The sequence below is a fragment of the Macaca mulatta genome, chromosome 3 (assembly GCF_049350105.2).
Source record: "Macaca mulatta isolate MMU2019108-1 chromosome 3, T2T-MMU8v2.0, whole genome shotgun sequence".
NCBI lineage: Eukaryota > Metazoa > Chordata > Mammalia > Primates > Cercopithecidae > Macaca > Macaca mulatta.
Window position 1 is genome coordinate 192886936 of NC_133408.1, and position 72089 is coordinate 192959024.

Consider the following 72089-nt stretch of genomic DNA (forward strand, 5'->3'; position numbering starts at 1 on the left):
CTGTGTCTTTCAAATACCACCTGTTCTTCATGTCCAAAAGACCATTTCCTCACTAGACTCTGTGAAGTGGGCCTTGCCTCTAAGGGGGCTGTGGACAGCCAGGGAGAGAAAACTTGACTCTGAGACACAGAGTAGCAGAGGGGGCTGTCCTATATCTCAGAGTGGATACAAAACTGGCTCTTGAGACAGTTTGGACTTGGAATTACCTCAAGAGAGGAATGGTTAGGAGACTCTGGTCATGCAGAACATAGAGTGGTCTAGTGGGGGAGACACCAGCTTAGGAGTCTGAAGGACTGAACTCTAGTTTGGGTTCTGTCAGAAGCTAGCTCCTGGAAAACGTACTTCACCTCTGAGGACCTGTTTTCTCATCTGTGGCGTGGGGATGGTAATTCCCATCTCACCTCCTTTGTGAGCGCTGTCAGTGGAAAGTCATATATGCAACTTGGCTTGTGAAATTGTAATTCAAAGTGCTTTTCGCTGTCCTCTCCGTGGCCTGGCTTCTCGGCCCTGTTCCTGGCTCCGCCAGCCCCATCTGCTTCCTGCTTGACCTTCTTGTCTATGCAGTCGTGTCTCTGCACATCTACATGAGCCATGGGCTCGTACGCCCTGCTTTGCCAGCTTGGACACTTGGCCTGCCTGTAAGCCCCAGTCACACTCCTGCAAGCTTTACTTTAGGGAACTCACATTACTGTCATCTGGAAAGATAGAAAAAGGCAGGAGGCAAATATTGTCACTAACAAAGTGCTACCATTAAAAGACTCTGTGAAAACACAGGGAATTAAATAAGATATTTAAGATATATTATGGCCAGACACGGTGGCTCACGCCTGTAATCCTAGCACTCTGGCAGGCTGAGGCGGGCGGATCACTTGAGGTCAGGAGTTGAAAACCAGACTGGACAACATGGTGAAACCTCGTCTCTACTAAAATACAAAAAAAAAAAAAAATTAGCTGGGTGTGGTGGTGGGCGCCCAGCTACTTGGGAAGCTGAGGCAGGAGAATCACTTGAATCTGGAAGGCAGAGGTTGCAGTGAGCCAAGATCATGCTACTGCACTCCAGCCTGGGTGACAGACCGAGACTCCGTCTCAAAAACAAAACAAAACAAAAAAGATATATTAAGATAATAGCCGAATGGAAAATGAATGATAACAGCAGAATGGAAAAGAAAGAACTGTTTAAATATATAGCACTCAGTCACTAAAGACTGAATGAATAAATAAAAGAGAAAAAAATTAAATGAACTCTACAAAAATTCAAAATTTCTGCTCTTGTAAGGGTACTATTAAGAAAATAAAAAGACAAGCTTCAGACTGAAAGAAAATATTTGCAAAATTATGTATCTTATAAGCATATATTTACTATACAATCCAGAAATTTTACTCCTAATTATATACTTAAGATAAATGAAAATACATGTCTACATGAAACTTTGAACATCAATTCTCATTGTGGTATTATTCACATTAGTCTAAAACTAGAAATACTCTAAATGTTCATTATCAGGTGAATAGATAAACAAAGTGTATAAATCTACATCAATATCAATATCTATATGTACATGTCTTGGAGTAGCACTCAGCCATCTAAAAGAAGAAAGTGTTGGTACAAATTGCAACCCCTGTATGGATCTTAATGTAATTACATTGAGTGAAAAACATGCTCAATAAAAGCAATCTTCATATTTCCATTAACATAAAATTCTGTATCATGCAAACTAATGCCTGTTGACCATCTTGTTGATGGGACAGAGGCAGGGATGGCCAGGAGGGACAGAGGGGCACAATGATATTTTCGAGAATGTGTACATGTCAAAACTTATCAAGTTATGAACTTTAAACATTTTAAGCTTATTCTATGTTAATTTTTGCTCAATAAAGCTGTTTAAATTATATCTAAACATCAACAGAGAAAGAAAGAATTGGACACCAAAAATATTTAACATATAAAAGGCAATAAAAAAAAGAGCAGAGGAACAAAAATGCATGAGACACATGGATGAGAAATAGCAAAATGAAACTTAAACCCAACTACATCAATAATTACATTAAATGTAAATGTTCTATATGCTCTAATAAAAGACACAAATAAAAAAGCAAAATCCAACTCTGTACTGGCAACAAGAGAAGCACTTTAGATTCCTGGATACAAATAGGCTGAGCATAACAGAGAAAAAGGAAAGTTTTCATGCAAATAGTAATTGTGAAAGAGCTGGAGTGACTACGTTAATATCAGAGAAAATAGACTCAAAGACTAAAAATATTGCTAATGTCAAAGAGGGTCAGTGATAAAAGTATCAATATACCAGAAATATATAAAAGTTATTAAGGTATATGGGCTTCAAGATGGTTGAGTAGGAGCATTTGGTACTTGCCTTCTCCATGAACAATCAAACTAGCAGGTAGATCATCACACTTTGAATCCATCACCAAAGAGAGTGCCGGAATTTAACAGAGAAGTGACAGGAAATACCTAAGGGAAGGAAGGAGAGGGAAGCCAGGCAATCTGCTTGGATGGGATCTGCTGGGAGCTGGGAGAGGCTCCCCAATATGGGGAAAGGGTGAGCAGCCCCCAGTAATCCACATTCCCACTTTGGGCTCCTGCAATCCTAGCCAGCAGAGAGCCCCTCAGCCCACACAGGCCCTGAGACTAACATAGGAAGCTGCCTGGAGACCACATGACAGCATTGCTCTGGAGTTGGAGTTCATTCACCCTGGATCCCAGCCCCCATCCCCGAGTGCTAAGCAACTGCAGCATGGTGCTATTTTGAGAGCCCAACCCCCGCTAGACTGCATCCTGCTCCAGGGCCCAAGAGATCTTGCATCTCCGTGCCCTTGGAGCCCCATGGATATCCCTTGTTCATAGCTGGGTGCTGCCACAAGGCTATTGCCATCAGAGCTGAAGAGTGAGTCATTGGCAGTGACCGCTTCACCCACTGTAGTGGGGCTGCTGTGCATTTACAAGTGCTCTGAAGACAGGCTACCCTACTTGCAGCTGCTACCTAGGGCCAAAGTGTACACTCCCCAGCTGAATGTCTACCACTAAAAGCAACCTGCCTTCTATGAATCACTTGACAAATAATTCAAAATGTCCCCAGAAGCAGGTCCACAGAACAGCCACTGCTGCCCCTGTCCAAGCACTCTTTCAGGGGACTGGGGATCACTCCACCACTGCTTACCACAGTCAGTGCCCATATGCACCATTGTGGGACTTAAGGAAAGACTTGCCAGCTTAATCCTTCTGTACCCAGTGCCCAAGCACACTATCCAGGTCCTAGTTATTGCAGTGCCCTATCCGCCAACATTGACACCTGAGCACTTCTCCCAGGGCCTGAGGATAGGCCTACCCAGCCTGCTGCTCCCACCACAGCTGGCACCTACTCACACACACCAACCATGGGCCTGAGGACTGGTCCATCCAGTTTATCACAGCAACTACTAATATCAGTGTGGACAGCATGAAAGCCAGAGGGTTGTGCTACCACTGCTACTGCCATGGCCCATGCTACCCTGCAACCAAGGGGACTAAGGACCCAGCCACCTGCCCAGCCCACTGCTGCCACTGTTGCCACCCAAGCAAGCTGCTTAGTGACTCAATAACCTGCTCACCTGTACCCACTAAAATTGGTGCTGGTGTATGCTGACCCAGGGCAAAAGGACAGGCACACTCGGCCAGCCACTCTCACCTCAGGCGCTCAAGGACTGGCCCACCTTACATCTCTGTCCCCAGCAAAACTTTATCATAACCTCCACTAACAAATGCACTCTAAGCCACTGATAAAATCACAAACACCACTGACACTATTTACAGCCAAAGAAATCATATGAAGACTATACTAGCGCATGCACCAGAACCAAATCCAAAGTATCCTACCAAAACAATACCATAAATACAACTTGAGAAAAATGTCCTCCCCTGTGAAAGAAAATTTTAAAAATTGGAAGACGTAACTGTTACAACAAATGTTCAGATAAGATATCAATGTAAGGACACAAGAAACATGAAAAAGCCAAGAAATATGACATTTTCAAAGAAACAAAATAATTCTCTGCAAACAAATTCCAACATAAAAGAAATTTCTAAAATCCCAGAAAAATAATTCAGAATACTGATATCAAAGAAGTTTAGCTACATACAAGAGAAATTAGATAAATAGTATAAAGAAATCAGAAAAACAGTTCAAAATATGGATGAGAACTTTACCTGAGGGATAGATATCATAAAAAAGAACCAAACAGAAATTCTGCAACTGAAGAATTCATTGAATGAAATAAAAAATAAATCAGAAAGCATAAACAACTGGCTAGTTCAAGCAGAAGAGAAATTTCAGAACTTGACAGATCTTTTGAAATAACTTAGACAAAAATAAAGAAAAATAACTTAAAAAAAATGAATAAAGCAATTAACATGACATATAGGACACCATAAAGTGACCAAATATGTTAATTTTCTATGTCTCAGAAGACAAAGAATAAAAGAAAGGGGTAGAAGACATATTTAACAAAATAATAGATAAAAATTTAGCATTTATTTAGCACAAGATTTAGACATCCAGATACAGGAAGCTCAGCAATTCCAAAATAGATAAAATGCAAAAAGTTATTTTCCATGGAACATTATAGTAAAACTGTTCTTTGACTTTAAAGACAAAGTCATGAAACATGGAAAAGCCAGGAAAGTCAAAGACAAAGAGAGAATTCCAAAAATGGCAAGAGAGAAGTATCTAGTTACTTATAAGGGAACCCTCACCAGATTAACAGTGGATCTCTCAGCAAAAGCCTTATAGGCCAGAAGAGAATGGGATGATATATTCATAATGCTGAAAGAATAAAACTCCAGACAAGGATACCATACCCAGCAAAGTCATTCTTCATAAATTAAGAAGAAATAAAGTCTTTACCAGATAAGCAAAAGTTGAGGGAATTTATCACCACTAGACCAGTACTACACAAAATGCTTAAGGAAGTCCTACTCCTGTAATCAGAAGGACAATATCTACCATCATAAAAACATGTAGAAGTATAAAACTCACTTGTAGAGAAAATACAGAAATGAGGAAAAGAAAGGACTCAAACCAAACCACAATGATAACCAATAAGAGAGCAAGAAAAGAACAAAGGATATGTAATCCCAGCACTTTTGGAGGCTGAGACGGATGGATCACGAGGTCAGGAGATCGAGACTATCCTGGCTAACCCAGTGAAACCCCGTCTCTACTAAAAAAATACAAAAAACTAGCCGGGCGAGGTGGCAGGCGCCTGTAGTCCCACCTACTCGGGAGGCTGAGGCAGGAGAATGGCATAAACCCGGGAGGCGGAGCTTGCAGTGAGCTGAGATCTGGCCACTGAACTCCAGCCTGGGCAACAGAGCGAGACTCCATCTCAAAAAAAAAAAAAAAAGAAAAAAAGAAAAGAACAAAGGGTAAATAAAACAACCAGAAATCAATTAACAAAGTAACAGGAATAAGCTCTCACATATCAATAATAGCCTTTAATGTAAAAAAATTAAACTTCCCACTAAAAAGATATAGACTGGCTGAATGGTTAGAAAACATACTCTATGCTGCCTACAAGCAACTCATCTCACTTTATTTCACCTTTAAAGACATATATAGACTGAAAGTAAATGAATGGAAAAAACATTTCATACAAACAAGAAACCAAGAAAGAGTAATATTTATAATTATATTAGTAATTATTACTAGTAATTATATTATTAGAAATAATAATTATTAATATATTATTAATATACTTATTTCAGATAAGACAGACTTTAAGTCAAAAACAGTAGAGAGAGACAAAGAAGGTCATTATATAAAAATAATGATATCAATTTAGCAACAGGATATAATATCCTAAACATATATGCACTAGAGCACGCAGATATATAAAGGAAATATTATTATATCTAAAGAGAGAAATAGACTCCAATACAAAAAGACTTGAGGACTTCAATACCCTACTCTCAGCATTAGATGATAATCTAGACAGAAATTTAATGAAGAAGTAGATTTAAACTGTACTTTAGACTACATAAACCCAATAGACTTTTATAGAACATTTCATCCAACAGTTGCAGAATATGCATTATTATCAGCACATGGAACATTCTCTAGGAGACACCATATGTTAAAACACAAAAGAAGCCTCAACAATTTTTTAAAAATTGAAATTATATCAAATACCTTCTCAGAGCCCCATTGAAACTAGAAATCAATAACAGGAGAAACTTTGAAAACTGTAAGAATACATACAAATTAAAAAACATGCTCCTGAATGTCAGCTGGATCAATCACGAAATAAAGGAGGCAATCAAAAAAATTTCTTGAAACAAATGAAAATGAAAACCAACATATCAAAACCTATGGGATACAGCAAAAGCGCTGCTAAGAGGGAAGCTTATAGCAAAAAAGTACATAAAAAAATCAGAAAAATTTGAAATAAATTATCTAATGATACACCTCAATGAAGTAGAAAAGCAAGAACAAACCAAACCAAAAATTAGAAGGAAAGAAATAATAAAATTAGGGCAGAACTAAACAAAGCAGAGGCAAAAAAATGCAAATAATGCATTGAAAAATTTTTTTCTCAAAAAGATGAAATTAATAAACACTATCCAGACTAACCACAAAAAAGAGAGAAGACCCACATAAATAAAATCAGAAGCAAAAAAGGAGACATTACAACTGATACCACAGAAATACAAAAGATCATTGGAGACTATTATGAAAATTATACACTAAAAAACTGGAAAACGTAGAGGAACTGGATAAATTCCTGGATACATATAACCTACCAAAATTGAGTCAGAAAGAAATAAAAAACCTGAACAGACCAGTTGAATCAGTAGCAAAATGTTTCCCAATAAGGAAAAGTCAGGACTGGATTGCTTCATTGCTGGATTCTACTGAACTTACAAAGAAGAGAAAACATCAATTATCTTTAAAGTATTACAAAAAAATTGAAGAGAACAGAATTCTCCCTACCTCCTTCTATAAGACCATCATTACCCTGATATCAAACCAGACGAGGATGCAGTAATAGAAGAAAACTACAGGCCAATATCCCTGATAAACAGAGGCAAAAATCCTCAACAAAATACTAACAAACCAATTTTAACAGCATATCACTCATTCAAATGTTAATCTCCTTTGGCAACATCCTCACAGACACACCAAGGATCAATACTTTGTATCCTTCAATCCAATCAAGTTGACAATCAGTATTAACATCACAATACCCAAAGAAATCTATGGATTTAATGCAATCTGTAGCAAAATACCAATATCATTTTTCACAGTAATGGAAAAAGTAATCCTAGAGTTTATATAAAACAATTAAAAAGCCCAAGTAGCCAAAGCAATGTTGAGCAAAAAGAACAAAGCTGAAAGCATCATACTATCTGACTTCAAAATATATTATAAGGCTATAGTAACTAAAATGGCATGGTATTGGTGTAAAAATGGATGCATGACTAATGGAGTGGAATATAGAATTCACGTATTTACAGTGAAATTTTGACAAAGGCATCAAGGATATACACTGAGGAAAGGACATCATTGTCAACAAATAGTGCTGAGAAAATTGGATATCCATATATGGAAGAATGAAATCGGACCCCTATCTCTCACCATATACAAAAATTAATATGAGATGGACTAAAGACTTAAATGTAAGACTTGAAGCTATAAAAATACTATGGAAAACTCTTCTGGACATTAGGCAAACAATTCACAACTAAGACCTCAAAAGCACATGCAGCAAAAACAAAAGTAGACAAATGGGAGCTAATTAAAGTAAAAAGCTTCTACACAGCGAGGGAAACAGTCAACAGGGTGAAGAGACAACCTATTGAGCTGGAGAAAATATTTGCCAATCATTCATTTGATAAGGGAATAATATCCAGCATAGACAAATAACTCAACAACTCAATACTAAAAATACACATAATCACGTTAAAAAGTAGGCAAAGGCCATGAATAGAGATTTCTCAAAAGACAACATAAAAATGGACAACAGGTATATGAAAAATGCTCACATCACTAATGATCGGAGAAATGTAAATAAAAACCACCATAAAATATCATTTTATCCCAGTTAGAATGACTGTTATTAAAAAGACAAAAATAACAGGAAATGGCCTGAATGCAAAGTAAAGGGAACTCTTATATACCATTGGTGGGAATGTAAGTTAGTACAGCCACTCTGGAAAACACTATGGAGATTTTTTTTTTGAACACAGAACTACCAAAGATCCATCAATCTCACTACTGGGTATTTATCCAATGAAAAAGAAATCAGCTTATCAAAATATCCCTGCACTCTCATGTTTATTGCAGCACTATTCACAATAGCAATGATATGGAATCAACCTAAGTGTTCAACACTAGACAAATGGATAAAGAAAATATTATATATATGCAGTGGCCATACAAAAATGAAATCATGTAATTTGCAGCAGCATGGATGAACAGGCAGTCATTATGTCAAGTGAAATAAATTAGGCAAAGAAAGACAAGTATTGCCTATGGTCAGTCATATGTGGGAGTTAAAAATGTTGATAGCATTGAGTTGGAGAGTAGAATGATAGCTTTCAGAAGCTGAGAATGTTGAGGGGTGGGATGAAGAGATGTTTGCTAATGGGTGCAAACATACAGTTAAATAGAAGGAATACATTCTAATGTTCAGTAGCAGAGTAGGTGAATATAGTTAACAACAATGTATTGCATATTTTAAGATAGCTAGAAGAGAGGACTTGAAATGGTCCCAACACATATAAATGATAAATACTTGAGGTAATGGATGCCGTACATACCCTGACTTGAGCATAACATGCTATGCATGTAACAAAATATTACATGTACTCCACAAATATGAGCAAATATGTCAATAATAATATTTTTAAAATAAAAAAATTAAGGTATAAATGTCTAACAACAAAGTTTTAAAATACATGGAGTAAAAACTGACAGATAGGAAAAGAAATGCAGACAAACAATTTTAGTTGCAGATTGGATACTCCAAATTTTTACATTCAGTAATTCATAAAACAACTAGACAAGTAATTAATAAGGACGTGGAACGCTTCAACAACTCTATCAGTCAACTTGACTTAATACTAACATGGAGTTTTCCAAGGATATACTCTATTCCCTGTTCTAGACCATAAAAAAAAAATCTGAAAAACTTTAAAATAATAAAAACCATACAGGGTATGCTTTCTAGCCGCAAGATATTTTAAAAAATCAATAACAAAAAGAAATTTGAAATATCCCCAAATATTTGAAAATTTAAAAACACGCAGGCTTTTTTAAATTTTTTAATCAACTTTTAAGTTCTGTTGCATGTGCAGGATGTGCAGGCTTGTTACATAGATAAACGTGTACCATGGTGGTTTGCTGGACAGATCAACCCATCACGTAGGTATTAAGCCCAAGACCTGTTAGCTGTTCTTCCTCATGCTCTCCCTTCCCCAACGCCACTGACAGGCCCCAGTGGGTGTTGTTCCTCTCCCTATGTCCATGTGTTCTCATTGTTCAGCTCCCACTTTTAAGTGAGAACATGTAGTGTTTGGTTTTCTGTTCCAGCATTAGTTAGATAAGGATAATGACTTCCAGCTCCATCTGTGTCCCTGAAAAGGCCATGATCTCATTCCTTTTCATGGCTGCATAGTATTTCATGGTGTATATGTACCACATTTTCTTATCCAGTCTTGTCACTGATGGGCATTTGGCTTGATTCCATGTCTTTGCTATTGTGAATAGTGCTGCAAAAACATATGTGTGCTTGTATCTTTACAATAAAAGAATTTATATTCCTTTGAGTATACACCCAGTAATGGGATTGCTAAGTTAAATAGTATTTCTGCTTCTAGATCTTTGAGGAGTCTCCACACTGTCTTCCATAATGGTTGAACTAGTTTATATTCCCAACAATGGTGTAAAAGTGTTCCTTTTTCTCTACAACCTCACCAGCATCCGTTGTTTCTTGAATTTTTAATAATTACCGTTCTGACCGGTATAAAATGGTATCTCATTGTTGTTCTGATTTGCATTTCTCAAATGATCAGGGATGTTGAACTTTTTTTCATATATTTGTTTGCTGCATGAATGTATTCTTTCAAGAAGTGTCTGTTCATGGCCTTGGACCATTTTTAATAAGGTTTTTTTTTTTCTTGTAAATTTGGTTAAGTTACTTCTAGACTCTAGATATTAGACCTTTGTCAGATGGATAGATTGCAAAAACTTTCTCCCATTCTGTATGTTGTCTATTCACTCTGATGATAATTTCTTTTGCTGTGCAGAAGCTCTTTAATTTCATTAGGTCCCATTTGTTAACTTTTGCTTTTGTTGTAATTGCTTTTGGTATTTTGTCATTAAATCTTTGCCTGTGCCTATGTCCTGAATAGTATTGTCTAGATTTTCTTCTAGGGTTTGTATAGTTTTGGGTTTTACACTTTAGTCTTTAATCCATCTTGAGTTAATTTTTGTATAAGATGTAAGAAAGAGGCCCAGTTTCAATTTTCTGCATATGGCTAACCAGTTTATTGAATAGGGAATCCATTCTCCATTGCTTGTTTTTCTCAGGTTTGTTGAAGATCAGATGGTTGTAGATGTGTGGTCTTATTTATGAGTTCTCTATTCTGCTCCACTGGTCTTTGTGTCTGTTTTTGTACCAGTACCATGCTGTTTGGGTTACTGTAGCCTTGTAGTACAGTGTGAAGTCAGGTAGCGTGGTGCCTCCAGCTTTGTTCTTTTTGCTTAGTTTGCCTGGGCTGTATAGGCTCTATTTTGATTCCATGTGAATTTTAAAATCCTTTTTTCTAATTCTGTGAAGAACGTCAATGGTAGTTTAAAGGGAATAGCATTTAATCTATAAATTACTTTGGGCAGTATGGCCATTTTCATGATATTGACTCTTTCTATTCATGAGCATGGAATGTTTTTCCATTTGTTTGTGTCCTCTCTGATTTCCTTGAGCAGTGGCTTGTAGTTCTCCTTGAAGAGGCCCTTCACTTCCCCTGTTAGCTGTATTCCTGGGTATTTTATTCTCTTTGTAGCAATTGTGAATGAGAGTTCATTCATGATTTGACTCTGTCTGCCTGTTGGTGTATAGGAATGCTAGTGATGTTTGCACATTGATTTTGTATCGTGAAACTTTGTTGAAGTTGTTTATCAGCTTAAGAAACTTTTGGGCTGAGACAATGGGGTTTTCTACATATAGGATCATGTACTTGCAAACAAAGATAACTTGACTTCCTCTCTTCCTATTTAAATACACTTTATTAGTTTCTTTTACCTGATTGCCCTGGCCAGAACTTCCAATACTATATTGAATATATGATAAACCCACAGCCAGTATTGTACTGAATGGGCAAAAACTGAAAGCATCCCCCTTGGAAACTGACACAAGGCAAGGATGCCCTCTCTCACCACTCCAATTCACACTTTCAAATAATATAGTAGTCAAGAAAAAAACAGAAAACTAGAAAATTAGTTGAATAAAAAGAAAAACAAACATTTTCAAAATGTCTTGTGTGTTAGTTTTCAATGTATTGCATAGGAGCTCACAGCCATCCTTGTTTAGCTCTGTGATGATGGAGGTGGGCTTTGTAACTATTTCACCACAGCCAGTTGGCCAATGTTAAGGTTGTCAGTAAAGGATGCTGGGGAGACGTGGATCTTATATTTCTTTTTCCAGTATGTCCTACTTGCTAGTATCCTGCAAAGAAGATTGTATCTAGTTCTAGAGTCCTGAACACTTGCAGGTTTTCTTGTGCTACACTGCTGCAGGATACAGTTTTCTCTAGGAGTCAGCTTTTACAAAGCTTGTTGTTTTCCTGTGCTAAACTCCTCCAGGATAAAGTTTCATCCACTATCTACTTCTGCAGGATCTGGTTTTTCCTACATCTGACTCCTTCAGAAGATTACCTCTCCAGGTTCCAGTTTCAGATTCTGTGGTGGCCAGAAGCTTCCAAGAGCCAACAGCTTCTACTAGCATCTCCTCCAGATGATTTACAGTGGAGTTCCACCAGCAAGACATCTACTGATAAATCGTCTCTCTTAGAACCCTATCAATAGACTACACTGCAACCTCTAAAGTGCCGAACATCCCTGTGGATGGCTTTCTCTGGAACCCCAAATGACACATTTAAGCAAGTAATCTCAGCAACTTCTCAGTCATCCAGTAAGCTTTGCGTGTGCCCTTTCCAACGAGGTCTTGATTATAGCTTGGAGTGCGTGTGAGATGTTTTTCAGGTATTCTATCTCAGTCCTATGGTTGATCTTTAATCCATTATTTCTGGATTATTTGGAGTCCTCTTTTATGCTTACTAGACACTTCCTCTTACTCAAATCCCCTGTTAATAATTTTCAATGTTAAGCACTCCTTGTTAAAATTAATCTGTGTTTTCCATTTCCTGCTTGGATCCTGACTGATACATATGGAAGGCAGCTAAAGGAGTGCTTATGGGGAAATTTATAGCTTTAAATTCTTGTAATAGAAGGAAGATCTAAAATTAATAATCTAAACTTCTATCTCAGCAAGTTAGAAAAAAGAAAAAATTGAGCCCAAAATAAGTATATAAAGAAAATAAGTAATAAAAATCAAAGAGGAAATAGAAAACAGAAAACCAATAGAGAATATCAATGCAACATAAGTTGATTACTTGTAAATACCAACAAAATTTGATAAACTTTTAGCGAGACCTACTAAAAACAAAAGAAAGATACAAATTACTAAAATGAGTAATAAGATAGCAATGTCTCTCAGACTTTGCAGAAATTAACAGGATATTAGGGGATTATGATGAGCAACCTTATGCAAAAACATTTAAAAATTTAGGTGAAATGGAAAATTTCATGAAAAGACACAAGTAATCAAAACTGACTTAAGGAGAAATAGAAAACTTAAAAAGACCTGTAACAAATAAATAAATTGCATTAGTAATTTCAAACTACTTTCATAAAGAAAAGTCCAACGTTGGAGGGCTTCACTTATTCAATAATTCTTCATTATTATTTCTATTGGACAACTCTGGAATAAATAATATCAATCATACAAACACCTTTCAAAAAATAAAGGAGGAAACACTTCCTAGCTATTTCTATAAGGCCAGTGTTGCACTGATACCAAGCCAGATGAACATCTCAAGAAAATAAAATGTTATTTCAGTATCCTTTATGGACATAGACACAACAATCTCTAATAAAATAGTAACAAATCAAATCTGGCAGTATCAGAATAAGATTATACATTATTGTACACAAGATTATGACCTTGTGTAATATATTCTCAGAATGCAAGTTTGGTTAACATTTGAAAATCAATTAATGCAACATACCAAATTATCAGATGATTATTTCAGACACATAGAACAAACATTTGATACAATTCAACATTCATTCACGATTTTAAAACACATACAAATTCTCATCAATCTAGAAATGGAAGAGAATTTAGGGCATCTGCAGAAAAAAAGGAAAAAAATACCAGCTAATATCACACATAATGATGAAAGCTTGGTTATTGTCCCCTTAATGGGAGATGAGGACAATTCTGTTCCCTATTTCTGCTAGTAGATACTGGGCTGGTGCAAGAAGTTCCAAGGCAATTATAATAATTAAAGTCATCATATTGGAAAGGAAGAAGTATAACTGTCTTTGCAGATGAAGTAATTTTGTTTGAGAAAATCCAATGCAATATGCAAAAAAGATCTGATATGCACATTTAGCAAGGTTGTAGGATGCAAGATCAATGTATTGAATTAATTACATTTCTATAGGCTAGCAACACACAGTCCAATAATGCAAATAGGGAAAGAATTCCATTTACAATAGCATAAAAAATAAAATAGTGAACTAAGAACTGAACACTGACACTAAAAAACACTGCTGAGAGAAAATAAAAATACAAATCAATAGAGAGATGATTGTGTTCAAAGATTGAAAGACTCAATTTGTTAATGAATATTTTTCCAACATTGTCCTATATATTCAGTGCAATTGTTATCAAATTTCTTTTAGTTGTTTTTGTGGAAACTGACAAGCTTATCTTAAAATTTGTATCGAAAAGCAAATGACCTAGGATGGCCAAAATAATTTTGTAAACAAGCACTGTTAGAGCCTCCACAACATGATATTAATAAAGCTACAGTTATTACAGAAAAAAACTGCAGTTATTAAGATATGTTGCATTGGTGTGAAAATATACACAGAGATCAACAGAACAAAATGATAAGTCTAGAAGTAAGTTCTTATCTTTTTGGGTAATTGACTTTTGGCAATGATGCATTCATTATTCAATGCATAAAAAATAGAAGATATTTTCAATGAATGCAATTGTACCTCCATATAGAAAAAAAAAAAAAAACAGAAAGGAAGGAAGGAAGGAAGGAAGGAAGGAAGGAAGGAAAAAGAAGGAAATAACTGAGTCTCCTATCTCACACAAAACATTTACCAACTGATTCTATACTTCTTAACTTTGTCTAGAGTACTTCTATCTCCACCACAGCCTCCTTAGAAGATATTATTTCTCACTTGCATAAACCTGAGTTCCCTCATCTAATTAGTCTATGCTTCCCTAAAAATTCTGAAATTGTTGTCAGAGTGAACTTTGTGAAAACTAAATAAGATGTTTTAAGCCAGTTTAGAGTATACCAATGGTCTTTGAACAAAGAAAGAAAGAGAGAGAGAGAGACAGAGAGAGAGAGAGAGAAAGAAAGAAAGAAAAAGAAAGAAAGAAAAGAAAAGAAAAGAAAGAAACCCTTAACATAGCCAATAAACTCAACATAATATAGCCCCTATATTTTCCCCAATCTATTTTTTTTCAAATTTTCTAGAACTCTTCTCAAACCAAAGCAAGGCCAGTGTGGTTGCTCAAACTCACTATACTTCCTCTTCTTACAGAGCCTTTGCATATACTGCCTGGAAGATTCTCTCTGCTATTCTTAATTTACTTCAACTCATTATTTCATTTTAGAATCCAGTGCCATTCCTCAAGGACATTTTCTTTGTCGTGTACATGGTGATACAGCACCATGTATCTCTTGTGTTTCCTATATAGCATTTTCACATTTGCAATTTTCCAATTTTAATAATATTTCTTTTCCATGCTAGACATAAGCAGAGGGACTCCATTTTCATTCACCATTTTATCCCACTACTTAGCACAGTGTTTGACAGTTAGAACATCTTCAATAAATATTTTCTGAATAAATAAGTGGCTAAATAAATGGAAAATTCTCAGATTGATGCATACTAGAAACAAATATAAAACTAGACAACCATTTCATACTAACTCTGTAAGTGCAAGAATTGAGGTTCAGTCAACTTCAGAGCACTCTTCTTTGCTATCTCACCTGGCAGTGGTAGAGACATTTATTGTCTCAGGTTTCATCTAAAATTCTCCATGGTTGCTAAGCAATGCCAAGCACACAGAAGGCCCTTGAGGAACAATTGTTGAATTACTTGGTGCATTGATTATATTTGTTCTTTGTAACCAGATTAGATTTTAGGATTCCATTCTTCCTTAAGAAAGGCTAATGATGACATCTGAAATAGGGACCTCTACAGTATGACCTGAAGGCTCAATGCCTTTTAATAAACTGGAGTCAGTTGATTCCAATAATGATACTGATCCATCCCTCCTAATTCAAAAGAACCTGCAGACATGTGCTTGATGAGAACACTATACCCACTTCGGCTGTTTTCCTCTGATTAATATTAGGTGTGTCATCAAGTACATGCCTCATCCCCTGTTGGAGGAGATGGCGTCTTGTTAGCAAGGCTTTTCCTTGTGCCATCCTGTGTTTGAAAAAGGCTTTTTCGATTGCAACAAAAGCAAAAATTGACAACGGGATCTAATTAAACTAAAGAGCTTCTGCACAGCAAAAGAAACTATCATCTGAGTGAACAGACAACCAAATGCTTTGGAGAGGTTTTTTTCCCCCTTCATCTTCATATCAAACACCTCTCTAGTTGCCTTTGCTCATTGAATCTGATCTGTAACAGGTAGTGTGGATCAACTAAATCACAGTTTTTCAAACTATGAGATACTATTCATTAATGGGTTGTGAAATCAGTTCATAGTTCCCAATAAGATTTTTAAAATATGAAATAGTGAAGACTAGAAAGCATTAGAAAACAAGATGATTAGTAAATCTTGTACCATGTGCATGTGTGTCTGTGTCATATGTGTGTGCATGCACAAGGATGTTTAATTAATGTGTTTAATTAGTTATATTCATTTCAAGTAATTAAAATCAGTTAAAATCAGAGGACTCTTTAAGTAGTAACCCAAAAGCTGAGTAGACTGTGTTGTCTTATGTTTAAAAGTCACACGGTAAATCCCTTCTCTCAGCATAACTGTGATGGTTGCTGGTGCTGAGGGCTAAGTCTTGCGGAAGTGTCCACCACATCATAGCACAGCGTAGGTACAGGATGGAAACTTCTTCGATTATCCTCAGTGATAGGGTCTTGCTCTGTGTCCCCATCCAAATACCATCTTGAATTGTGATCCAAATTGTAATCCCCACGTGTTGTGGGAAGGAACTTGCAGGAGGTAATTAGATCATTGTGGGGGGGATCCCCCCTGCTGTTCTAGTGATAGTGAGTGAGTTCTCATGAAATCTGATGGTTTTATAAGGGGTTTTCTCCCCTTCACTGTGCATTTCTCCTTCCTGCTGCCCTGTGAAGAAGAATGTGTTTGCTTCCCCTTCTGCCATGATTGTAAAGTTTCCTGAGGCCTCCCCAGCCCTGCAGAACTTTGAGTCAGTTAAATCTCTTTCCTTTATAAATTACCTAGTCTTGGGTAATTCCTTATTAGCAGTATGAAAATGGACTAATACAGTAAATTAGTACCAGGTAGTGGTGTGAGGCTGTAAAGATAGCCAAAAATGTGAAAGTGACTTTGGAACTGGGTAACTGGCGAGGTTGGAACAGTTTGGAGGGCTCAGGAGAAGACAGGAAGATGTGGAAAAATTTGGAGCTCCCCAGAGACTTATCGAATGGCTTTGACCAAAATGCTGATCATGATATGGACAATGAAGTTAGTCTCAGATGGAGATGCGGAACTCATTGGGAATGGGAATGAAGGTGATTCTTGCTATGCTTTAGCAAAGAGACTGGTGGCATTTTGCCCCCACCCTAGAGATCTGTAAAACTTTGAATTTGAGAGAGATGATTTAGGGTATCTGGTGAAAGAAATTTCTAAGTGGCAAAGTGTTCAAGAGGAAGCAGAGCATAAATGTTTAGAAAATTTGCAGCCTTGGCCAGGTGCGGTAGCTCATGCCTGTAATCCCAGCACTTTGGGAGGCCAAGACAGGTGGATCATGAGGTCAGGAGATCAAGACCATCCTGGCCAACATGGTGAAACCCTGTTTCTACTAAAAATAAGAAAATTAACTGGGCGTGGTGGTGCATGCCTGTAATCCCAGCTACTCAGGAGGCTGAGGAAGGAGAATCACTTGAACCAGGGAGTCAGAGGTTGCAGTGAGCCAAGATCACACCACTACACTCCAGCCTGGTGACAGAGCAAGTCTCCATTAAAAAAAAAAAAAAAAAAAAAGAAAGAAAGAAAGAAAGAAAGAAAGAAAGGAAAAAAGAAAAGAAAATTTGCAGCCTGCCTATTCAATAGAAGAGAAGAACCCATTTCCCATTTTCTGGGGAGAAAGTCAAGCCTGCTGTAAAAATTTGCATAAGTAACCAAAAGCTGAATATTAGTCACCAAAACAATGGGGAAAATGCCTCCAGGGCATGTCAGAGACCTACACAGCAGCCCCTCCCATCACAGGCACAGAGGGCTGGGAGGGAAAAATGGTTTAGTGGGCTGGGATCAGGGTCCCCATGCTCTATGCAGCCTCAGGACATGGTGCCCTGTGTCCCAGATGCTCCAGCTCCAGCCATAGCTAAAAGGGGCCATGGTACGGCTCAGGCCATTACTTTGGAAGGTGCAAGCCCCAAGCCTTGTTGGCTTAAATGTTGTGTTGGGCCTGTGGGTGCACAGAATTCAAGAACTGAGGTTGGGGAACCTCCACCTAGATTTCAGAGGATGTATGGAAATGCCTGGATATCCAGGCAGAAGTTTGCTGCAGGGGTGGAACCTGCATGGAGAACCTGTGCTAGGGCAGTGTGGAAGGAAAATGCAGCATGGGAGCCCCCAAATAGAGTCCCCACTGTGACACTGCCTAGTAGAGCTGTGAGAAGAGGGCCATCATCCTCCAGACCCCAGAATGGTAGATCCACTGACAGCCTGCACCACGCACCTAGAAAAGCCACAGACACTCAATGCCAGCTCATGAAAGCAGCTGGGAGGGAGGCTGTCCCCTGAAAAGCCACAGGGATGGAACTACCCGAAGCCATAGGAGCCCACTTCTTACATCAGCATGACCTGGATGTGAGACATGGAGCAAAAGGAGATCATTTTGGAATTTTAAGGTTTAATGACTACCCTATTGTATTTTGGACTTTCATGGGGCATATAGCCCCTTTGTTTTGACCAATTTCTCCCATTTGGAATGGGTATATTTACCCCATTCCTGAACCATGATTGTATCTAGGAAGTAACTAACTTGCTTTTGATTTTACAGGCTCATAGGCAGAAAGGACTTGCCTTGTTGCAGATAAGACTATGGACTTGGAATTAGGGTTAACGCTGAAATGAGTTAAGACTTTGTGGAACTGTTGGGAAGTCATAGTTGTGTTTTGAAATATAAGAAATGTGAGATTAGGGCAGGGCCAGGAGCAGAATGATATGGTCTGGCTCTGTGTCCCAACCCAATCTCATCTTGAATTGTAATATAAATTGTAATCCCCATGTGTTGGGGGAGGGACCTCATGGGAGGTGATCAGATCACGGGGGTGGTCCCCCCATGCTGTTCTCATGATACTAAGTTATCATGAGATCTAACGGTTTTATAAGGGGTTTTCCCCACTTTGCTCTGCACTTCTTGCTGCTACCCTGTGAAGACGGACGTGTTTGCTTTCCTTTCCGCCATGATCATCAGTTTCCTGAGGCCTCCCCAACCCTGTGGAACTATGAGTCAATTAAACCTCTTTCCTTTATAAGTTATCTAATCTTAGGTATGTCTTTATTAGCAGTATGAGAATGGATTAATACACTCAGCATACTTGAAATCATTCATAATTTTTAAAGTGCAAATGGTATTCCTTCCAGGCACTGTGAGGGGCCATGCTGGTACATATTGTATGAGGATCTGTCCTGTGTGTCTCTGAGTTCACCACATCAACATTCCTTCCATTTCCAAGCATTCTTATTTCTGGTGCCCTGCATCTGCCTCATCTGTGTGCCTCTAAGAATTGAAACATTGGTTAATTGGAAGCAGCTTCACCAGCAGCAGGAACAGATCTAGAAACTGATAAAGTTGCAGTCCAGTTTTTAAAAATATCTTCTGGGGCAAGAAGTTGCCGATTCCTTGTAGTTGCATATTCCAAGGGACATGCCAGGAAGCAAAGGAAACCAAGAGTTACTGGGCAGAGGCCCTTGCATTGAAAACTGCTAGAGTGATTAGTAGCTTGGACCTTGCTTGTATATCTATGCTCCTTGACCTTGGCTAACTATAACCATGGACTTTTGAGTGATTTCAGACAAAAAAAAAAAAAGAGTATCAAAAGGCAATAAAAAGAATTGTTTCTGAAAACACCACTGCTCCTTCATTCCCTAGAAATCAGAGGGAATTTATATTTCTGGGGTGAGCTGATCAGCATTGGTGGCAAGTGATGGACTGGTGACCTTGGAGAGCAGAAGAGCTATAGAGGGGCACAGGTAGACATCTTTCACTCTCCTAGGAACACTCCAGGCAACTCAGATCATGTCTTTGCCAAGGGACCAGACCCTTATTTAAATGGCTTGTCCAAAGTAGAATCAGGCTGTTTTTAAAAAAATTAGTACAGATGTTGGACCCCACTGGCAATCATTTGGAGTCAGAGTATGTTTTCTGTGGATTCCTTTGCGTGTTCACCTTTAGGTATGGGAGAAAGCAGCAGTCAGTTAGAGGGTGTTTTTAAGTTGACATGACTAATGCTGAATGGGGCTAATCAAATCCATTCTCTAGGGGACAAGCTAGGGACCTTGAAGATGGCTTAGTCTCATGAATTTGATGCATATCTCTAAAGAGGGTGCAACTTTCTAAAGGCACCAGAAGAGGAGTAAGATGTTGTCTCAGTTCATTGGGGCTGCTATCACAAATGCCATAGACTGGGTGGCTAATAAACAGCATACATTTATTTCCTAAATTTCTGGAGGCTGGAAAGTCCAAGATCAGGCAGATTTGGTGTGTGATGAGGGGCTGCTTTCTGGTTCATAGATGGTGCCTTCTCACTACATCCTCACCCAGTGGAAAGGACAAACAAGCTCTCCCACGTCTCTTTTCTCAGGGCACCAATCTCATTCACAAGGACTCCGCCCTCACGGCCTAAGCACCTCCCGAAGGCCCCACCTAACATCATCACCTGAGTGCTTAGGATTTCAACATATGAATTTCAGGGGGACACCATTATTCAGACAGCAGTAGCTGTGATGAGGCTCACTGGACTGAACTCCAGAACAACCTCTGTCCTTACCCCGTAACAGGACCCTGCAGAAGGCACTGAAAAGATCTTTTGAATATTCAGCTTCTTCGATTGTGAGGTGAATAGTGGGTAGATGAAAGGGGTCTGTGCTATAAATGGTGAGATGTTCTTTCCTACTTCACAGGGATTTTAAGTGGAGTAGACGAGGTGGCACATTGGCACACCTCATTGTATTGAGCCTCACTGTACTGCACTTTACAAATGCTGCAATTTTACACATTGGAGGTTTGTGGCTACGCTGCATGGAACAAGTCTACCGGAGCCACTTTTCCAACAGCATGTGCTCATTTCATGTCTCTGTGTCACATTTAGGTAATTCTCACAGTATTTCAGACTTTTTCATTATTATTATATATGTTATGGGGATCTGCAGTCAGTGACCCTTGACGTTACTATTGTGATTCTTTTGCGGCTTCCAATACCATGCCAACATATGATGGCAAACTTAATCCATAAATGCTATGTATGTTCTGACTGCTCCACTGACCAGCCATTCCCTGTCTCTCTTCCCCTCCTTGGGCCTCCCTGTTCCCTGAGACACAATAATATTGAAATTAGGGCAATTAATAACCCTCCAATGGTCACTAAGTATTCAAGTAAAAGGAAGAGTCACACGTCTCACTTTAAATCAAGTCTTACTATTTGAAAAGTATATTTCGTAAGGCTACAGTTTCCATAGATAGTGATTCCTTCGTGGATCTGGTTGGGCAAAGTAAATTGGAAAACTTCTGGAAAAGATTTCTAGGTGAAATTAGGAACATTTTTAATTCATGGGAAGAGGTTAAAAAGAAGCAGCATTACCAGGAGCTTGGAAGTTGATTCCAACACTCATGTATGACTTTGAGGGGTTCAAGACTTTGGTGGAGGAAATAACTGCAGATGTGATGGAAATGGCAAGAGATTAGAATGAGAAGTGGAGCCTGAAGATGTGACTGAATTGTTGCAACGTCATGATAAAGCTTGAATAGATGAGAAGTTGCTTCTTAGGAAGGAGAAAAGAAAGTGGCTCCCCGAGATGGAATCTACTCCTGGTGAAGATTCTGGGAACATTGTGGAAATGACAACAAGGGATTTGAGAGGCTTGACTCCAATTTCAAAATGAGTTCTACTGTGGGTAAAATGCTATCAGACAGCATCACATGCTGCAGAGAAATCTTTCATAAAAGTTTAAAAATCACTCAATGTGGTAAGCTACGTTTTTGTTTTTTTGGGTTTTTGTTTGTTTGTTTGTTTGTTTTGAGGCTGAGTCTTGCTCTGTCACCCAGGCTGGAGTGCAGTGGCACGATCTTGGCTCACTGCAACCTCCACCTCCCAGGGTTCAAGTGACTCTCGTGACTCAGCCTCCTGCATAGCTGGGATTACAGGCACCCGCCACCACATCTGGCTAATTTTTGTATTTATAGTTGAGATGGGGTTTCACCATATTGGCCAGGCTGGTCTCGAACTCCTGACTTCAACTGATCCAGCTGCCTCGGCCTCCCAAAATGCTGGGATTACAGGCATGAGCCACCATTCCTGGACTTTTGTCTTATTTTTTTAATTGCCATAGTCACCCCACCCCACCACCCTGATCAGTCAGCAGCCATCAACATTGAGCAAGACCCTCCACCAGAAAAAAGATTACAACTCTCTGAAGTCTCAGCTAATAGCATTTTTAGCAAGAAAATATTTTAAAATTAAGGTATACACATTGTCTTTTAGACATAATGCTATTGCAAACTTAATAGACTACAGTATAGTGTAAACATAACTTTTATATACACTTGGAAACCAATAAATGCACGTGACTTGCCTTATTGCAATATTCACTATAGCGTGGTGGTCAGGAACTGATCCTGCAATATTCCTGAAGTATGCTTGTACACTCTTTGGGAAGTCAAACATTTCCACATTAATATATTTAATTTGTCATTGTTTCATTTCTTCTGAAAGCAGAGATTTTCTTGGAAAGTTGTTATAAAATGTTTACGTGTATTCATCTTAAACCCTGCAAGAAGTAATCTGCTGATGATATGAACCACCTATGACTTTGTTCCAGTACAATGAGATTAAGAAATAATCTCCAAATTAAACTTCATTACATAGTCTAATGTTTCTTCTTATTAATTTTTCAATTGAATAGTTGGGTTTATTAAAAATAAAAGGAAAATTGAAAATTATTTATCAGGCATCCTTCCAAGTGCTTCAAGCAATTATTAATTTTAAAAAGCTATTTAAATTATGAGAAAGTATTTTTTTAAATCAGAAATGCCTATTCACCATCATCCCATAAAACTTTAATGGTGAAATATTATGTGCTTTTCATTCCATTATTGCACAAATGAATTATGTATAGAGATATAGCTGGTGCTTCTCTCCTTATTTACATTTATGAGTAGATCTCCATGCAGATAATGTGTTTGGTGAATCAGGAAGGCAGAGGCCAGCTACACTCAACAGAAGGGGCCGTTTGAAGTCTGAGTTGGAATAACGGAGGAAGAATTTGACAACTGCAATGACACTTGACAAGTCTGGCTCCTGACAAGCAATACCGGCCACTCACAGTGCATATAATTCCCGTTAGCCAGTACTGCTGCAGAGCAATGCTCATCCTGGGGCTGAACTGATCTTAGAAATAATCTTTCCAAACAGTCCACATATCCAACACCTTCATTTCACAAATGAGATTGAGATGTGTGACCTCTTGCCTAAGGCCCCATAGCCCTGTCCCTTGTGTCTGCATCCTCTAACCCTGGCAGTAGTGTGTGCTTAAGTGCTACCCCCTGGGTCCATTTGAAACTTGACCTCTGGAGTTTATGATAGTGGCCTGGAGCAGAGCACAGAGCATCGTAAGGAACCCTGGATCCACCAGGCATTCTGCAGCTGATCTCTGAGTCAGCCTTGCAGGGCCTGCTGGGTCTTCTGCCTGAGGGGCCCGGTGCTGGATTCTCACCTTGTCTCCCGGCTCTGGCCCAAGTTCTTACACATTAGTCTACCCACTCCCGGCAGGTCTCCATGGAGCCAATGGTTTGGGGATCTGGCTGGCCACTCTCTCTGGCTCTGTAGGATCCAGGGCTGCCCTGGCCTCTGCTTATCATCCTGAAGCCCTCTCTGCACCCATGCCTTGGTTTTAGTGCCCGGAAACCTAACTCCACATGGACAAGGTAGCCCATTATCTTGGACAAGGGAGCCCATTATCTTGGTTTATTTTATGTATCTCAACCAGAATTTATCCTCCATCAGGTACTAACACAGTTTTGAGACATCTTAAAAATTAAGCACAATGAGGAATAAGAAAACATTTTTAAAATGATAATAACCCTTCTAATGCCAAGTAAAAACCTATTGCTTGACTTCAGCTTATTGATTTTCTTCTTCTTAGCTTCCTTGTTACCAAAGCAAAAGAGAAAAAGCATTAACTTACATTTCTGCTACTTTCTGAAGACAAACTTTCTGCTTTATTTATCAGCTTTATGCTGTTACTGAATTCAAATGAGAATGCAGTTAGAAAAACCAGGTAACATAATAGACAATGCATTTAAATACACATTTTTAAAACATGTAGACATGTTGACCAAATGGATGAGCATATACCTCTCAATTGTATTAGTTGCCTGCAACATTATTTTTACTGTGTTATAATACAGTGTGTATCTGTTGTGATCTAATGTTCTGGCTTCATCGAGCAAAAAATCATTAAAAATCCAATGTAGTGTCAGTGAATGTGTGCATTAGATAGCCCCTCTCAAATATCACGTATCTCAAGTGGACCTTCACCAGGCACTGGATTGCCATTTATCCATATATGAATTCTCCAGCCACAGCTTGCAGCACGGAAATTCTTCATGGCTCATTAACATAAGGGAGTCTTATGTGTTAGACACCAGTCATACGTGAGGAAGAGCTGTCATTCTGATGTGTAAGACTAAAACTTAGCACTGTGAACGCAGGGGAATCTGCAGGACAGGAATGAAAAGTAATGGGATCTCACTTTTCAAACTAAAATAGTCTCCTCCATATTACGGGACACAGATATCCAGACTGTCAAACACGTGGTCCAGTCAAGGGAAAGTGCTCATCAGATTCTCATTAATTTATTTACTGATGGTACTGACTTAGTCTGAATACAATTGTATATTAGTGGATCACAAGAATGATTAATATAGAAAATTCATAGCCAGACAATCTAATAAATTTTCCTGGGACTATTGTCTATTTAAAAGTCTCTTAGTATATCCAACTACAACAATTTAATTTTCATCTATTTGAGTCTGTGAAGCTTCATTCAAACTGCACTGACTCTGAATTTTAAAATGGTAGTTATTGCAACCAATATATTTCTCTGAAAGGAGAACCAATCTGGGGCTGTGATAAAACACTGTTTATTCTCCGCCCCCCCCAACTCTAGACCAAAAAGGGAACACAGGGCGGGGGCAGGCATTTCTCCTTCATGCTGTTGAAGGGTAGAACTTTTCAACAATGTGGGTGAAGTCAGAGCTAGTTTTTGAACTCCTAGTAAGGGTGTGATTGGAGGGTCATTTCTGCTCAAGAAAATTATTCACGAAGCTGCTTTATTGGGGTGGTTTGTTTAAATATTTTTTTCTTTCTTTCTCTCAATTGCTTATGTCCTGAGAAACGAACTTGACGTAGAAATCAGGGCTGTAGATACTAGTGACTACCTCCTTTATCCAGGGTGGCTTTTGCTGTGTAATCCTTCTCTGTCCATCTTCCTGTGCTCTAGGAATCCTGCCTCCTCAGATGTTCCTACGAAGAAGGAAACTATCTCTGAGAAGCCTCAACGTTGAACTTTATTCTGGAAAGACAGGAAAGGCCTATAAATAGAGCAATGCTTGAATTTATATCAACTGTCTGACAAATTGACTGTACTATAAATTAGCTAAATTCCAAAACCACCTTCAGAAATAAAAATATCTTCAAAATTTAAAATGAGCTATAAGTGTATATTAAGGTTAATTAAACATCCTTCGTATTGTTTGTATACATGTTTTAAAAGTAACATGGGCAGAATAATTATGTCTGGAACATGCTTACTTCTTCTCTGGGTACGAGGTCCTAGGGATCACAGAACAAATTCTGCTAAGTAAGCAAGATTCTCAGTTTTCTTTCTTTAATTTTGCTTAATTTATAGTAGATTTTCTATTTTTTTTTTTTTTTACAAAATAAAATATATAAAATTCGTTGGTAGATTAACAAATTTGCATGCTATAGATCATTGACCATTTCCATGTTATTGTATTCCACTGCAGAAAATAAGTGTATCCATTAAAAATGTGGAGATATTAAAAAGTACAATTATAGAATTTCAAAATTACATTTTTATACTATTTGAGGTTGCTCCATTTTATTTATCAGGCTTCTTGCTTTTGAAGGAATACATTTCAGCCCCTTCTCCTTGCATGGTTTATTTTCAATTACAATTTACTAAAAGCTATAAAATCTAAAGTTATTCTTGTCATATTGGGTGTTGAAATTTTCTGATTAAAATGATTTGCACCTGAGAACATTTAAAATCTAATCTTTAAGAAATTTTGAAATATACAATGCATTATTAATTATAGTCACCATTCTGTGCAATAGATCACTGAGGTTTATTCTTCCTGGCTAGCCAAAATTTTGTAACCTTGGATCAATATCTCCCTTTTTCCTATCCACCCTCCTCTCCTGCCTCTGAAAACCGCCAAATTGGTAAGTATACTAGGTGATGGAGATGTGAATTAGCTTGCTTGAATCATTCCACAATGTAAGCATATATCAAAATATTACATTGTACCCCACAAATACATACAACTATTATTTTTCAACTAAAAATAAAAATTTTTGAAAAGACTTGCAGCTGACTTTGAAGATCATGTGATCCAAATTTAGAGGTTGAATTTACTAAAAATTGAGTTTAATGCCACGGCAGCACCCTGAGGTTGATTTATGGTGAAGTTCTTCAAAGGCTCATGCATTTCTACTATTGAACTGATGATAGGCCCAAAGACAGAAAGTGGGTGCGACTGGGCTCATGTATTTTATTGGATTCAGCATCAGCTTTAAAAAAAAAAAATCTTTGTAGTTCAGTTTCTCTTTCTTGCTCTCTTTCCATTCACACACACATACACATTTAAACAAATTGTGATAATTTTACCAATCCAAATAGAAGTTACCATAGTTTTCCTCATTTAGGAAAATGTTGTTTTTACATCACTCTGCTCTACCAAAATTTGCAATGCCACCACAAAACCGTTTAATAAGTAAATACAAAATATATAAAACTGTTGCCATTTATCTATTTGTAAAGTTCTACTGCTATTGAAGGAATCAAAGTACTAAGAGTCATCCCTTGCTATTTTCTTCCACACACACACACACACACACACACACAAATTTGGAGAAGAAAATTTTTAATTAATGACTAATTTAGAAGAATAGTTCTCTGATGACAATAAAAACCACTCTGCAGAATGAAATGAAAATAGTTTCTGTAACTATTAAATCATTATTTGGGGCACAGATCTTTGTGTCCTGCTTTCACGTGGTCCATAACCTTATTCTGACTTCTGAGACTGGGGCTCCACACTGCCTTCCTACTAGGGTTTGGAATCTTGCCTCTGAATCCCAAATCCAGTAGCTGGGATCTCCTAGCAGTTCCAAATCCCCCAACATAAACCACCCATTTGCGTGTTGGAATTTACGCAATTGTTCTCCATTCCCCTGCTGGGATACCATCGACTCTGGGGATTTTTCTTCTCCATTTTGCTAAACAAACACCAACCCTCTAAGGCCCCTTTCTCTGTGAAGACCATACAATTGCCTCCTGGCCAGCACTCCTGTCTCCCTCACTCACCCTGTGATAAATCGAGGGGTCGCCTCTCTCCTCCATTAGCCTTATTCCATTAAGCTAAGTGTCTCCGTTTCCTTCTCACCTAATATGAGATGAAAAGCTGGCATCGTTAGAGGAAGTGGTCAGGAGAAAAATTCGTTAATAATTAATTTGAGGTGTTTGAGGATATAGGTCACCTTTAAAATCTACTCTTCACAAATGCTTTCCCAATTAACTTCCCAAGTGATAGTTTATATCCTGTCCAGAAAAGTGGGTTCCAATCTGCCAAATAATTCTGGAAGCAAGAGACTTTCTCTAGGGGAGTTCCCCTGGTCATTGAGTGATAGTGCAGGTAAAGTTACTTAGTGTCACTGTGACGGGGACCTGGCAAGTTGGCAGAACCAAGGGGGTTTCTCTCGTTTCTGACATGATTAACAATCAAGGATAACCAAGCTGTAGCAGGATCCCAGTCTCATTGACCAAGGATGAATGGCAGGCTCTTGGCAATGGATTAAACCAATAAGACAGAGACCCAGCAAACAAAAGTACTTGGATTTAAGGGTGTTTCAGAGTTTAAAAAACATTCCTAAACATGTGGAAGCCTCCCGTACAAGGGATAAGGCACAGTGCATTTATTAGGAGCAATAAGCAAGGTCAAATCAGACAGCCACGGTGTCAAGACCCTGGGTCCTAGTCCAAGGCTGATTGAGGACATTATTCCAGGCCAAACAGACTTAGGGATAGTTGGAGGATGGTTTATTGAGATTATCAGAAAGAAAGACCACTCCTAAAGCAACTCATATACCCTTGGGAGCCTCCTCTCTTGAGTAGAGAAGTGGAGGAGATGTTCCAGCCTGAGGTTTATTTGAAGGGAACAGCTTGAGTAAGCTCAGAGAAGAGAGAAGTTTCTCAGAAGGGGGTTGGATCCTCCCCACTCCCAGACTGTGAGTCTCATACCTGTTATTTTTTAGCAGGAAGAAATTGGAGACCTCAGCATCAGGTAGAAGTCTAGGCTGGAGCCCAGGTGAGCAGTGTGGAGAAGAGGAAGGAGGAGATGAGGTTCTCTAAGCAGTTATTCTGGAAGGAGAGGATGCACTTTGGTTCATTTTGCTGTGAGGGAGGGAGCAATGCAGGTGGAAAAAGGTGATGGGTATAATGGGCTCACAAAGAAAGGCAGATCCTTGCATTTCTTTTAGACAACAAATGACACTCATCTCCTGGAGGACATAAATCCAAGAGAAACTGTGCATTCTAACATGTGAATAAAAACGTTCGCAAGCTGAAAGGCACATACGGTACTGAGCATGCAACAAAACTCCGGAGAAGAAAGGGCCCTCCTGAAACTGCTGGTGGAGCACAGAAGAGAGACGGAGCCATAGGAGGACTTTCATTTAGACAGAAAAGAGGTTTCATCCTTCGGGCCTGTCCTAACCATTGCTGGGAAAGCAAGACATTCTAGTTGCCCCACTGCACACAAGGAAAGAAGAATAAACAAATTCAAGAACAAAATAAATCGACATGCAATGCCTTCATGCAGGTGATGATGTCCCTGTTTTCATCTACTTACCGATGTCCCTGTCTTGTTAATGTGACCATCCCTCAACTAGTTTTGGCAATTTAAGAGAGATTACAGCAACAAAAAATCTGAGTGTTAGAGGGAGACCGTGTGTCTTCATTTACCAGCCCCTCCACTGACTACCTGGGCCACTACGGACAAGTCACTTTACATCTTAGAAACATTTCTTCCTCTATAAAATTAATACAAGCAAAAAACAGCCTATAAAAAGATGAGCAAAGGACACGAAAAGACACTTTTTTTTTTTTTGAGCCGAGTCTCACTCTGTCACCCAGGCTAAAGTGCAATGGTGCAATCTCAGTTCACTGCAACTGCTGCCTCCCAGGTTCAAGTGATTCTCCTGCCTCAACCTCCCAAGTAGCTGGGATTACAGGCACCCACCACCATGCCCAGCTAATTTTTGTATTTTTAGTAGAGATGGGGTTTTACCATGTTGGCCAGGCTGGTCTCAAACTCCTGACCTCAAGTGATCTGCCTACCTCAGCCTCCCAAAGGGCTGGGATTATAGGCGTGAGCCACCGTGCCTGGCCGAAAAGATACTTTTCAAAAGAAGACATACATGCGGGCAACAAGCATATGAAAAATGCTTGGTATTATTAATTATCAAAGAATGCAAATCAAAACCACAATGAGATACCATCTCACACAAGTCAGTATGGCTGTTATTAAAAAGTCAAAAATTAACAGATGCTGACAAGGTTGCATGGAAAAGGGAATGCTTATACACTGCTATTAGGAATGTAAATTAGGTCAGCCACTGTGAAAAGCAGTTGGAGATTTGTCCAAGAATGTAAAACAGAATTACCATTCGACTCGCAATCCTATTATTGGGTTATACCCAAAGGACTATCTATTGTTCTATTATAAAGACACATACACATGTATGTTCAGAGCAGCACTATCCCTAATAACAAAGCCATGAAATCAACCTAAATGCTCACTAACAGTAGACTGGATCAAGAAAATGTGGTACAGGTACACCACGCAATACTATGCAGCCACAAAAAAGAATGAGATTATGTCCTTTGCAGCAACACGGATGGAGCTGGAGGCCATTATCCTAAGTGAACTAACAGAGGAACAGAAAACCGAATACTGCCTGTTCTCATTTAGAAGTGAGAGCTAAACACTGAGTAGATATGGACACAAAGGAGGGAACAACAGACACTGGGGCCTACTCAAGGGTGGAGGGGGGAGAAGAGGGAGGATAAAATAAACTACCTATCAGATCCTATGCTGATCACCTGGGTGACGAAATAATCTGTACACCAAGCCCCTGCAACACGCAATTTGTTTATATAGCAAACCTAATATAAACTAATGTCCCTGTCTTGTTAATGTGACCATCCCTCAACTAGTTTTGGCAATTTAAGAGAGATTACAGCAACAAAAAATCTGAGCATTAGAGGGAGACCGTGTGTCTTCATTTACCAGCCCCTCCACTGACTACCTGGGCCACTATGGACAAGTCACTTTACATCTTAGAAACATTTCTTCCTCCATAAAATTAATATAAGTAATAAAACCCATAAAAATTACAAGTACCCCTAAATCTCAAATAAAAGTAAAAAAAAAAAAAAAAGAATATAAGACCTTTTTGGCTTGCTAGGTTTAGTAAATAAAAATACAAGACAACCTGTTAAATCAGTATTGTAGACAAGATACAGATCCTTTTATGTACAACTCTGTCCCAAATATTGCATGGGGCATAATTATACTATTTATTTGTTGTTTATTTGAAATTTAAATGTCATTGGGTGTTCTGTGTTTAATCTGGCAACCCTAACAAGGTTTCATTTATCATCCTAAATAATTCCCATCATCAAATGCTAACATATTGTGTGGATATAGTAAGCATTAAAATATTAATTAACATTATTTTCATTCTATAAAGATGATCTAGAACAAATTACATATACAGTAAGTTAGAGAATTGAGGCTTGCATAGTATATGCTATTTACCTGAGATCATGCACACAGGTTTTTTTTTTCTTTGTAATTTCATTAGTGATAAAACTGAGACCTCCAGCCTCCTCACTGCTGATTTTTCTACAGCATCTAGGCCAATCATCCTGGTGAATGGGAAATCCATCCACAGTGGTCCTTTAATTATGCCTTCCCTGAGCCTAATGCTGCATCCTTACTACAAAAACTGTGGCCAGAGCACCAGCAGCCGCTGCACCTCCTGGGAGCTTGTTAAAAATGCAGAGTATCAGGCTTCATTCTTTGTCAGAGTCGGCATTTTAAACAGAATCCCCCAGGGATTTTTTGTTTGTTTGTTTGGTTTGTTTTGTTTTTGAGACAGAATTTCACTCTTGTTGCCCAGGATGAAGTGCAATGATGTGATCTTGGCTCACTGCAACCTCCACCTCCTGGGTTCAAGCAATTCTGCCTCAGCCTCCTGAGTAGCTGGGGTTATAGGTGTGCGCCACCACACCTGGCTCATTTTGTATTTTTAGTAGAGATGGGGTTTCTCCATTTGGTCAGGCTGATCTCGAACTGCCAACCTCAGGTTATCTGCCCGCCTTGGCCTCCCAAAATTCTGGGATTACAGGCGTGATCCCCCAGGGATTTGTTTGCACATTAACGTTTGAGGAACTCTTTCCTGGCTCAGCCTCAGGCCTGTCTCCAGCCTTTATAAGAGTGGTTCTTGGTCCTGGCTGTAGATTAGAATCACCTGAGCAGGTTTTAGAACCCACTGGTGTCTAAACCCTGCTCCAGAGATTTTGGCTTCATTGGCCTTGGGGTAGGCTCTGGGAATTGGTGGTTTTCTTTCAACTCCCAAGTGCTTCTAATGTCTTTGCTTTGAACTACTGATTTAAGAAGAGTTTTCCCACCTAAGGCAAAAGACACTGAAATAAATCGATGTCTCCAATGACATGTATTTTCCTTTAGCTTTGACAGACTGAATATACGACCAGACCATATTAAAAAAAAAAATAGAACTCTTTCCCACAGTCCTCAACAATCAGCCCAGGAGGCCAACCCATTCTCTACAGCGAGCTTATCCAACCTGCGACCTGCAGGCTGCATGCAGCCAAGGATGACGTTGATTGCGGACACAAATGCGTAAACTTTCTTCAAACATTACAAGATTTTTTTTTTGTCATTTTTTTCTTTTAGCTTATCAGTTATCGTTAGTGTATTTTGTGAAAGGAAAGTATCTTGGAGCCCTGAAATCACTAAGCTAAAAAGCTGGGAACTGCTTAGGGCCAACCTGCCTCCTATTCTGTTCGAAGTCAGCCCGCTGCTCACTGAGATAAATGCATCTCTGCCTCCTTTGGAGAGACTCATCTGAAACTCAAACGAAAGCAACCGTTTGTCTCTTTTCTACCTGCGACCTAGAAGCCCCTCCCCACTTCGAACTGTCCTGCTTTTCCAGACCGAACCACCATTCGTCTTACATAGGTTAACTGATGTCTCACGTCTCCCTAAAATGTATAAAACCAAACTGCGTTCTGACCACCTTGGGCATGTGTCATCAGGACCTCCTGAGACTGTGTCCTCAACCTTGGCAAAATTAACTTCGTAAATTAACTGAGACCTGTCTCAGATTTTCAGGGTTCACAATTTCCTGTGTAGCCCAAGACAATTCCTCTTCTTCTGGTGTGTCCCAGGGAGCCAGAAGATTGGACACCCCTGACTACAGAAAGCAGTCCAGGAGGCCAGCCTGCTATCCACAAGCCAGACTTACAGGCAGTCAGAACACTTTCTCCAGCAACCATTTCAGGAACCCAAACCATAACCCCTTTAACAACCAGGTGGAAGTGGCCAGGGCTTGATTAATAACTGACAGCTTCCCAGATTTAAGACCAATCAAGGAAGGACAAATGTGGTCCCCTAACCAATTGCCCAGCATGCCCTTTTTCTAATTAGCCGACCCCAGCTTCTCCACGCCAACAGCCCCAAGTGGGGGCACCCCTTTCTGCCACCATAAGGCTTTCCCACTGCCATGCCTACCTTTGAGTCTCTGCCAATACACGAGCGATGCTGGTTGACTCCCTTGCCACAGCAAGCGCTGAGTAAACTTTCTTGTTCTGGTTTGGTTGGTCTTTGTCTTTGTCCTCAGCCTACTGCTGGAGATGAGCTGGGTGCAGGATAAGCATGTGGGTCAGAAGGAACAGACTTTCAACACACCGTGAAGACTTCGATGCTTACCCTGCTGCTCCTTTCAAGCCTGCCTCAGCAAACACTGGGATCAAAGCTAGATGGACTCAGACGTTTGTCTCCTCAAGCTCCCAGGTTCTGCTCCTTATTTCTCCTCTGTCATGTGACCTACCCCATTCTGGCCTGTGCTTCTGAGAGTCCTTGTAGGGCATAAGCTTTGGAGTTTGAACGGCTTGGTTTGAACTGAAGCTCCATAGATTAGGTGTGCAACTTTGAATAACAGGATGAATCATTTTGTGCCTTGGGCTCCTGATTCTGTCTCCGGGGATGTGGTAAGAATTAAATGATGGATGCCTCTGAAGCACTTAGTCCTGGCTGGGCTCAGTAAGTTCCCTGTGAGTGTAAGCATCGTTCTCATCATTCTGCGTGGGGCTATTTTTCCTCCTCACTTTGTCACTCAAGCAAAGACAAAGACTCCCTCCCTGCTTGAATCAAGGCATTGTATGTAATATAATTTCCTGAAGGCTGGAGAAAATGCAGGGCTGTATTAGTTAGTTTAACTGCCATAACAAAATGCCATGGGCTGGTGCCTTAAACAAAATTTCTGTTCTTTCCGTTCTGGAGGTTAGAAGTTCAAGATCAGGGACCCAGCTGATTCCACTTCGGGTGAGGGCTCTCTTGTTGGCTTTCAGGGGGCCACGTTCTTGCTGTGTTTTCATTTCACGTGGTCTTGTAGAAAGAGATCAAGCTCTCTGGTGCCTCTTGTAAAGACAATAATCCCATCAGATCAGGGCTCCAATTTTATGACCCCATTTAATGTTAGTTACTTATTCCAAATACAGCCACACTGGGGGTTAGAACTTTAACATGAATTCTGGAGGAACGTATATTCCAGTCCATAACAGAGACATACTTTAGAGAGAAAGAATAAGCATAAAAGTGCGTATCGGCCGGGCGCGGTGACTAACACCTGTAATCCCCACACTTTGGGAGGTCGAGGCAGGCGGATCATGAGGTCAGGAGTTTGAGGCCAACCTGACCAACATGGTGAAACCCCGTCTCTACTAAAAATACAAACAATTAGCCGGGCCTGGTGGTGCGTACCTGTAATCCCAGCTACTCGGGAGGCTGAGGCACAAGAATTGCTTTAACCCAGGGGGTGGAGGTTGCAGTGAGCTGAGATCGTGCCACTGAACTCCAGCCTGGGTGACAGAGCAAGACTCTGTCTCAAAGAAAAACAAAGCACATGTCAGACTCCTTGTTCCAAGCTCTTTGTGGTTTCTGCTGCCAGGAGGCCCCAGTATCTCATTCGCTTCTCCATCTAATGCAAGTGTAGCTCATTGCTCATTGCTCACATTCATTGTTTCGAGGAGCTGCTCTTGTTTCCAGAACCCCAGGTCTCCTCGTTTCCAGCCTCTATCCTTCAGCCTTTCTGTCACCCAGACTTTCCAGAGGCTGGTGATCAATTAACATGTGAATGGCTTCTAGCCCCATAGGTACCTTTTACAACCAACGTCAAAGATTGCTGTTCAGCTCTCCCTGTTTCAGTAGCTCTTTACCTTACTCCAATCTTTTCACAATAGAAGACATCAGGTTTAAAACCCACTGACTTATCATTATCTTCATTTGTTCAGACCTATTTATTGAGCTCCCGCCATGTGCCAGGCACTGTGCTGAGTGATGGGAATGTGGCAGTGAGTAGAGGGAGTATCTGCTCTCACCCAGTGAACACTTGAGGAAGAGAATAAAGCTGGCTTAGACCAGGGGTCAAGGAAGACATGTAAGGGAAATGACTTGTGAGCTGAGGTCTAAATAATACAAGTTTTCTTGGTTAAAGGTATGTGTGTGGGTATCCCTCAATGGAAGGGGTAAGGAATTGGAAAGACCACTCTGGAAAGAAAGACCACATGGAGAAAGATCCATTAGCAGAAGGAAATAAAACATTAGGACTTTATAGGTGTATTAGTCAGGGTTCAACAAGGAAAACAGAAATCACCTGTAGTTCTTAAACCAGAAGAAATCTGGGAGCAAATTGCTTACTTTGATAAATGGAAAGCTAAGAAACCAAAGAGGTGACCTTATACCACAGAAGGGATTAGCAACAGCAGGCAGCTCTGCCTACATTTAAGTTCTTAAATGTAAGAGTTTTTGTACTTCAAAATACATCATAAGAAAATTCAAAGACAAGTTACAGGCTATTAGGCAGTATTTGCAAATTATACCTCTGATAAAAGATTGATATGCCAAATATATAAAGAACACTTATAAAAACAAGCAACTCGACTTAAAAATGGGCAAAAGACTTGAGTCACATTTCACCAAAGAAGACATACAAATGGTTATTAAGCATTTGGAAAGATGTTCAATAAATGTTAAAGAAATGAAATTAAAACCACTTCACACCCACTAAATATGTCTACAATTTTTAAAAAGACACACAATACAAAGTTGATACTTTTTTTTTTTTTTTTTTTTTTTGAGACAGAGTCTTGCACTGTTGCCCAGGCTGAAGTGCAGTGGTGCGATCTTGGCTTACTGCAAGCTCCACCTCCTGTATTATTCACACTATTCTCCTGCCTCAGCCTCCCGAGTAGCTGGGACTACAGGCAGCTGCCACCGCGCCCGGCTAATTTTTTGTACTTTTAGTAGAGACGGGGTTTCACCCTGTTAGCCAGGATGGTCTTGATCTCCTGACCTCATGATCTGCCTGCCTCAGCCTAAAGTTGATACTTCTGAGATTTAGAAAACCTGGAACCTCGGCTGGGTGCGGTGGCTCATGATTGTAATCCAGCACTTTGGGAGGCCGAGGCGGGTGGATCACCTGAGGTCAGGGGTTTGAGACCAGCCTGTCCAACATGATGAAACCCTGTTTCTACTGAAAATACAAAAAATTAACTGGGCGTGCTGTCGGGTACCTGTAATCCCAGCTACTTGGGAGGCTGAAGCAGGATAATTGCTTGAACCCGGGAGGTGGAGGTTGCAGTGAGCCCATATCATGCTGGCCACTGCACTTCATCATGCTGGCCACTGCACTTCAGCCTGGGTAACAAGAATGACACTCCATCTCAAAAAAAAAAAAAAAAAAAAAGGAATCTCATATATTGCTGCATTGCTGGTGACAATGTAAAATGGAATAGCCACTTTGGAAAATTGTTTGGCAGTTTCTTAAAAAGGTAAATATAAACTTCCCAAAGACCTTGTAATTACACTTCTAGGAATCTACTTGAGAGAAATAAAAACATACATCCTCAAAAAGACTTGTATGTGAACGTTCATGGCAGCATTCTTCAAGTGGCCCAAACTGAAGACAACCCACATGTCTGTCATCTGGTGAATTCGGAATTTGCTATCTCCATGCAATGCATTAATATTCAGCAATAAAAGAGGAACTGCTGACACCTGCTATACCATGGACAGACCTCCAAAACATGCTAAGTGAAGGAAGCCAGACACAAAGAATCCTTATCAAATAGAAGGTTACAGAGCCAGAAAGCAGACTGGTGGTTGCCTAAGGCTGGCGATGGGAGCACTAATTGACTGCAAGGATGGTGATGGGAAATTTTTGGGGTGACGGAAATGCTGCAAACTGGATTGTAGGGATGGCTCAGCTGCACACATTTACTGAAAATCATTGGATTGTGCCCTTACAGTGGGTGGAGTGGGGTTAAATTACATCTCAAAACAGCTGTTAAAAATTGCAAATAGGGGCCAGACACGGTGGCTCATGCCTGTAATCCCAGCACTTTGGGAAGCCAAAGCAGGTGGATCACCTGAGGTCAGGAGTTTGAGACCAGCCTGGACAACATGGTGAAACCCTGCCTCTACTAAAATTTCAAAAATTAGCTGGGCATGGTGGCAGGCACCTGTAATCCCAGCTACTCAGGAGGCTGATACAGGATAATTGCTTGAACCCGGGAGGCGGAGGTGCAGTGAGCCAAGATCACGGCACTGCATTCCAGCCTGGGCAACAAGAGCAAGACTCCATCTCAAAAAAAAAAAAAAAAAAAAAAAAGTTGCAAATAACATATCCTGTTGCAATAACATAGACTCAGCTGCTTCTGTCAGCACGGTCCTGTCGTGTCTCCCGTTCTCTCTCTCCCAGTCTATGAGCTGCTCTTGAAGATTTTCCACCCATTTCTGACAGCCTTGTTGTTCCATTTCTAGTAAAGTTCACAGGTATTAAATTCCTCATTAGAACATGATGTTCTCCATTCTGAAAACTGCTTTCCTTCAAGCAATTATTAACCACTCTTGTCAAGGCCACCCCTCATGCCAGCTGGCTACAAGTCTCCGCACGCTCTTGGACCATCCATCACTGAGGAGCAACATCTGCTGCGTGCTCTTGCCTTTGCTGCCTTATAAAGCAGAGGGAGATCAGAGTCCTGCGCTTGCCTCCCTGTCTCCGATGCTTGTACTCGGAGCCACTTTTCTGACTCAGAGCTAATATAAGCCTGACCTCACTCCTCCCTCTGCAATTTGAAACAACAGAAGAACAAGGACAGTGCAGAACCTTTTAATGGGTTTCAAATCTCCAACAGGATTCTGCACAGGCAAATGATCACATATCATCACAAAGTAAAACAGGAGGCAAGAAAAAAGGCAAAAGAAAAAAACTAGCATATCCTGTCTCTGGGCTTATGCTCAGGAGCAGCTCACATGTTTTCTTTCCTTTCTTTTTTATAAAAGAAGTATTCTTTCCATGCTTGAGCCTATCAGGGTGAGATCTGCTAGCTTTATTTTCAAATATTCAATCAAAATCAACCAATCAAACAAATGAACAAACAGAAAAAAGTACTCATCCTCTCTGCCTCCTGCCCACACCCCCCAAAAGATAAAAATAATCTTGAACTCTGGCTCATAAGTGAGGTAAACACAAAAATTTTAGTTCCAACTCTGCTACTGTATAACCTAAGGCAAGACTCAGAGACTTGGAACGGACTCATTTTTCTCCAAGAATCTCTTAGGAAAGAGGGATTTGTCATCTTAGTTGCACAAAACCAAACTACAACAGTAGATCTAATGGCATGTTGAAAAACTAATTTCAATATATTGTGATTAATGTCACATTTCCTAACCCACTGAAAGGAAACTGAATGTTGGTATTCAAAAATTAGTGGAATGATTTATTCTGTTTTATTAATTATTTAGTATTCTGACACTTAGGAGCAGGCATAGGTAAAAGTATGTAGACAGGATTGATTAAATAATGTATCATGCAAAACAGGACTAAGGATCGAAAAGACGCAGTAGTCGTTATGCTGGGACCTCGGGAGTAAGAAGAACTGTCTTGGGCCCTCCTTGAAGTCTACTTGGTTTCGCCAATTTAAGAATTTCAAATGAAGCTTGATTTGCGTGGCAGGCAAGTCGGCTTGGGTCCACTGGGAGCCTGGGCATGGGGAGGAACGTGCCGGTGTGAATGTCGGTGGAGGGAGAGGTGGGCAGGATTTTCCACGAGGAAAAGGCGCTGGAAAGCCCTCTTCCCACACCTCCTGGAGGTGCCGTAACAGACTCCTGCAGATGGACAACTCGAACAACAGAAATGTATTTTGTCACAATCCTGGAGGCTGGAAGTCCAAAACCGAGACGTCAGTTTCTCCTGGGCCTCCCTGCTGGGTTTGCAGAAGGCCGTCTTCTCTCTGAGTCTTCACATGGTCGTTCCTCTGCGTGTGCCTGTGTCCTCATCTCCTTTTCCTATAATGACACCGGCCAGGTTGGATGAGGGCCCATCCCTATGGCGTCATTGTAATTTAACTACTTTTTAAAAGACCCTATCTCCTTAGACAGTCGCATTCTGAGGTGCTAGGGGCTGGGACTTCAGCACATGCGTTTTCGGGGGAACACCATTCACCCCATAACGTGGCCTTTCTCACGCACCTGTGACTGGATCCTCAATGGCTCCTCGGTCAGAGCTGGTCACCCAAGCACCCCTAGTCTCTGTCCTCCCGAGCTTGCTCTGACCCTGGCATGGCCTCAGGAGTCCTCTGCAGAGCTCCCTGCAGCAGCCGCCTCTGTGCTGACCCAGGGTGTGAGCCGAGAACCAGGGAGCAAGATGGGGAGGAATGAATTGAACAGCCTCAGGGTCTGCATGCCAAATGCAGAGCAGGCCTGTGTCTTTAAGCAGAGGACCATTCCTTTCCTTTTAAGCCTGTTCTCGGCCTCCTCCGCCCACCTCTGCAGAGACCAGGGGCTGAGGCCAGTGGGGTGGCGTTTGTTTTGGTGACTGTGTTTATGTTCTCACTTCAGGCAGCTGACAGGAACACACTGCTAATGAGAGCTTTGCCTGTTAGGGAGATGCTGTTTATGCAACATCCGAAGAAAAAGAACAGCCGCCTGTGTACTAGGTGTTCACAGGGTGGGAGGGAGCTTTTTGGAGCCTCTCCAAGGAGGAGGTGGAGGGAGAGAGTTGTAGCTGGTCCACTAGCTCTGTGGATGAATCATCTGCCCTGGCACAGCTCCATCATACAAGGTCACATCCTCCTAGAATGAGAGAAAGGAGTGGGCAGATGCCATCCTGGGTCTCAGTATGCTTAGGGCTCAACAGTAGTCAAAGGTTAAACAAAGCCACATTAAAACTCCCCAGGAGGAAGCATTCAAATAGAAAAAAAAAAAAAAAGTTAGGAAATATGAAATGTAAACTAAATATATGATTTCACCCTTTGGCTTATTAGTTCCTCAACTCTTACTAGGGTGGTGTTACAGGGGCGGCCCCAGAGTGCTTACTCAGGGGCCGTGTTTCCAGGGGGAACACTTCGTTCCTAGAGAACCCCTCTAGTGCCTTCTGATGAACCATGCAGTGAATCTGAGGAAGCCACCATTCTGATTTAGTGAAGAAGAATCACAAAGATGGCTGGCGTTGCAGACCTGCAGAAGACCTGTCATCTGAGAAAGCCTTTGGACCTTCCTTTCGGTGCTCCTGCTCCAGGGGTGTCTCCCAACTTGAGCTTCTTGAGCAGCAACTGCATCCACAGCCTCAGCTGTGCCCTGGTGTAGGAGCTCTGCTATAGCCATGGTGGCCTCCCTGGCCTATCCATGCAAACTGCGACTGAGCTGAGGACCACCCACTGCACTTGGTTTCAGCCCACAAGCCCCTGATGGTTCAGAAGGTGACTTTGAGTAGGATATGACTTCTTTTTAATGAAATGGCATAGACTATAACTGAATAAGGCATTGTTTCGAGAACTAGCTAGTTTTCCTATAGGGGAAGGTGGCACAGAGCTCGGGCAGAACCATCCTATTTAGACGACAATTTGTGAAATATTTTTTAAAAGGTTAGTCCTCCATGCCCACTGTTTGCATCCTGGGTTTGGACTTGGGAGCAGACGGATGGAATTGGTAGTGGCAGGTACATCACATATGCACACCGAGACCCTGTGAGAACGGGGTTTGAATGTCCACGATACCACTGTTATTTCACCAATGCGACACGAGTACTGATCCCAAATCAAAGAAACTTGTGTGCCTTCCTGGCAGAATGCCTCACTCCATCCTCCAGGTCCTCAGAGCACTTTCTCCACACCACTGTGTGCTCCAGACACGATGCAGACAGTCACAGACTCTCTCTACAGGAGCCATCTCTCAGGAGCCAGAGCAGGGGTGAAGGTCATGAGTGCTGGAGTTGGTCACACGTGGGCCCCAATCCCAACCTTGCAACTATTATTTCTGCAATACTGGGCAGGCCCCTTAGTTGTTCTGATCTTCGGTCTTCTCATTTGTTAAGTTGACATAATAATAGTAACTTTCCCACACGGTTGTTATGAGGATTAAATGAGATGATGCATGCACAACATTCAATACAGTAAGTGCTCAGCACGTGGTTACTGTGAATATCCTTGAGGCTAAATTGGGCATCCTTAAGATTAAAAAAAAAAGTCACAAAAAACAAAAAAACAGCACTTTGCTCATATCCCTAGTATCCAGCAGAGTGAACGGTATGTAGTAAATGTTCAATAAATAATGGCTGAATAGATCAATAAACAAAAACATTCATTGGAAATCAGATTGCACAGATATATGCACATTTGGCCTCCTTTTAAAAATAATGTTGACACAGAATAATTTATTTAAAAAGAGTTTTAATAGGGAAAGAAAAGGAACATGACATCCAGAGATTCTAGTGGAAAAAGGTTCCTACATTTATAAATAATATTTAGTGCTGAACTCTATAGCAACCAACGTTCGCCTCATATATATTTATTTGGGCTGCACGCGAGATGAAAAATTAAGACAGCAGTAGAACATAGTGGTAAATAATACAGATTTTGGAGCCAGACTGCTTGAGTTCAGATCCCAACTCTACCACTTTCTAGTGGTCTGACATTAGCCACTTAACCCATCATATTGGTGCCATCATTTTCCTATCTGTGCATATCCCATAAGATTATCAAGATTAAATAGGTTAATTGGCATAAATCACTTTTATATGCCTTACTATGTATCAACTACTATTCTAAATGTTAACTGTTATAATCTCGACTTTTTTTTTTTTTTTTTTTGCTTTTCCATTGAATTTGAATATTTATTCATCATCTCAAAGACGCCTGCATAATCTGCCTTTTGCTGTGGGATTTAAACCACAAATTAAATTAACCACTGGGATTATAATCATGTTGGTAGCTGAGATTTGTACCAGCGAAACAGTAAGAGGACCCTGAAGTCTTGCGTTAAATGTCCAGGAACCTCCCCACCTCCCACTACATAGTCTGGGAACTCAGGACATGGGGAAGGTCGAGCCTTGCCTCCTCCAGGACGAGCAGGGTCTGCCCAGGATGAGAGCCCCTGGCTGGGATGGCACAGAGAGGGCGATGGGGGCAGATGGGCAAAGCTGTGGAGATGGGATCCACAAGGACTGTAACTGGGGTGTGGGAGGGAATAGAGAAGTCTTACTGCAGAGGGACTTCATGCAGGACAGAAACAGAACACATGGCTGAGTAGGAGCTCGTCTGCCATGGAAGCCCTGACAGAAGGCCTGGCATGGAGAAAGCACAGCCTGCTGTGTGTGTGACCTCACTCGGAGAAGAATATTGCCTGGGGAATTCCGGATGCAAATAAGCACCCATGCGACCTTGGAGCGCAACCTGGAGCCATGGCAGGGCCAGAATCGCATGTGACCCTCCTGCTGTCATGGACCCAGCACCTCTTCTCACTGCAGCTCTGTGTGTGAATGTGCTGAGTTGTTCCCTGTGTCCCCAGAACCCAGCTCATCGCATCCAGCACGGAGGAAAAGGTTGACGCTCCCTTATCCAAAGCGCTTTTTGGATTTTGGAACATCTGTGTCATACCTAATGAAATATCTTGAGGATGGGACCCAAATCTAAACAGAAAATCCATTAATGTTTCATATACACCTCTAGCACATCACCTGAAGGGAACTTTAGACAATATTTTTAGAATTTTGTGCATGAAAGAAAGTTTTGACTGCATTTTGACTGAGACTTATGACATGAAGTCAGATGTGGAATTTTCCAAGTGTGGCATCATGTCAGTCCTCAAAGAGTTTTGGCTTTGGAGCATTTTGATTTTTGGATTTCTGGATTAGGGATGCTCAACCTGTACTCAATTCATTGGATTAATCCAAGGACAGAGAAGGATATAGCTAGAGAATTAAGGCAGTGGGGGCTGGAAAGGTGCGAAGAGGCTCCCACTTGTAGGGGAAATGGGGGCCTCAGCTGGAAGGCTGAGGAGTCGGTGGCTGATGCCCTTTGCTTCTCTTAGGATGGGACCACTTTGCCTTCCTTTACCTGTGGTCAAGCCACACTGCCCCTGCTGTCTTGGCCATTCTTGCATTGGTATAAAGAAACAGTGGAGACTAGGTAATTTATAAAGGAAAGATGTTTAATTAACTCACAGTTCTGCAGGCTGTGTGGAAAGCATGACACCACCATTTGCTTCTGGGGAGACCTCAGCGTAAGAGTTAAAGTAAGAGGAAAGAAACATGAAAAGCAGATGAACAGTCAAAGACAGGCTAATTTTGGAGAATAAACCTGAGAGGGGCTTCTGGCCAATTTCAGTCAGGAACGTTCTGTCTTACAGTCTAAGGGAAGGATTTAGGAAGAGGGGAGCTTATCGCAGGCTTGGAATGTTTCTATGTGAGGAAGTTTATTGTGGGGTTGGCATGTTTCTGGTTGGAGTGGGGTTTATCTTAGGGTTGGAATGTTTCTGGTTATGCTGACATTAGCCATTAGACTGATCTTTTACGGGCAGATTTAGGCAGTTTTTTTTTTTTTTATTAAAGGGGAACTTAAAATGGTGGTGTTTGTCCAAGATGGTGATGCTCCCACTCTGTCACTCAGGAAGCTTCCAGTCATGGCAGAAGGTGAAGTGGAGCAGGCTGGGAACAGGAGCCAGAGGGAGAGGAGGAGTTGCCACACACTTTTAAATGACCAGATCTCGCAAGAACTCACCCACTGTCGAGAGGACGGTGCCAAGAGGGATGATGTTAAACCATTCATGAGAAACTGCCCCCATGATCCAATCACTTCCCACCAGGGGCCACCTCCAACACTGGGGATTATATTGCAAGATGAGATTTAGGCGGAGACACAAATCCAAACTATATCACCTGACCAAGGCACCACCCACTTCTCCAGTGAGCCTTTTCTGAGAAGAGGCACCGTTGGAAAGAATCTGTCATCTGGTCTAAAAGAATATGAGTCATGGCCACTCTCCATGAACTGTTACGGGAGTGTTTCCCAAACTCTGGGGAGAAGGCACCTTTCCTTCCCCTTTTTTTAGGCCAAAAGAAATAACCAACAGTTTATTAAGGAGTTCAGTCCAAACAACTTACCAAACACTTAAGCCTTAATAGCTTAGTACTTACTTGTTAGAGGAATAAATTAAAAATCTAAATAGTACTGTTGTATTACTGCTTGCCATAATTATTTTCGCTTGCAATGCTGTGCTGCACAGTGGAGGTAAATTGGACTCTCATTTCCTCTTCCGCATTGGTTTCCATGTGGTGCTTTATTTTAAAAAAAATTTTTTTTTATCACAGCAGCCACCAAAACCCAGCCTTGTTAAGATAAGGCAGTGACATCTGATGCTGGGATGTCTGTTAGCAGAGCAAGCCGTGAGTGGTGTGTGGCAGGGGTGCAGGATTGTCGTGTTTCCCTTGAGTATTTAAGGCCTCCAGAGGGACCCCAGTGAGTTCACACAGGCCCCGAGCACTTGGGTGCATGTCTGGGACCCCCGGGATCAGGGGCAGCCCTGGGCCAAAATGGAGAGGGGGATTTGCTGATCTCAGGCTTCCCCTTGGCACTGCCTCAGGTCTCCATGGCTGTTGCGGCTCAGGGCACCCACTGTGGCACCTGTCTCAGCCACAGAATCACTAATCCAAGTTCAACCTCTTACCCCCAGACCAGGGGTCCCCTTGAAACAACCCTTACAAAAGGTGCACTGATGTCTTCCCTCGAGGGAAGAGTTTGACCTGGCTGCTCATTTCATGGTTCCAGGACGTCTGCAGTTTCCCAGCACTGGCCTTGCTTCTGGTCACGAATGTTACCCAGAGGAAGTGTCCCCTTTTCTTCCTAAAGCTCCTTCCCTGACAGTCCCTCTATAAATGACGCCTGCTGAAGGTGGGGCCTCTGGTTGCCTGTCCAATCACACCGAAGTGTGCATTTCCCGGTCTTCTAGGACATAATTTCTCCTTTCATTCGTCCATATATTTTTGTTTCCTTGAACATAGCTTTTCAAGACAAAGAACATGAACCTTCCAGACGTTTGTTCCTTCACATGGCACATTTCTCAGCAAGAGCTGGAAACAAGCCCGGAACGAAACCCTCCCCAGGCCGCTTTGGGAAGACAGTCACCTGCAGGCCAGGGCTCTTGAGACTGATTGGGGTGGCAGCCCTGGCAGTGAAGCTCAGCAAGGCCCCTGAGATGACCTTCTTCTCTGATTGAATTGGTCCTGCTCATCAGAGCTGAAATGCACTTTAACGGGCATTCGACACCTCTCCACGCTCCCCACAGAAACTGTGGGCTCCGCACTGGGCTATGAGGTGCTACAGAGCCATGAAAACAGTTTGAGATTTAGCTCCTTTCCTCAAGCATTTGCTGTTTAATCATGGAGCCCGACGCATGAGTCTAACAGCAGACATGTTGGGAGCATGCAGGTGTGAGCTGAATTAGAAAAGGAAGACGTCACAGTTGCCAGCACACAAAGCCCTAGAAGCGCAGAGGCTTCCCGGGGGAATTAGGAGATATTTCACACCACGGTGACTCTGGGTTTGGCCTTGAACAAAGGTGATTGAGGGGGAAGGGAAAGGATTAAGGATTGCAGGAAGAGAATAATGTAACAGAAATTCCCAAATAGAATGAACACAAATGTTCTGCAGAAGGAGTTGAGCTCAGGGTGTTACTTAAGACAGGGAGGCATGAAGGGTGGACAGACATCAAGGGCCTTGGAGGCCAGGTGGGGTGTGGAGACCCGGTGTCATTTCGAGCTGGTGAGCCTGGGACAGAGGCTGGAGGTATTCCAGGTTCCCATCACTGGTTTGTTCCGACTGCCCACGCCTCGGCACGATGCCTCCTTGTAAGCTTGTTTTGCAAAGTGTTGTACTAATTACCACCTGTGAGTCCATCTGTGCACCCACAAAGGCCTGCAGCCTCTGTCACCCGCTCCCCCCAACAACAGGAGTGCAGGCCGCAGCCTATTGCCAAGGGCTGGAGCCAGGAGAACCTCCCCCTGGTCGCTGTGCTGCTATGGGGCCAGATCAGGGCAGAAAGTGGAGCAGCAGGTCCTGTTTCAGCTGCTCCCACTGTCCTCTTTCAGCTCACCCACCTCGCCATGTTCATTCACATGCACACACAACATACAATACACACACACTGCACACAACACACAACATGCACTACACCCCACACACTAGATATACACCAAGCACGATACACAGTACACTACACACAGACCATACTACATACGCAACACACTCCACACACATAACACAGTAGACACACTAAAAACACACACAGTCCACTATGTGCTACACACAGAACATACTACACATACAACATACTTCACAAACAACACTGCACACACACAGCACACTATACCCACACACTACACACACTGTACACACATCATATACACACTACACAAGCAACACACGCGTGGCCCCTCATGTTGCTTTGACACACAGTCTGTCTTCCTGCACGTCTAGGCTGAGCAGACACCTCATTTAGCACTTTAGCCAGGGGTCTGAAGCAATAGCATTTTCTTATCTATTTTCATTTCTACTGGGGCTTTTTATGCTGTCTTGGTTTCTCCGACCCTTCTTCAACCTTGCCCACATCACACAGAAATTCACATTCTGGCCAAGTGTGGTGGCTCACTCCTGTAATTCCAGCACTCTGGGAGGCTGAGGCAGGTGGATCTCCTGAATTCAAGAGTTCGAGACCAGCCCGGGCAACGTGACAAAACCCCATTTCTACCAAAAAATACAAAAATTAGCCTGGCGTGATGGTGCACACCTGTAGTCCCAACTACTTGGGAGGCTGAGATGGGGGGATCACTTGAGCCTGAGAGGTGGAGGATGCAGTGAGAGGAGATTGTGCCACTGCACTCCGGCCTGGGCAACAGAGCGAGTCCCCATCAAAAAAAAACAAATTAACATTCTGGTGGTACGAGTGTTGCTTGTTATCCCTCCTCTTTTGTACCACTGGGGAAATAAAAACAGATATCAAATAGAATGAGCAGAGTTGACCTCATCAACACCACCCCCTTCAACACACTTCTTTCCCCTATGGGATTTTTGGTTATGTGAAGGCAATTTCCATCCAATATTTTGGGGAAAATATTAATCCAGTGAAGAAGCATGAATGCAGTTGTCTTATACTGAGAATGTGCTGCCTATTTGGTAAAGTAATTGGAGTATACATTGAATTAGAAGTGTGTTTTGGGGGCTGGGCGCAGTGGCTCACACCTGTAATTCCAGCACTTTGGGAGGCCAAGGCAGGTGGATCATTTGAGGTCAGGAGTTCAAGACCAGCCTGGCCAACATGGTGAAACCCCATCTCTACTAAAAATACAAAAATTAGCTGGGCGTGGTGGCGGGTACCTGTAATCCCAGCTACTCGGGAGACTGAAGCAGGAGAATCACTTGAACCTGGGAGGTGGAGGTTGGTTGCAGTGAGCCGAGATCGTGCCACTGCACTCCAGCCTGGGTGACAGAGCAAGACTCCCTCTCAAAAAAAAAAAAAAAAAAAAAAAAAGGTGTGTTTTGGGGATTCTTATTTATTGCTTCTCTGGTAAAACCCACCAGAATCCTGCTCCTCCTCAATCCTCTCCATCTTAGTAAACAGAACCTCCAGCCCCCACTGCTCAAGCCAGAAACCTGAGCATCCTCCTTCCTCCATTCACCCTCAGCATCTGCATCTGACAGCCAGCCATAAATCCACCTCGACTATTCTTTCAAAGAACTCCAAGTACGTCTACTTTTTAAAGACATCTTACTGGGAAATGGTGCATGGGAAACAGATACCGGGGAATTGGAAGCCCTGCGAGTTGACTTGTCTGAACAGGACAATGAACCCGAGACTGAGCTGGGAAAATATTCCTGAACTCCAGGCTCTGCACAGATGGTTGAGCCAGAGTCTGTGAAAGATTTAAAAATGTATCATTTCCCAAAGATGATTACAAAAGACTGAACGAAGAGGAGAATTAATACTATAATTTTATTATTTCTTAATTTTTTCAATAAATGGTTTAATATAAAGCTTGAGGGTTTCATAAGTTTGATACCATGTTACATGTAATTGCTATAAAAGAATCATGCTTTGTGCAGCCCTAGCACATAGTAGGGATGCAAATGTTTTCTGACTGAATGAATGAAGATAGAATTAGTGAATGGGTGACAGAACGATTGACTAGTGGTAAGGAGCTTAAATTTAGAAACGTTTACAATAGCCCTCTGATCAGCTGCCTTGGCAGTCACAAGAGTCAGAAACAGTACCAGTGTTAACAATTCATTCGTTTCTTCGGAGCTATTAATAAAAAAAAATGGGAAACAGGGATGTTGCAGCTTCATAAGGGAGAAATACACATTAAGAGGTGTCATTTAATTACATAAATGACTAAATACCTAAAGGTACATTTGATTATTTGGCCAGGAAATATTGATTGGATGCTTACTCTGTGTTAGGCACAGAATTAGGGCTGGGACGGAGCAGTCAAAAACAAGCCAAAATATGCCTGCCTCTAGGGGTCCTATGTTCTACTAGGAGACACAGGCAATAAGCAATAAACATAAAAGGATTATACATGTAATGTATGCAGAGCGGTACACATATTTGTGCATATATATGTGTGCATACATAGGTTATATATATATGCACACACATATAAAATGTCGTATGTTAGAAGGTGATAAGTGACATAGGGTAGGGAGGGAATGGGTAATCAGAAGCTCCTGCATGGGGATCAAGGGAGGTTTCAATTTGGACCTGGGCATTGGGGAAGATATCACCAGAAGCTGTTATTTCAGCAAGCACTTGAAGAAGTGGTAAGAAAGCTGCACGGACATCTCTGGTAGAGCATCTTAGGCTGAGGGAGTCGCCAGCTCAAGGGTCCTGGGGTAGGACATACCTGGAATGGCTGAGGAAGATGGGGAGGCCAGCTTCTCCCCAGAAGAGCCAACCAGCCTGGGCCACAGAGTTTGCTCAAGGCCATGGGAGCCTCATGGAGATGGAGTTGGTGATGATTCAGAGAAGAGTGAGCAAAGACAAGCTTGCCTCTCTGGGGGTTTCGGAAGAGATGTTTCTGGTTATACCTGACAATATGAGCTGTTGGGTGTCTCCCATCTGTTGTAAAAAGAGGCTTGTGTGAGTTAGGGTTTCCTGGGGAAACAGAACCTATCTATCTATCTATCTATCTATCTATCTATCTATCTATCTATCTATCTATCTATCTATTTATCTATCTATCTATCTATCTATCTATCTATCTATCTATCTATCATCTATTATCTATTCTGTGTGTGTATATATGTGTGTGTTCTGGTTATATACACACACACACGTGTGTGTGTATATATATGTTCTGTTTATGTATATATACACACACAAATATATATGTGATCGAGTCTATATATTAAGATATTTATTATAAGGAATTTGCTCACAGATTTTGGAGGCTGAGATGTCCCAAGACCTGCAATTGGAAAGATGAGGACCCAGGAGAACTGATGATGTCATTCCAGTCGAGTCCAAAGGCCATAGAACCAGGAGAGCCTATGGTCTAAGTTCTAATCTGAAAGCCAGCAGGCTAGACACCCAAGAGTCAAGATTCAGTTCAAATCCAAAAGCAAGAAAAGGCTGATGTCACAGCTCAGATAGTCAGGCAGGAGGCATTCCTGTTCCTCTGCAGAAGGCTGGCATTTCGGTTCTATTCAGGCCTCCAACTGATTGGATGAGGTCCACCTGCATCAGGAAGGGCTGCCTGCTTTACTCAATCCATCACTTCAAATGTTGATATCACTCAGAATTATCCTCACAGACACACCCAGAATAATATTTGACCAAGCATGTGGGACCCCATGTCCTAGTCAGAGTTGACACATAAAATTAACCATCCCAACTCTCTACTTAATCTCATTTAAGGATCATGTTTGGCTCTGTTTGGTGCATGTCCATCCTGTAGGCCAATCCCTGTAGACAGGGGGACAAAATACCATCACTGACTCTGCCATCAGGACGCAGTAGGTGGATCACTTGTTGATGGTCCCAATAGAACCATGCAAGAGTAGCCTCCCACAGAGAGAGGGTGCCAGATGACAAAAGCAATAAAAAGCCATTGCAGATGAAGTTTTGCACAGTCAATGTTTATACTTGTGTGTATGTAAGGTGCTTTATTATGTATCATCTTATTCGATTCTCACAATCACCGTGTGAGAGAAAGGTTTGATAAAACTGCACCACGGGGAGATTAAGTGGCCTTACTTAACTATGGTCAGAGAGTTGCAGAAAGGAGAAACAGACTGCGACTCCCAATCATAAGTGATTTCTGCCATTACCTGGCAGGAAGAAATGGTCCCATTTGGAGTCATTACCTTTTCTGATGTCCTGTAACCATAACGGCTATGTAGACATGATTTAGAGATTGTTGGTGTACCTGATGTGGTCCCAAAACTGGTAGGTTCTAATCTGAAAGCCAGCAGACTAGACACCCAAGAGTCAAGGTTCAGTTCAAATCCAAAAGCAAGAAAAGGCTGATGTCACAGCTCAGATAGTCAGGCAGGAGGCATTGAACACCTGTTTGTTCAATACTCCCATCCTTGTCCCCCCAGCTCTCACTGGTTTCCCTTGCAGTTCCTGACCCAGGCTTGCTTCCTTCCTGTTAATTTTGTGCTCCATACTTGTGATGGTTAATATTGAGTTATTGAGTGTTAACTTGATTGGACTGAAGGATGCAAAGTATTGTTCCTGGGTGTGTCTGTGAGGATGTTGCCAAAGGAGATTAACATTTGAGTCAGTGGACCCAGAGGCAGGTCCACCCTCAATCTGAGACGGGGGCACAATCTAAGTAGCTGCCAGTGTGGCTAGGATAAAAGCAGGCAGAGGAGCACAGAAGGACTAGACTTGCTGAGTCTTCCCGCCTTCATCTTTCTCCCGTGCTGGATGCTTCCTGCCCTCCAACATCGGACTTCAAGCTCTTCAGCTTCTGGACTCTTGGACAAACAGCAGTGGTTTACCAGGGGCTCTCAGGCTTTTGGCCACAGACTGAAGGCTGCACTGTCAGCTTCCCTACTTTTGAGGTTTTGGGACTTGGACTGGCTTCCTTGCTTCTCAGCTTGCAGAAGGCCTACTGTGGGACTTCACATTGTGATCATGTGAGTCAATACTCCTTAATACATTCCCTTTCATATATACATCTATCCCATTAGTCCTGTCGGTCTAGAGAACCCTGACCAATACAATACCTTTCTAACCACATAACTCCCATCCGTACCCACCTGTGAATCCTGAGATTAGGCACTTCTCCTTCTCCAAGGTCTCTCTCTCCCTCTTTCTCTTTCTTTCTTTCTTTCTTTCTTTCTTTCTTTCTTTCTTTCTTTCTTTCTTTCTTTCTTTCTTTCTTTCTTTCTTTCTTTCTTTCTTTCTTTCTCTTTCTTTCTTTCTTTCTCTTTCTTTCTTTCTTTCTTTCTTTCTTTCTTTCTTTCTTTCTTTCTTTCTTTCTTTCTCTCTCTCTCTCTCTCTCTCTTTCTTTCTTTCTTTCTTTCTTTCTTTCTTTTTTTTGTCAGAGTCTTGTTCTGTTGCTCAGACTGGAGTTCAGTGGCGCGATCTCAGCTCACTGCAACCTCCACCTCCCGGGTTCACGTGATTTCCCTGCCTCAGCCACCCGAGTATCTGGGATTACAGGCGCCTGCCACCACGCACAGCAATTTTTTTTTTTTTTGTAGTTTTAGCAGAGTAATTTTTTTGGTAGTTTTGTAGTGTAGTAGAGTACACCATGTTGGTCAGGCTGGTTTCAAACTCCTGACCCCAAATGATCTGCCCACCTTGGGCTCCCAAAGTGCTAGGATTACAGGCGTAAGCCACCATGCCTGGCCAAGTTCTGTTTTTGAGTAAATAACCAATTGAGAAACATAGACTTCCTAGGCTGGTTGTCAATTCAGAAGTCATCTGTCATAGCTGAGGGTGTGCAATTGAGGGAATCTCCTAGAGACAGTGCTTTAAGACAAGGAGGAAAAACAAAACCTTCTGTGATAGAAATTTTATTATCTGTGCTTCCAAGAACAAGGATGATCTGGTGGCATCAGACAGGCAGGGCTACAGTCAGGAACCAGGGTCTCAGGGCACCTATGAGATTCCAGCCACCATCACTCCCATCAGAGCCAGTCAGCCCCTGATAAAGTGACTGTGGAAGCACTCATTTCTCTACAGATTAGGGGTCTTGGCTGTGGGATCCACAGATGGAATGAACGGGGAAGCCGGCCAGCGAGAAGCCGGGAGCTCGGTCACTCTCTGAGCCATCCTTGCATCCATGGCCTGACGTCCAAACTCCCCACAGAGCTTGGCTGCCTATGGGCTTGCATTGCTTTCAGCACTGCTGCTAATTGAACGTCTTCACCGCAGTCTTCCTCTTTTTTTTTTTTTTTTCTTCCAGCTGGAGTCTTGCTCTGTCTCCCAGGCTGGAGTGCAGTGGGCTCAATGGAACCCCCACCTCCTGGTTCAATCGATTCTCCTGCCTCAGAGTCCCTAGTAGCTGGGACTACAGGCACCTACCACCACATCCAGCTAATTTTTGTATTTTTAGTAGAGACGGGGTTTCACCATGTTGGCCAGGGTGGTCTCGAACTCCTGACGTCAAGTGATCCGCCCACCTCAGCCTCCTCTCCAGATGCTCCCGTCTCTTTGGAATTGAGAGGCAAAACTCATCCCCTTGCTGTGCTTTTTCAAGCATGATTTAGGGAACTTTGTGATTCCACTCAGCAGAATCTTAGGGGTGTGTGGGAAGGGTTGGATTCCACCCCACCCCAGGTCCTACTGTTTAAAAAGCAGACAAGAGACCGGAATGGCTTTGAAAGTGCTCCTCGAAGGCTGCCCCGGAGCCTGCCTCTGCTGATGAGAGTCACGGCACTGGGAGCACACACACGAGTGGAGAAGCAGCACAGCCGGGAATGAGTATGGGATCTGTGCGATGTCTGAGTGTCTGAGCTCCTTCCAGCCACTTTCTTCCCAGTCACTCGGCCCCGGAGCTCCAGCGCACTCAGGCAGCAGAGGCTCAGCGTCTTGTCCTGCCGCCCACACAGCGAGGACTTTAAACACAGACAGCTCAACAAAAGCTTTCCTTTCTTCACTTTGAATTCTCAGTCTCATTTACTCCCCTGCTTTTAAAGTGATCCAACAGAATGGGTTTTGAAAACGAGATTACCACAAAGGTGTTAATATTTTACATGCACTATTTTTTCTGAATTTATTCTTCACATTCCCCAAACTTAAATAGCACTTGATAGCTGAGTCTCAATAGGTTGATTGTCACAGTATTTACATTTTGTTTTCAGAATTTCTGTTGTTTTAAACAAAGTAAAATTGTAGTCATTCACTGAGACCTTCTTATCTTCTGCCTTTACTAAATTTAATCATTGAATGAGGAATCTAAAGAGAGTTCAGTTTTTTATTTAAATAAATAACCAGGAATGGCTGTGTGTCATGGCTCATGCCAGTAATCCCAGCACTTTGGGAGGCCGGGGCAGGCAGAACCCTTGAGCTCGGGAGTTCGAGACCAGCCTGGGCAACACAGTGAAACCCTGTCTCTACCAAAAAATACAATAATTAGCCAGGCGTGGTGGCAGGCAACTGTAGTCCCAGCTACACGGGAGGTTCAGGCAAGAGAGTCGCTTGAACCCAGGAGGCGGAGGTTGCAGTGAGCCAAGATCATGCCACTGCACTCCAGCCTGGGCAACAGAGTGAGACACCATCTCAAAAAACTAAAATAAAAAAATAAAAAACCAGGAAGGCTTGTGGAAATTACTTTAATTTTTTTCTCTTTCCTTTGAAGAGGCTATCTTCCAACAACAGTAATGTCTTCAACCATTAATTCCTCTGCATTCTCCTTAATTAAAATACGTAATTTTATGTTTATTCGAGCTGTGATTCTCAAGTGAAGAGCAATAATGAATGAAAAATTATTTATCTCAGAAAAATAACTAGTAAACATGGAACTCCTCCTGGTCCTGCCTTATTGTTTAGTCATTCATTTTTTTCACCCAACATCTGTTTACTGAGGACTCCCTCTATGCAAAGCACTATACTGGGGGAGGGGTGCTAAACGTGAGTATAACAAGATCCTCATCCTTGTGGAGAGAAGATGATTCTTTCGAAGTGTGCAGGAAAGGAAGAAATCATAGCTACAGAAGGGATTCAGGAAACGAAGTGATGGCATTTAGACTTACTTAAACTCAGAGTTGATGTCACTGCAGCCTTGGGGCCTCTTGAGAATTTCGTGCTGATAGGTCTATGCAGATCAGGCTGCTGGTCTCTCATCAGAAGTGGGCTAAGATGTGGCCCTCCCATAAAACATGTGGCCACATGCAGGACTGTCATCAGCGGTTCTCACCTCTCTTTCCTGCTGTTTCTGCACTTAGCAATGTCTTTACGAGCTCGGTACACCTTGGTTTGGACCATCAATATGCCTCATTCTACAAAGGAAGAGGGCAAAACAGGATAACTAGATGTTTGAAGAACTCCTGTAGCATGAAAAAGAAAGATGGGGGTAACTAGAGCAACCAGCAGAAACAGACAATCAGGGAAATAAAAGAAGAATTTAGCATCTTCCATAAGAAAATGTAGAGACACTTAGCAGTTTACAAAACCAGACAAAACATGGTGTGAAAAAGACACAATTAGAAAGCAAGAATTAGCTCTTGGAAGATAAAATCAGATTATATTTTGGAGGAGAATGTTAATTAATAATTCAGTATAAGAGTTCACAGGGAAGGCTGAGGAAATCATCTAGGATTTAGAACACAAAAATAGAGCGGGAAAACGTGAACAAAGACAAGGGGGCCAGAATTTTAATCCAGAAAGTCTAACATTTAATTAATACAACTTTCAGAAAGAGAGACCAACAGGAATACAGCTAATAATCAAATAAATACTACAGAAAATTATCCAGCCCCAAGTGACAATTGAGTCTTCAAACTGAAAGAAGCCTTCAAGTCTCAGGAGGGATGAATGCAAAGATAACCGTAGCTGGATATGCATTTAGGAAATGTTAGAATGTCAGGTTAAGGAGAAGATCATAAAAAGCTTTGAGAGAACTAGTAAAACAGGTAACCTACAAAGAACTGAAGCTTTAGCTGATGTCAGACATCCCATCAGCAAGAAAACAGTGAAGTGTCCTCAGAACCTTTTAGGAAAATTATTCTGAACTTAGAATCTGTAACCAGAAAGACTCTCAATCATGCCTAAGAACAAAATCAAGTCACTTTCAGCCAAAAGAGAAAAAAATTGTACCTTCTGAAGCCTTCTTGATGAAGTCTCTTGAATTCAAACTCTAGCAAAATACCCCTGAAAGTGCAGGAAAGGGAAGATGTGGGTATCAGAAACAGAGAAACTAACCTGAGTTTACTGAAAGACCATCCTAGAGTGACCGTTTTGTAGCAGGGTATGCAAACCTTGTGTCCAAATTAGAGCAGGAAGTCAGTGAGCTTCAAAGACAGTGTCTATCTCAGCAGAGTGGAGTGAGATGCAGACAGTGTACAGAACAAGAATAAGGAATATCGTGAAAACGACATAAGTTTCAGCTCTCCTCTATCCCCAAATAAAGTCCATTCGAAACTCTAGGATAAAAAACAGTATAAGGAAATTACAGTCCAGATATCAAGAAAACTAAAGCACAGGATGAGACCCTTCTATTGACTCTGGAAATAGAAAAATGAAGACTGTGTTTCACTGCGAGCCTACAGATAATGGTCTTAAGTCCTAAGAATCATGACATTCTAGATTTTAGAATTCTAGAAAGGAAGTGACATTCTAGAAAGGAATTCTACAAAGGAAGTGATTACATTGTTGGTTTTTCAAATTTTCCAGTTCTAAACAAAGCCTAGAAGGCTTCATTACAGATACTAAAAAGAGTGTAAATATTATTAATATTGATGATAAAATATAGAGTACACAAAATTTGAGAATAGAGAGGTACAAATACACTCTCTAAAAGTGTGGGTTCAAAAGATACTTATGAAGGCTGACAAAGACTTAAAATAACATCCTTAAGTTTTAAATGGGACCAATTCGAGGAACTAAAAGAGTGATGTAATTGTAACAACTTGCAATGAACAGAAGGTGGAAATCACGATGAGAGTGCTGAATCCTTTGCTCTTACAGATAAAATTCAATAAAAGAATAAAAGAATTCAAGAAATAGGGTGATGATATATTATTTAACAATGCAGAAATAACAATCAGAAGAATTAAAGCTTCAAAGAGGTAGAAATGGTTATCTCCTGGAAAGAGACTGTTATAGTACTTTTAATACTTGTGTTACATGCTTTTTAATATTTATTCAAGTATTACTTTAATACAAATTATTTATTAAAATCTGTTCTTCCACTAAAGTAACTTCAGACATCTTTACAACATAGGCAAACCTTGGTAGTCAGATAATCAATGACAGCATAATTGTATAATCAATATGCAGCTATGCATACAGTTACAGATACACATATGTATACAAAATATATAATACGCTGTATGAATCTCCTCTCATCTGCTTGGTGCCTTCATGAAGAATCTAACTTTTTAAATTTGTTTGTTTGTTTGTTTGAGACAGAGTTTAGTTCTTATTGCCCAGGCTGCAGTGCAATGGCATGATCTCGGCTCACTACAACCTCTACCTCCTGGGTTCAAGCGATTCTCCTGCCTCAGCCTTCCAAGTAGTTGGGATTACAGGTATGTGCCACCACGCCTGGCTACTTTTGTATTTTTAGTAGATATGAGATTTCACCATGTTGGTCAGGCTGGTCTAGAACTCCTGACCTCAGGTGATCCGTCCACCTCGGCCTCTCAAAGTGCTGGGATTACAGGCATAAGCCACCGCCCCTGGCCCTAACCTTTGCCTAAAATTATTTTCTCACTCTAATTCACAGATTATTTGTTTAGATTTAATTCATATATTTAGATTATTGTATCGTCTTGCCAGCCCAAGAGTCATTTGTACCTCGAAGATTGTGTAGCATATCCTAATTCTGATCTGTTATTATGTGGACTTTAAAATTCAAATAGGTTGGCTTTTTCTCTTATTTCCAAATTCCAGTGGCCATTTCACATTTTTGCTGAGGCAACTCAAGGGAAAAATAGGGCTGGTTTGGGGCTTACATAGTCATAAATGTGATGTGAACTATCCAATTAGGTAATGTGTAGAAGAGAGCATCCACTTCCCATAGTAACTGGGGTGGTGTAGGAAGCAGAAGTTGAGGGGTAGAAATGCAGGGATCAACCAGTAGGAACTATTTTCTTGGACATTCTGGCTTTGAGTGTCCATATGTGCTGTTCCCATTATTATGTGTGGGGAACTCTGCCACCGCCACCCCTGCCTGGACATAGAAGGCAAATGACCAGCCTCATTAGTTAATTTTGAACAAATTACTATCCTGTCTGTTAGTCTCAATTTTCTTATCTGTGAATATGGGAATAACAATAATAATCTTGCAGGGTTGTTGTTAGGATTAAATAACAGAGTTGATGTAAAGCATTCGTCCATCAGATGCTAAGTCCCCAGAGTCAGATATTACATAATAATATTACAATTTTATCAGCTTTTAATGTTTGAATGGAATCCACTGGGATTTATTTGTAAGCTTAAGTGGTACATATTGTGAAGATAGCTAAGTGACTCTTTTATTCAGTGAACCACATGACCATTGTTTTTAAATGACCAAGTGTCCATGACTTTTTATTTATTTTTTGAGATGGAGTCTCACTTTGTCGCCGAGGTTGGAGTGCAGTAGCTCGATCTTGGCTCACTGCAACCTCTTCCCCGCCAGGTTCAAGCAGTTCTCCTGCCTCAGCCTCCTGAGTAGCTGGAATTACAGGCGCACAGCAGCATGCTTCGCTAATTTTTGCATTTTTTGTAGAGATAGGGTTTCATCATGTTGGTCAGGCTGGTCTCAAACTCCTGACCTCAAGGGATTTGCCTGCATTGGCCTCCCAAAGTGCTGGGATTACAGGTGTGAGCCACCACGCCCGGCCAGTACATGGCTTTAGATTAGCTATTCGCAAGAGACGGAGACTATAATAAGATCCTGGAGAGGAGATGGAAGTGGGAATTTTATGTTTATCACAAGAGGTCGTATGTTTAAGAAAAGATTGAACAGAAAGCAAATGCTGTATGCTTTCACTTACATGTGGAATCTAAAATCGTCAAACTCACAGAAGTGAAGAGTGGAATAGTGGTTACCAGGGCCTGGGGAGAACGGGAAACAGGGAGACGATGGTTAAAAGGTGCAAAGTTTTAGTTATGCAACACCAATAAGCTCTGAAGATCTACTGTAACCACGTGCCTATAGCTAACAATGCTGCATTGTGTACCTAAAAGTTGCTAAGAGGGTAGATCTTACGTTTCGTTCTTACCATAAAAACCTCAATAATAAAAATAAAGGAAGGAGGAGAAAACTTTGAGAGGTGAATGATTATGGCTTTGATGGTGGTGACAGTTTCACAGGTGTGTACACCTCATTGAGATTATACACATTAAATATATACAGCTCTTTGTACTTCATTATATCTCAATAAAGTGGTTAGAAAAAAACGGTTGGGGCCGGGCGCGGTGGCTCAAGCCTGTAATCCCAGCACTTTGGGAGGCCGAGGCGGGCGGATCACAAGGTCAGGAGATCGAGACCACAGTGAAACCCCGTCTCTACTAAAAATACAAAAAATTAGCCGGGCGAGGTGGCGGCGCCTGTAGTCCCAGCTACTCGGGAGGCTGAGGCAGGAGAATGGCGGGAACCCGGGAGGCGGAGCTTGCAGTGAGCCGAGATCGCGCCACCGCACTCCAGCCTGGGCGACAGAGCGAGACTCCGTCTCAAAAAAAAAAAAAAAAAAAAAAAAAAAAGAAAAAAACGGTTGGGAGAATAACTCTCTGAAAACTTTTATTAAAAGGTCATTCTGGTAGGTGGAAGGCTCTTAATAGATATTTACTATCTACTGTCTAGACAGATTTGCATAAATGATCCATGCCACCAAAAGAACAGCTTTTCCACATGCATTTTCTATAGATATTTAAATTGCCTCTTTAGATTGCAGTTGACATGTGAGCCAAACTGTAATTGCCTGCAGTTATTAAAATATAATCTACTTTTTAATGAGAACCTGGCATTTAGAAAATTCTAAGCTCATGTTATTATTATCGTAAGAATTATAAGTTACCCTTGTAACTATCTCCATTACATCTCAGAGCATGCGCACACCATCCACTTCAGCTTCACGTGCCTGTTACGTTCTAATCCAGGCAAAGGAAGAGGGTCCTAAGTTACCTGATAACTCCCAGCAAGGAACCATTTCAGAACCTAAACAACATGACAACTGGGGGCCTTAAGAATAGGTTAAGTTATTAACACAGTGTATTGCAGATTTTGCAAAGTGGTTTTATAAAAAGTAATTTTAGGCCAGGCGCAGTGGCTCACGCCTGTAACCCCAGCACTTTGGGAGGCCGAGGCGGGGTGAATCACGAGGTCAGGAGATCGTGACCATCCTGGCCAACATGGTGAAACCCTGTCTCTACTATACACACACATAAAAGAAACAAAAATTAGCCGGGCGTGGTGGTGCACACCTTTAGTCCCAGCTATTCGGGAGGCTGAGGCAAAAGAATCCCCTGAACCCAGGAGGCGGAGATTGCAGTGAGCTGAGATTGCACCACTGCACTCCAGCCTGGTGACAGAGTGAGACCCTGTCTCGAAAAAAAAAAGAGTAATTTTAATAGATGAACATTAATTATACAGAAAATTAGCAATAAGACTGTGATAAGCTTATTGCAGTATACAAATATTTGTTACAGCAGGAGAGCAAGAATTCTGGAAAGAGACACTGCTTGTTTGTAGTTGGGAGCTCTGGGCTCAGAGGAGGTGTTCCATGGGCTGAGAACCAGGTCTCTGAGTAGGGGTCCTGTCCTGCTGGTGTCCTCAGGGATGCCACAAGGCTGATGTCAGAGCAACTGAACTCAACTGTCGGCAGGGAGAAGGAGCGTGGTGCAGTGATCCTGACAGGGAGAGGAAACCAACAGCAAATAGACAGGCAAGAGAATGCCTTGCTTCCTCCTCCAGTCCCCCAATCTGTCTCTAGTGACCCTTATTGGTAGAGCCTGACAAGACATCAGTTGGCAAAGAGAAAATGTGGTTTCCAGAATTTCAGCTCCAGCACAAAGCAGAGACGTGTACAAAGGTGCTCAAAACAGAAAGAAAACATTTTAATTACTGGCTACGATTAACCTATGGTGAGCTTCCCAGATTCCCATCACCCTTTCAAAACAAGGCACTCTGTCTGCCAGATGCCTGGGCTGTTGCCTGGTGTATTAGTCCGTTTTCATGCTGCTGATAAAGACATGCCCTCGACTGGGCAATTTACAAAAGAAAGAGGTTTAATTGGACTTACAGTTGATGTGGCTGGGGAAGCCTCACAATCCTGGCAGAAGGCAAGTCCCATCTTACATGGATGGCAACAGGCAAAGAGAGAATGAGGAAGATGCAAAAGCGGAAACCCCTGATGAAACCATCAGAACTTTAAAAACAAGTTTTTAAATTGAATAATAGCAGTTTTTAGTTTTTACTTTTTAAAATTAAAAAAAACCTTTTATTTTAGGTTCAGGGGTCCATGTGTAGGTTTGTTATATAGGTGAACTCGTGTCATGGGGGTTAGTTGTTCAGATTATTTGAGACTTACTCACTACCAAGAGAACAGTATGGGGGAAAGAGCCCAGTGATTCTACTACCTCCCACAAGGTCCCTCCCACAACACGTGGGGACCTGGGAGTACAATTATGGGAGTACGATTCAAGATGAGATTTGGGTGGGGACACAGAGTCAAACCACATCACCTGGGACATTTCACAGCCAGCTCTTCCTCAGGAATTGCCCTTGGACAGAGAAGGTTACCGCTGGCTGGAGGTAACCCAAACCCAATGACTGGTGACGTGAAGGAACAAACGCCTGACCCCATTCTTATCTCCATTTAGGAAAGCTCTGGAGGCTCACCCCAGCTCCAGACATCCCCGTGGGATCAACTGAGGACTCTGAGACAGCTACAATTAAGTTCGGCTCTGTCCTGCTTCCTGTACAGGTGTTCCTGTGAGCACTTCCCAACCAACTTCCTGCACACACCCCCATCTCCCAGATACTGGCAACTCCCACAACAATCCATCGGCAGTATTTGTCCGTGTGGCCAAATATATGGGTGGCTTACGTCCGTGGCTCTTTTGTCTTCAACAGGTGGCTTCTAAGATCACCAAAGAAGGGAAAGAGTGGAGAAGGCACTCCTACTTCTTAATCATGTTGATCACGAAACTAAATACATGTTTCTGCTCACATTTCATTGCCTATAATGGGACCCATACTACAAAGAATGCGCAGTTCCTGGCTGGGCAGCTGCTGGCTAGAGCGCTGCAGTGCTACCACACAAATTGCCATTCCTGCCACGTTGCTGCTTAGGTAAGTTGTTGTTTTTAAATCTGCCACTTTTATCTAGTAAACTTGCTAAACTCTGTCGTTACAAGCTGTAGAAGTTTGTTGAATCTCTTTGCCGCATTGTAAGAGCATTTCGGACTCTTCTAATACTTACCAGTAGGTCCTCCAAGAAAATGATAATGGAAGTGTTATTGGCAGGGATCTTTCTCTAATCATTGGCTAACTTCCACCATTAATCATGATGTCTGGGGAGAGTTAATTAATTAAGTACATTTTGTGGAACTATAAACCGAAATATAAAAAAGACAACAATTTATAAGTGTATGATTTGGTGAATTTTCACAAAGTGAACACACCCACTTAAGCAGCACCCAGATTGAAAAAAAAAATTATGCATGTAAATAATTTTATATTGATCTCTTAGAAGCTAACTTGCTAACTTTTTGATTATCTATAAAGTTTGTCTGTAGATTCTTTGTGGTTTTAAATTAAGACAATTATAATTATATCAGTTCTATTCTTTTTCAAATCTTATCATTTTTTATTACCATTAATTATTTTCTGGTCTTATTTCACTATCTAGAATCTTCTTTTAATATTTAATAGAAAAAGTACTAGAAACACTTTTTCTTTTTCAGTCGGGGACAAGGCAAGATCTTTCCACTAACATTTCATCATCATGATTTCCGATGTGGTGTTTCGGTAGATACTACTTGTACAGTTAATGTTGTTCCTTTAGATTTCCCTTATGAGAAGGCTTTTTGAAATTATGAGTGGGTGCCAAATATTTAACCTTTTTGGCATTGTTAGAATAATCCATCATGACCAAGCAGGATTTTTCCCCAAAATTAATATAATTGATTAATTGGATTTAAATTTATTAATCGAAATTAAGGCAAATAAACTATATTTTTTTGTAATACATCAATGGATTTTATTTTGCAAAAAAGAAATGAAGCATTTGTCATTTAAGATTATGAAAAAGAAAAGGATTGGCCTCATTTTTTTTTTTTTCATGTTGCCTTTATTTGGCTATGGTTCCAGACTTTCAGTGGTCTCATAGAATAGAGTAGAAATACATTTTCTATTCTCTTGTAGAGTACTAACCTGGTCAGGAAGACACATTTCTTAAAAGTTGGAGGAAGGTACTGATAAAAACACATATGACTTTTTAGTGGAACATAGTTACCCACCGATTCCATTTCCCTGGTGGCTATCACATGGAAGGTACTGATAAAAACACATGTGACTTTTTAGGGGAACATAGTTACCCACCAATTCCATTTCCCTGGTGGCTATCATATTACTCAGGCTTTCCAATTTTCCTCCTGTTTGCATTGGTAAGTTATGTTTTTGAGGAATTTTTCCACATTTAAATTTCAAACTATTAGCTAACATTGTTAGAGTATTCTCTTAATGTCTTTAAAATCTCTGAGGAATCACTCATTGACACGTATTCATTCCTAATGTTATTTTTCATGTGCCTGCCTACCCCTCCTCACCATCCTCTTCCTCTTTCTTTCTGTCTCACCAGATTTCCATGTTTTATTACCATTTTAATAGAAATAGCTTTTGGCTTTGTTGATATTTTTATTGTATCCTTTATTTCTATTTTTCTACTTTTTCTTATCTATATTCTATTATTCTACTTTAAAAATATTTAAGTTTTTAAATTTAATAATAGCATTTCATTTATGTTTTATTACAAAAATTTTTTTAAAACCTTATTTTAGGTTCAGGGGTACATGTGCAGCCTTATACAGATAAACTCGTGTTATGGGGGTTTGTTGTATCGTTTATTTTGTCACCCAGATGCTAAGCCTAGTACCCATTATTTGTTTTTTCTGACCCTCTTCCTCCTCCTACATTCTACCCTCAAGTACACTCCAGTGTACGTTGTTCCCCTCTTTGTGACCATGCGTTCTCATCATTTAGCTCCCACTTATAAGTGAGAACATATGGTGTTTGGTTTTCTATTCCTGTGCTAGTTTGTTAAGGATAATGGCTTCCAGCTCCATCCATGTTCCTGCAAAGGACATGATCTTGCTCTTTTTTATGGCTGCATAGTATTCCATGGTGTATATGCACCACATTTTCTTTATTCAGTCTGCCATTGATGGGCATTTAGGTTGATTCCACATCTTTGCTATTGTGAATAGTGCTACAATGAATATTTGTGTGCATGTGTCTCTATGGTAGAATGATTAGTATTCCTTTGGGTGTATACCCAGTAATGGGATAGCTGGGTTGAATGGTAGTCCTGTTTTTCAGCTCTTTGAGAAATTGCCACAGTGCTTTTCACAATGGTTGAACTAATTTACACTCCCACCAACAGTACATAAGTTTTTCCTTTTCTCCACACCTCGCTAGCATCTGCTATTTTTTGACTTTTTCATAACAGCCATTCTGACTGGTGTGAAATAGTATCTCGTTGTGGTTTTGATTTGTATTTCTCTAATGATCAGTGATGTTGAGCATTTTATTTTTCATATGCTTGTTGGTTGCATGTATGTCTTAATTGGGAAAGGGTTCATCCTTAGTTCACTTTTTTTTTTTTTTTTGCGATGGAGTCTCTCTCTGTTGCCCAGGCTGGAGTGCAGTGATGCAATCTTGGCTCACTGCGAGCTCCACCTCCCGGGTTCATGCCATTCTCCTGCCTCAGTCTCCGGAGTAGCTGGGACTACAGGCGCCCGCCTAATTTTTTTGTATTTTTAGTAGAGACGGGGTTTCACTGTGTATCTAGGATGGTCTCTATCTCCTGACCTCGTGATCCGCCTGCATCGGCCTCCCAGAGTGCTGGGATTACAGACGTGAGCCACCGCCCCGCCCTTGGTCCACTTTTTAATGGGTTTGTTTGTTTTTCCTTGTAAATTTGTTTAAGTTCTTCATATATGCTGGATATTAGACTTTTGTCAGACAGATAGTTTGCAAATATTTCCTCCCATTCTGTAGGTTATCTGTTTACTCTGCTGATAGTTTCTGTTGCTGTGCAGAAACTCACTAGTTTCATTAGATCTAATTTGTCAACTTTTGCTTTTGTTGCAATTACTTTTGGCATCTTTGTCATGAAATCTTTGCCTGTGCCTATGTCCTGAATGGTATTCCTGTATTGCCTTCCAGGGTTTTTATAGTTTTGAGTTTTACATTCAAGTCTTTAATCCATCTTGAGTAAATTTTTGTATATGGTATAAGGAAGGGGTCCAGTTTCAATTTTCTGCATATGACTAGCCAGTCATCCCAGCACCGTTTATCGAATAAGGAATCCTGTCTGCTTTGCTTGTTTTTGTCAGGTTTGTCAAAGACCTGATAGTTGTAGGTGTGTGGTCTTATTTCTGGGTTCTCTATTCTATTCCATTGGTTTATGTGTCTGTGTTTGCACCAGTACCATGCTGCTTTGGCCACAGTAGCCTTGCAGTATAGTTTGAAATTGGGTAACATGATGCCTCCCGCTTTGTTTTTTTTGCTTAAGATTGCCTTGGCTATTTGGGCTCCTTTTCTGGCTCCACATGAATTTTAAAATAGTTTTTTCTAGTTCTGTGAAGAATGTCATTGTTTGTTTAATGGGAATAGCATTGACTATGTAAATTCCTGTGGGCAGTATGGCCATTATAACAATATTGATTCTTCCTATCCATAAGGATGGAATATTTTTCCATTTGTTTGTGTCATCTCTGATTTCTTTGAGCAGTGTTTTACAATTCTCATTGTAGAAATCTTTCACCTCCCTGGTTAGCTCTATTCATAGAAATTTTATTCTTTGTGTGGCAATTGTGAATGGGATTGCATTTCTGATTTGGCTCTCAGCTTCAGTGTTGTTGTTGAGTGATTATCTCATTCACTTTCATTTAATTGTTTGGTTTTGAGATAGGGTTTTTCTCTGTCACCCAGGCTGAAGTGCAGTGGTGTGATCACAACTCACTGCAGCCTCAACCTTCCAGGCTCAATTGATCCTCCCACCTCAGTCTCCCGAGTAGCTGGGACTATAGGAATGTGCCACTACACCTGGTTAATTTTTGTATTTTGTGTAGAGACGGGGTTTTGCCACATTGCCCAGGCTGGTCTTGAACTCCAGGGCTCAAGCGATCCACCTGCCTTGGCCTCCATAGCACTGGGATTACAGGCCTGAGCCACTGTGCCCACCCTATTCTTTCTTTTAACATGAACTTTAAAGCTATACATTTCTTTGTAAGCACAGCTTTAGCTACAACCCACACATTTAAAAACATGTGGTACTTTTATCTATTGACAACACTAAAACAACCTCTAGATATCTAGACCAGTAAGGTTATGTGAAATAATATTTTTTGGAAAGATCAAAAATATTCTGCTAATTCTCTGTACTTACAGCATATTATTAGATCATCTTAAAAAGTTACTTAATTTTGAAAGGGTTAAAATAATCATTATTTTCTGTTTCTTTAGTTTTCCTATAACTATTTTTTAATTTCAGAAAACATATAACTTATGTTCATGACTCGTTCCCCTGACAGTTCTTAATTTTGCCTTTTCCAAATTCAAGTCCTAAATTCAGAGTAATGAAAAAGTGATTTTTAAATTTTTAAAACTGTCTTCGTATTTGCTGGAATGTGCATGAAGTAACACAAAAATCTGTGTTTTTAGTTTATAAAAGAAGGACAATTAAAATAATTAGAGTTGACCTGACATTCAAATTGTGGTTAGCTATTGGGATAACGCTTTTCTGTTTTACCAAATTTAAGATTAAATGGGGGAAAAAACTGACAAATTAAAGGAAGAGTTTGATCTTTTTTGTTTTACATGATAGAAATAAAATGTGTTCATATAAATATGTTTAAAATATATACTTTTAAAGTTTAAAGGCACAGATTCAAGTACAAAGACTAATTCAATATTGTTCCATAGACTGGTACAATAATTACAAATGGACTTTTGTGTTTGGGTTTCCAAGCCTTTGTTAATTAGATATGATCCGAGATGATCATGGTGCAGTTGATAAAGGTTTGACAATGTTCCCAGTTCTCTCACTGTCTTTATTCCCATCGTCTACATACTTATAAATTAGCTGAATATTTTGCCTGGATCACTGTGATACACTATCCAGAGCTGCTCAGTCTTTGGTAAGGAAACTTCACTCAAATTCTAAGGTTGTTTCTGGTATTTGTCTCATCTGTCAAACTTGTAACCTGGCAAAATTGTAAAAGTGGGACAAAGGTGAGAACCATTTTCTCAAGTCACATTTAAATAACCGCAGATGAATTGCATTCCGCTGCTTCAGCCATGAATTTTGACTATGTATTGACTATTGTATGCCTGTTTCTTAGTGGGCAAAAGTCTTTCTTGGAGAAGGAAATACTGTGACAATAGCAAAATATTTTTCTAGACTGTATTTCCAGTACGGGTATTCCATCTTTACTCTCCAGTGACAGGAAAAATCATACCGTAGGAACTCTTTTTAAGATACTTTAAAATCTCCACCTTTGAATCAAAAGCTGCATAGTCTATGTCAACCAGAGTCCTCTGGAGAACATTGAAGGAGTAAATGACATCCTCTGGCCGTGTTATTCAAAGAATCCCGATTTACCTGGCCTAAGATTCTTTCTTTGGTTCTCCTGGTTACACATTCTTCCTCTTGGGACAATGTGGGCTATCGCTTTGTGATTTAGTTACTAGGTGTTCCTCTTCTATTGCACCTTCAGGTTTCTAATCAGCTGAAATGGCTAAATTATTGTAGCCCTAGTCTTACAGTTAGGAGATCCATAGTCCACAGACCCCGCTGCATGAGCTACCACCAGCTGACTTTGCACGTTGGTGAAGACTTTACGGCTACCCTGGGAAGAGCCTTATCAGATACAGTTGACCACAGACAAAGCAATTAAACTCCAAGGATTTGATCTTTGGGCCCAGGTTTCTCAACTGAAAAGACCGCACCTTCCTGCTCCATGAGTCCTGCAGCACTTGCTGGAAACTCAGTCTTGGGAAAATGATATCTTCTGATCATGATCAGAAATTGATATGGTTTGATTATGTCCCCACCCAAATTTATCTTGAATTGTAGTTCCCACAATCCCCAGATGTCGTGGAAGGGAGCAGGTGGAGATAATTGGAGTCATGGGGGTGGTTTCCCCCATGCTGTTCTCCTGAAAGCGAGTGAGTTCTCATGAGATTTGATGGTTTTATAAGGGGCTTTTTCCTCTTTTGCTTGTCATTTCTCCTTACTGTCACCATGTGAAGAAGGACATATTTGCTTCCCCTTCAACCATGATCCTAAGTTTCCTGAGGCCTCCCCAGCCATGCTGAACTGAGTCAATCCAACCTCATTCCTTTACAAATTACCCAGCTTGGCGTATGTCTTTATTATCAATGTGAGAACGGACTAATACAGACATAAAATCAGTGTCTCACCTATTTATATGCTTTGCTTTTCCTTCTTACTTGCCAGATGCCCTACTTTGTTTAACCTAGCTTATTATTCCCTACTTACTCAGCATAGTTTTGAAAATTATCAGACCTGCAACTCTAAGTCACTTTCTTTCCTGGATAATCCCAGAAGGTCTTGCACAATGTTAAGAGGAATTCTGATAGCTCTTCTTTTTTTTCTTTTGTTATTCTCTTCAACGCTTTCATTTGTGGTATCCCAGGCAGATGGTTTGGGAAATATTAGTTTCTGATTATGAGAACACTACATGTCATGGGTTGAATTGTGTGCCCCCAAAATATTTGTTGAAGTCCTCAGAATGTGACTTTATTTGGATATGGTGTGCTTTCAGATATAATTAGCTAAGATGAGGCCATATAGGAGTAGATTGGGCCCCTAATACAAAATGACTAGGATCCTTACAAAAAGACATACAGACACATAGAGAGAATGCCATGTAACAGCAGAGGCATAGACTGGAGTGGAGCAGCTACAAGGATGCAATTACAGCTATCACCAGAAGCCAGGAAGAAGCAAGAGGGGATTCCATAGTCTCAAAGGGAGCGTTGCCTACCAACACCTTGATTTCAGACTCCTGCCCTTCAAACCTGTGAGTGAATTTCTGTGGTTTTAAGCCATCCACTTTGTGGCATCTTGTGATAGCAGTCTTAAGAAACTAAAATACACGTGTATTCAAAAATAAAATTGCTAGGTGCGGTGGCTCATGTCTGTAATCCCAGCACTTTGGGAGGCCAAAGAGGGTGGATCACTTGAGGTCAGGAGTTCAAGACCAGCCTAGCCAACATGGTGAAACTCCGTCTCTACTAAAAATACAAAAATTAGTCTGGCATGGTGGCACATGCCTGTATTCCGAGCTACTCAGGAGGCTGAGTCAGGAGAATCATTTGAACCTGGTAGTTGGAGGTTGCAGTGAGCTGAGATTGCACCACTGCACTCCAGATAATTAGTTTGACATACATATTGGTCAGCTTTTACCACCTAGCAATCCACCCAAACACTTCAAAAACCAGCAATTTATTTAGCTCCTGATCGGATAGGGTGGCAGTTTGGGGGCTGAGTTCAGCTGAGCAGCTCTCCTGTTCTCAGCCGAGCTTCCTCATGTGTCTGTGGACAGCTCTGTTCTGCCAGGAGGTTGTTGTTCCAGGGACTCGAAAGAAAGTGGAAATATGCAAGGTTCCTGAGGACTTGGCTAGGCACTGTCACACCGTCCTCTCTTCTGTCCCCCTCAGAGTTAAACTTGTTGCTTCGGGATATTTGAACAAGGGTAGAAGGAGGTAAAAAGCAAGACTTCATCTCAAATAAAATAAAAATAAAAAATAGAAATTATATAAAGAATAAATTTAAAATTACCAAAATTCTACCACAAAGAAGAAACTCTTGTTAGCATTTTGGTCAGCATCCTCCCAGATATCCCTCTAGGCCTAAGTGCCTTTGCTAACATCTATGTGAAGGTATAAATGAGGGGTCACTGGGAAAAATAGAACATCCCATTGTCTTACATGAAATGCAATAAAGGTCAAAAATTCACTGAGTCTTTACTAACGGTCATTTCAAAACGCAGGCTGAAATTTTGTGTAGTTAAGGGGAGAGGGGGCACATTAGTGCAACACCAATGGGCTATTTGCTTATTCCTTCTAGATCTTAGGGCACAACCTGTAAGAAGGGGATGAAGGAAAAAAGCCAGCTCTGTTTGCAAGATGTGAAATAGCCGCATGGCTTTGAGCAATGGGTTCTAGGCAAACTGTGAGGCACTTAGATATTTCTTTCCCTCTTTATGGATCTCTGATAATAAACGCTTGCCTTTGAGAGGTTTGAAATATGTATGCAGGTATGTGTGTGCAGGAAGTGGGTGGTACATGTGTTTGTATGAACCACTGCATGGCAATAAAATGTTCTTAGCCATTGAATAACTTAGAAAGATTTTTTGTAATGCTCCCCAAACCAGTGTAGGTGTGTGTTCATCTCTATATCTTTGCCAATTCTAAATTTTGTCAGTTCTTAAAATATTTGCAAACCTGATAGACAGAGTTTTGTTACTGTAATTTTCAACCTTGACAATACTAAATGAAATGTGTCTATTAATCATGGGTAATTCTGTGATAAATTGGCCCTTTGCCCACTTTCCACGTTGCAACTTCATCTTCTATTTATTTATTTATTCAGACAGGGTCTCACTCTGTCACCCAGGCTCGAGAGCAGTGGTACGATCGTGGCTTACTGCAGCCTCAAACTCCTGGGCTCAATTGATCTTCCTGCCTCAGCCTCCCGCATAGCTGGGACTACAAGCACACACCACCATGCCCAGTTAATTTATTTTTTATTTTTTATTTTTGTAGAGACAGGGTCTATCTATGTTGCCCAGGATGGTCTGGAACTCTTGGCTTCAGGTGATCCCCCTGCTTCGACCTTTCAAAGTGCTAGGCTCACAGGCATGAGCCACTGCACCTGGCCTCATCTTTTACTTCATAATTGATATATAAAAACATGTGACAATAGAAAATAAGTTAGAAAATGTAAAATATAAATTTTCTCACAGATTGGTTTTACATTTGAATCTTATTTATTGTAATTTTCTGTAAAGACATTTACAGTTTTTTCATGCTAAAATGTATTATTCTTCCTGAAAATATTTTCTGACTTTTTGTTATGAGAAAAAACTGGATCATATAATTCAGATTTAATTAAATATCCAAGTTTATAAATAAATCATCAATTTTTGTATTCTGCATTTATTTTACATTTTGATATTTGATCTTTCAATACTTTATTTTTATGTAAGAAATGAGGTAGAGAGAGAGTTCCGTTTTTCTTTGACAATGCTAGCTAGTTTATAAGAGTATTTATTAATAACCCATCTTTTCTTAACCCATTCCTTAGAAAACTATCTTTTCCATACACTAAACACCCTTGTATACTAGTGTCAAACAGAAATATGTGTCAGGGGATTTTTATAGGTGAATTTGGACGGGAACAATTGTTAAAATAATGTATCATCTAGTTAGGCATTTGAGATTCCACTTCTAAATATTCTGGACTCCTACCAGCTCACAGGGAGAAATAAGTAGCAACCTAGTGGTCGCAGAGAGCGTGGTGGTCTTCGTGGTGCTCAGTTATTGAACACGTGTTCACTGGGTGCCTAGTATGTGCCTGGTGCTGTTTCAGGAACTATGGACACATTGGTGTTTCACACAAGCTCCCTGGCCTTCTCTGTGAGTTTACTCTAGAATAAAACCGCCGCAGATCTGCCAGGGTCCATAGATGATAAATGCATTCTGGCTTAGTGGTTCCTAGATTATTGGCTTATATTACTTTCCTAGTTGTGTGCTCCTGGAATGTTCTATTGGTTTGGGGGTATGGGTGGAGGCAGCAACACACCTTTACCACAACTCTGCTTTCAGGGAATAAGAAAGAAGGAACATCTCACAGAAGAAGATGACATGCTCCTGTCTCAGGATTTCCACATTATGGAAGTGGATGGATTTCTGAGACTCAGATGCCTAAGTCACACATCATGAAACATTTTTTGAAGTTTTTCTTAAAAAAAAAGAATCAGTGTTTCTCCTCCAGTCAGACTCCATCCTGTTTTCACTGCATTTCTGTTTGGAGATGTTGTTGAATTTCAAATCTTGTAAAGCTTTTATTAGCATTACCTGAGAGGATATTATGCAGATGATGAGAAATAAATAATGGATTAAAATTTCTCCATATTAATATTTATTAACCTAGGTAATTTGAGTATATCTATTCTTGCCAGACATAAACAAATGAAACTGGACAGCTATCACAGGGCACTGGATATCACTCACTGAATATCATTGAGTTGGTCATGACCAGTAATGTAATTATCGGCCAAGTTTTCCCCAAAGGGAAAGTTAGCTGCTGGGATGGTCCAAGTTGGCAGAAATGGAATAACTTGTAGGTAAGAAAAGCAGCCGACTCATCCTGTCTACTTAACTCTGCCTTCTCTGGGCTTGTTAGGACACATAGTTTATCACAAAATTATCTACTGTCTTGCCCAATTCATTATTTATTGGGAGTGTATTATTTTTAACTAGATGTTATCTACTTCAGGGAAGGCTCAGTTTCACTTTTATTTTATTTTATTATTATTATTTTTTGAGACACAGTCTTGCTCTGTCACCCAGGCTGGAGTGCAGTGGCGCGATCTCCGCTCACTGCAAGCTCCACCTCCCAGGTTCACACCATTCTCCTGCCTCAGCCTCCCGAGTAGCTGAGACTACAGGCGCCTGCCACCACGCCTGGCTAATTTTTTTTATTTTTAGTAGAGATGGGGTTTCACCGTGTTAGCCAGGATGGTCTCGATCTCCTGACCTCGTGATCTGCCTGCCTCAGCCTCCCAAAGTGCTGGGATTACAGGCGTGAGCCACTGTGCCTGGTCTCAGTTTTGTTTTTTACTTCCTTCTATCCTTGTTCAAATATCCCTAAGCAACAAGTTTAACTGTGAGGGGGACGAAAGACGATACTTTGATGTA